A 67569-nucleotide genomic window follows, 5' to 3' on the forward strand; every position below is an offset into this window, starting at 1 on the left:
CTGATCAGTTTGAAAATAGAAAGGCACTTTAAAAGGGTGAAAAAACATCTGCCCCATGTTGGATTCGAATCCATGTGGTATCAGGTATTGACTGACAATTGTTAAGCTAACTTACGTGTTAGAACACGTTTCTATCAATATTTCACAAAAATAATGTTATAATAGTCTTAATGTAACAAGATATGGATTGATAAACTAGCTGTAAATGTATAGATCTAAATTGTGGAAAATCTAGAGCTAAATGTGAAAAAAAAATTAAAAAAAAGTAGTGTATACGCTGCAAGCAGATCGAGAACTATAATTTTTATTTAATAAAAGTTTACGTATTCCGTAAGGTTCTGATTTTGAAATTATTGTAGTGAATACACAATAATATACCAGTGAATAATAAAATTAGACACGGACGGAATGCGCAAACTTCGTTTTTTCCATAAAGATAATATTTTGTTACCCATAAAACTTTTGTGATAAATTTAAATAAATGATTGGACCCCAGACTGTTTAAACTATTACTCTTATATAAAAGACGGTGTATTTTCTCAAACTGTCATTGCTCTGAATATTAGACCGGTTATATTTACCGTTTTTATACCTTTTCTGTACATATTGTATCATATAACAGAAGGGAATAGTAACATTATATACTGTGAACTCATTACAATCCAATATTGAGTAAGGAGATTATTGATATCCATGTCTATTCATATCTATGTTTTCAGTAAAATAAAATCATATCTATGTTTTCAGTAAAATATAAACTGGAAAAGTGGCTCCTTTTAAAGGCTCGTATCAATTAATTAATGCTGTTATTTTTCAGTCAGATTCAAATTTTATGCTTTATTCATAAATACATTTGCATACAATTATCATAATCTAAAACTGCAAATATATGTATTCAGTTATTGATTATTAATTCATATGTAGCTAAATTGTATTTTACAAAATAAAAAGAATTATGACCTGATTATTTTCATAAGAATATATAGTGAATAATTCAACATTTTGTGCAAGAAGATTATCCTTTAATGTGTAATTTGTTTCATTCTCATCTGATTATTTGCAAATTGATAATATCATAATCTCAGAAAATTAAAACACTGGAGTACATTTCATCTTTCTTATCAGTTGTAATCATCCCACAGTGCTGGCTGGTGGCAAGCAGATATCAAATTGACATGACGCCTTATCAGTGATCGCTCCGCCCACTTAATCTCGTGGCTCAGCGGGAAGAAAACCTAGACAAGCTAACACCAAAATGGCTTCTTTGCCTATAGACTGCATATAGATTTACGCCATATTCCGGATGATTTTATGGACTTGTTTAACACCATATTACACTTGTAAAGGGGTTGATGCCATTTAGTTATTCTGCAAATGCCAAAAATATACGATTAAAGAAAACATCAGCTATTTATAACGGGTAAATCGGTACATTAAACACGCTCTCAAACGCTTGCGCGCTTACTGATATCGAACCCGTTATAACGAGTAATGGTGGTATTTGCAATAAATTAACACTTCACCGGTATTTACCCGTGTTATTAACAGAATTATCACCGAAACATTCCCCCTACCCGTGTATTTGACAAGAAATGGCGCTTTATAACTGGGAATTCGGTGAAGTTTTACGCGCTTTCTGACGCCGGGTGGGTACCCACATGTTATTGCGTATAAAAGTGATATATTCATCATATTAAACATTGCTTATGGGCCATTTATCAATCACTTTAATTTAAAGCGCAAAAACAACACAGTAAGTTTGGACACTGTCTGATATAAAATTAGCGTTGTACGAAAAGGAATACGGTCAGGCTATTATAAATTAATAAGGATACCAATATCAGACGCTCGCGCAGGTACCGACTTCCCCGAAGTTACCGTATTTATTGGTTAACTAATATCAGTAATAATAACTCTTTTACAATAGCATTTATCGATACGTCTTTATTAAAATAATAACAAAATGGTTTTCACTTGTTTCTGACACACACAGAAACGCGATTTTTAACGGGGATTTCGTAAAGTTACACGAATTGGGTACCAAAATTTCAATTATTTTACATGCACACGTGACATAATACAAACTTAATAATGCTTAGTTATTGCTTATATGACATTTCAAGGTTGTGAAATAAATTAATGTTCTATAAAGGGGATCTCAGTAATTCTTGAAGCTTCCACTCGCTCTTGTCAAGACCGCGTTGGAAATGGTATAAATTTAATTAATCTAACTTATCTTTCTGGATACCAAATGTCAGAGTTGCATTAACCCTTTTTACACTGTTTTTGACATATTTCATTTCCGTTTTTTAATCCGAACAAAATAAATGAAACTCGTTTAAAAAATGAGATCTAGGCATTCGAGCTCCTAGTGTGGATTAAAAGCGTTTATTGGTGACACCACATGAGTGAAAATGTGTAGATACCGTTAATAAGATAATATATCACATGTCACCTTCAAATAACATGTATGATGTCAATTAAGTGCATTACTATCAGAGTAATAAAACACAGCATGAATTAGGCTTTATGCTGGGTTTTATTTCTCTTTAAGAAATGCAGATGAACCTCGCTTCTGACCTAGTAAGTGATAAAACTATTTTTTAAAAAGTGAAATATTATGTGATAATCAGATCGATAACATAAACTATTTAAATCTGCTAGTATATCCGATAAAAATATATTATAATTGTCTTTGACAGTGTTGACGTTCAGTTGTTTGTGGTGATGACCGCATGTATTTATACATCTCTTACACTTCTCAAGATCTCTTTTCGGCTTTGGAAACGATATAAATTAAATGTCACCAACTAATCTTTCAGGATATCGATTGTCTGAGTTACATAATCCCCATTGACACCGTTTAACCATTTTTATTCGTTTTTTTTAAAGAGGAAAACAAAAGAAACTCGGAATAAAAGTGAACCTAAACATGTGGCTTGTCTAGAAAATGGCAGACAGGACGTTGCTAACGAGTGCGCCCGATTAATCAATCGCTGATTGGTGGATCAATTCTAGTGGGCGGAGCGATCATAGATAAGGCGTCATGTCAATTACCCTGCTCCCTGAGTGTTTAATTGTCAAGCAATTGATTATGGATTTCACCCTTCATGATAAGGTGTTTGGTAAAAATTCTGCCTTGCACTCTTGTCTTATAATTGAAGTAGGATTGGGACATAAATTAACATGTACACTGTAAGGTAAAAAGAATTTCATGTTAATAAAACTTGGTTTTGGAATTTAAAACTCCTTACCCAGAGGTAGTGGATAATAAGTTTAGAAAATGTAAATGAATAAAACAAAAGTCATGTTGCCTTAATTGTTCATTGTACATGTTAAATGGGTGCAAGTAGCTGAAAACCATTATTGTAATCTAAAGTAATGAAATCAATATGCCCATCCTTTTGCATCAAATAGGGTTTCCTGGTTTATAAATATCATGGGATTCCACTCAACAAGCACCTGTGGCATAAAGTGATTATAAATATAATGCTGTAATTATTTTTTATAGATCAATGTTTACAAAACATAATTAAATAAAAGTATTGTAACAGGTTTGTAAATGGTTAAATAAATGTCTCAAAACTTCACCATTCTGGCATTTGTAGGAGTAAGAAACAAACAATTATCTGGTTTAATGCACATTTGTAAACCTTTCATGTTACATTGGAGGAGTATTATATTATGGATTTTAAGTTCGGTATTTGTTATTGTAAAACAGCGATGCTAATGATCGAACTTTGTCACACACTTCATTGTAGTTTAACCAAGCATATTATTCATCAGTTTGAACCCCACGTTGAATTCTTATGCTGAATATCTCTGGGGTGATATTAACCTTAAAAAACAAAGTCAATCTTTTCTCCATTGTTTCCCATTTTTCTTTGTCAAATTAAATTTTTTCAACAGACCTTCCCACCAGAGTCCAAATATAAAAATCACACCACTTTCTACAGACTGCCATCTGTCCTTGCACTTGGCAATAATAAAAATGACTTTTTTTAAATCTAATCACACCATTTTCGAGATAACAAAAAAAGTCTTTGTCCTTTGCAGCCATTTCAGTTACATTTCTGTATTTATATGGACATTTTATTTCAAGAAATCCATTTTTTTCTTCACAATGAAAGCAAGACACCAGACCATCAGGACTTGCACCAAGGTGCGGATATTTAGTTGACACCACAAAACCACATTCACTAACAGTAAGTCCAGGATGACATTCCCTTAAGTCTTTTAAATAAAATCTTCGTGCAGCTGGCTCGTGTGAAATTCCCCACCGAACACTTTCAGACGTGAAGGATGTGTATCCCAATCCTACGTCACAATCGCCTCGGGGCGCTAATTTGTCTTTGCTGCATTTTATGAAATTGGGCTTTAATCATTAATGACATCAGTAATGTATAATTTTTCTTTCCCATTTTATGTATTGTAATATATTTTATCAATATATTACAATTTAACACATTTAAAAAATCGTATATACCCGCTTTAATGTAAACAAAATCATCGATATTAGGTCCATTTCTACACTAGGTCACCGAACGATACTTGAAGAAAAGGGGAGCAGCTCATTCATCTGTCTTGACAAAATGTACAGTTTACGATTCATTTGTTTGAAAAATAGAAATTGTATGAATCAGACCATCGTTAATATATAGCTATTTCATATAAATAGATGTAATAAACACATATTCACCTTTGTCATTACATTATGAGTTTTATATTCCTTACTAAAATGTATTTGTCAAGTTCGTTCACTAAATGATTTGTCAAACGCCGCCATCTTAGGTTACATTCAACTAAAACATCGAGTATCAGTACACAGTATCTTTAAATAAGAATCCTTAAATGTTAAATGTTCGTTTTATAGGAAAGCTTAAATGTTATTTATCAGTAGTAATAATAATTAACTTAATATATAATTGTTTATTAAAAGTTAGATCTCATATATTAAACTCGCATCGAATATGTTAAGAACATTCTCCGTAAGTAAACTCAATTCTATGAATCACATTTCCTTGACATGCTTTTTAATTGAAATATGTATAATGTTTATATGGCTATGTACTGATTGTATTCGACAATCAAATTGTGTGTCTGTCTGTCTTAACGATTTTTTTTTATTATTCCTTTATCAGTTTAAAAATGATGGTATTAAGATGTTACTAAACAGTAAATACCCAACGCGCGGTCCAGCGCAGATTAATGCATTTGTCCGCTCGATAAATAATGTTATACACTAGGTATTCAGTGCATTTATAAACGCGTAAAATTCCTAGCAATACAGGTAAAGTCATTATTTTATGTGGATATCACAGTACAGTTAATAAATTTCTATATCTTCTAATCACAGCATACGAAATTTTATAATTCCGAAGTAATCTTATTTACTGAAATATGATCTACGGTAGCGGTAGCTAGAATGGTATTATAATGGGGTACTATTAAGTTCGCAGTAATATGTTCTTTAAATAGAGAAAGTTTAATTAGAGGCGATAATAAAGTGTGAAGGTGGATATTAAGAAATAAGATCCATATTCGCATGACACTGGCAGTATACACGCATTTTCAATAAGAAGAGGCCAACATAGAGTACGATATTTACAATAACTCAATCAATTATGAAAAAAATATTAATAAACATTATTGGTGGTAGTATTCGTCTTATTTGATAATATGTTGGTTCTGTTTCAATTTAAAGTTTAGCATATCCCGACAAACGAACCTTACATGTCAAACTGAACGGCTTTTTGTCAACAGCGATATCTCAATAACCAATAGCGTCAGAATAACCACAACAAAATGCTATTTTAAAAATATGTCAAGCACATACACTTAACAAACAATACGATATTTCTTTATTTAGTGTCGAGTTTTCACGCCTTTTTTGACGAAGTAATTATTTTCAAAATATGCGACTTATGTATATACATGAAGGATATTAAATAAAAGGTTAATGTAAATTCTTATCATAAATATAAAATGCACATTTTATCATAATATTCAATCATTTCAGCAGATAGTAATGTCCAATACTAAGGATTTATACAAACGTTTAAAATATATTTGTACTGACAAGTAAAAAAAACTGTAAACACATTCAATATTACACCATGAGCAATAGTTTAAAGCGGTATACATCACCCAAATAACGCAAAGATAACGGTCCAGTGACTTCTGACATTTATCTGAAAGGTTTTATGATCGTTATCAGGTCGTAAAACACATCTGTTATGTGTCACCGGATTAACGGACATTGGTTGATTACCCGATAATATGCAAGTATCCAACAATTTAGATTCATTATTTATGGGGAAACAAAAGCTGCCTGACCTAAAAAATGTAAGACACAACAAATAAGTATATTATAAGTTTACTTACCAGAATCACAGCCTATGTGATGCCATCGCTCGCAGGCATCGCAAGAAACAGCACGTTGCCTCTGCCCAACTGTCTTTCCACAATGTATACAATTTGCCACTTCTGCCATTGCAGAAACACAAACACAAAACTAACTAACACTAGAAAATTATTGTATCCGACATCAAATAAGCACATATATGTTTGAACACATGGCAGATGCACTGAAACCCACACAACTATATAGCAATCGTATTCCAAGTCACAAATAGTATTGTCCGACACAAACAAAACACATACTTTGGGCTCATTCAGATACCCTCTTTATATATAGTCAGCCCTTATAATTACTTTGCAAACAGCATTGCTGTCTGGTTAAGCGTGTTACCTTTTTTATTCTTTAATCACGCCAAACTGTCATACCGTTTGTCTTATTAATAAATCTTTGACCAGACAATGAAAACATACCGGCTTAATTAATTTTCGTCAATTCACACGTTTTCAAAGGTGTACGGAAGAAACCCCCTCCGGAAGAAACCCCCTTCGCTTAAAACGGCAGGGCGGAAGAAACCCCCTTTCAAAGTTTGCATACGCGGAAGAAACCCCCTCGCTAGTTTTGCATAGGCGAAAGAAACCCCCTTGCTAGTTTTGCATAGGCGGAAGAAACCCCCTTTCATAGCGGAACAAACCCCCTTCCAGACAATTAAGTTACATTCAAACGCACGGTAATTGTTTACAGAAAAACACTTTCATTTTCAGAAAGTACCCGGGAAGCATGATTGCATGATTCAATTTTTTTTTAAAGAATGCTTCCGTTATTGTAGGAAAATATGTAAGAAATATCTTCGTCACTATCGGCTCTGGGCGCTAATTTTGTGTTTTTGTTATTTTTATCATCTAGTAAAAGTTAACGCATATAAAATGGTATAATCTCACTGAAACGAGTGCAAGACAAATTCACACGAGCATCTCATCATTAACAACTTGTGAACATACGGCCGGTACACCTCTTTACTCAGCACATAACAGTTTGGAAATAGTTTTTCGCATCTTCATTTAATTATATAAAAGGTCCTTTAATGTACCGGCTATTGTAGATAAGGATGAGAGGTTGTGTCATGATCGGCGCCTTTGCGGCTTGTGTGAAGTTATGTACAGTTTTTTATTAATTACATTAGCATTCGGCTATAATTGTGTGATTTTATGGAATGATTTGATCTTTGTAAATAAATGTAAATATATGCCTGTTTATCGTTAATAAATGCGTGTCTTTTTTCAACAACAAATTGTTTATTGCTTTTTAATATATTCTTGTTTGAGATCTTTGTAAATAAATGTAAATATATGCCTGTTTAATCATTAAATGCGTGTCCTTTTTTGCAACAACAATCTGTTTAATATTTTCTAGTATATGCTTGCTTGATCTTTGTACATAAATGTTAATATATTTTATTCTATTTATTCTATTTTTGTTTATTTTATCCTTCAATAATAATTATTTCCCCCATTCATTCATTATTCGTTTTATTACCATCTTGATTAATTCTTCACAGCTTGTGAACAAACGGCCGGTACACTCCTTTAATCAGATTTTCGCACCTTCATTCAATTATCACGATAACGATTTTTGAGTTTTACAGATTTAATATTTAGTGTGTATCATTAACAACTTCATTAACAACTTGTGAACAAACGGCCGGCACATTTCTTTACTGTAAATCCGAAACACACTCCCGCAAGTTGGTGTTAACACTTTTTTAATACGAAACACACTTCCGAATGTAAATGTTACCGCAACGTTGAAATATTTTTGCAGAGTAAATTCTATTTTGTGTTGACTCTTTTTCTCAATAAAAAGGCCACGAAAATTATGCAGCATAGAAAGCGTGGGTGTATTGAGCGTTGTAACAAGCACACAACTAGTCAGGGGATTGATGCATGTTCGGAGGGAATATTTCATCAAGTCTATAAAAAGTCACTTATGCCGAAATTTATTTGATACAAGAGAAAAAATGGCAAGGTTTGTGTTAAAGATATTATTGAGAGCTTTTATCGTTAATATTTACCAGAAAGTGCTTTAAAAATGTTATAAACGGGATTATCGGGAAATGAATATAAACTTGAATATAAACTTGAAAAGTAGCAAGCATGCAGTAATAGAGTCGGGTTGAAACGGATGTATTGGGGAATCGTTCGAGTCGGGATTTTACTACCTCTGCGGGAAAGATTTAACACTTAGGAAGGGGGTTTATTCCGCCTCTCTGAAAACACGAAGGGGGTTTATTCCGCCTGTCTGAAAACTCGAAGGGTGTTTGTTCCGCCTATGCAAAACTAGCGAGGGGGTTTCTTCCGCGTATGCAAAATGTGAAAGGGGGTTTCTTCCGCTATGTCGTTTTTAGGGAAGGGGGTTTCTTCCGAAGGGGGTTTATTCCAGTAATCGTTTTCAAAACATAACTAACACAAAGACATTCCATTATTCTTTAATTAAACCAAACTATCATACAAAATGTCTCATTAAACAATATTTGAACAGAAAATGAAAGCATGCCGTCAAAATAAACGTTTAACATTTCACACGTTTTCAAAACAAGACGAACTAAATGGGGCTTATTTTAATAAACACAATCATAAAAAAGCTAATTACAATTTATTACTAAAAGCAATCCGGTATGTAAACAATTATTGAATTACAAAGTTTTACAATATGAAATGAAAAAAAACATCATACAACTACATTTCCTAAAAACAATAATCACGAATATTAATACATTAAACTTAACAAATTTTATATGAACAAAATTTCTATAATACTATATATAAGAAACAAAATTGGGGCGAGTTGTCTTTCGATTGGGGCGAGTTGTCCAACATATTTGGGGCGACTTGTCCAGATTTTCGGGGCGACTTGTCTTGGGGCGAGTTGGCTTTGGGGCGAGTTGTCTGGCTCCCCTCCGTAGTGCGTAATTTCTAAAGAGTTCTTCTTCTCTTCTTGAATAAAAGCTATTTAAAAATCTAAGGCTTGTATTATGTGCCTTTTTCTAATATCCACATGTTTCTGCAGTATGTTTATCACGTCAATTGCATTTTAAGTTAAAAAAATGAACTTTTAATTTGTGTTTTCTGTTATATGGGGCTTTTGTCGAAAAATTCTTTGTCGAAATATGGCTGCCAAAACGATGTTTGTACTGGTGCCTGCATTCGTATGACATGCCCTTTTATTGAAATTAATAAAAAAAAACATATCGATCGTTAAAAGTATTACAAAAGTTTGCAATAGGGATAAGAAAGGCTTGAAAATTGCTTTAAAAGGTTGCAGTATTAGGCTAGATTGAACTTTACCGGTACGCAGTTGTTAACCACTATCGACAAAGCGGGGGTTTGGGGGCTGTAGCCCCCGATACTAAGGAAATATATAGGATAAAATGGATTATAAGATGTTGCGTAAATTGTTATGTGTTAGGTGTTAAGGGTTAGGGTTAGGGTAAGCTGTTTGATGTTAAGTGTTGCGTACCGGTAAAGTTCAATTGTCCCCAATATTATAATGCGATCATTTCGGCATTGAAATTAGTGTAATTTAAATGGTAAAACCACAGATACTGGAATGTTAATCTTGCAGAAATTCATCTGCAAGCATGATTATAAAACGATTTTAATGATTATTCGACCTATGTCCAGTGTGACCATTGGAGTGCTAGACAAGATGAGTGATGTGAATATTATGGACAAAATGAATGGGCATGTAAGGGATGGGATGCGGATCCGATTGGGAAGAATAAGTGTTCAATTTTCGAATTACCTTACTAGCAAATACGATGATCTCCATATATTTAAATTTCAGATTGGAGAACAAGATTACAAAAATACACAACGATACGCATGTATTCCATTCACGCCATTCTCTCTTGTTTCGTATGCTTGATCTTTTATCCCTTAAGCCACATATTGCGACAAAATCAGTGGCAGTCTTGCTCTAGGCTTGAAGAATGTTAACACACTGTTAAAAGCTTTATTTGTTCAAATATCTCAGTTATTGAAATATAGTTGAAAAACATCTTAAGTGCATAAAAGACAAGTGTTCTTGCAGTTTGTGCCGATATCTTAATTAAGGTATGTGAATACGTCCTTGAATACGTCTGAAATCGGTGACAAAATTTCACTTTGCGTGAAGTATAACCGTGCATAACCGTGCAGTACACAATAAACTTTTAAACAAGAACACAGGCTTATAAAAAAAGTAATTCTGATGTATTTTACACTGCCATAAGCAGCATAAAATCTTTATTTTATGTACTCGTTGAAATTCTTGTTTTAAAAAGTGCTTGTTCCAGTCAAATCTCTGTGTATGTTTGGTATTGAAAGTGTCGTTAAATGGTTTTACCAAAACATACTGTTATGTGTGGCGTATTCTGCAATAACTATAATGTCAAGTAAAATAGTTGAATGAAATCCACAGGATTTAAATCCGGGACCTCTGCGAGTCAGATATAACGCGCTTCCTCTGTGTCTGTCAGGCTTATATACTGTTCAGCCTATTGAAAGTGATATTATGGGCATCTGACAATTTATAGGTGTATATCGCAGCCGTTTTTTTATTTTTGGTGTTTTCACTTCATATACACTTATATTTGTTAATGCAGCATCAACATCCTATAATGCTAAAACAAGATCCCGGAAAGAGAAAAATAATGCATTTGAATATGAAAATGATTCGATTTCAATGTGAATCAAAATTGAGTGTTAGTGCAGATTCGTTCATACGACACAAGGGCACTATTTTGTTGAACGTATCATTTCGGCTTAGAGGACTGGGTGAGTCATGTAAAATATCGAATATAATATATATTTTTATAAACAATTAGAGGAAAGATGAGTTGCAGATAATTGGACAGTTACCACATTTTAACTAACTCTTTTGGCCTGTTAATTCTTTTCAGCTCAAATCAACAGTGAAAAATACCCATAATATCACTTTTAAACGCCTTGTAAGAAAATACACGCACTTTAAAAATTATCATTACAATGCATTCCAGACGCTTTACTCTATTAATAAATGTATTTCCTTTACAGCTCAACCGATTTTTACAACTATGCCCCAGATCTGAAAGGTTACTGCAATGCATGATTGAATTAATACCTTAATGATCTTGGGAGTAGATATTTCAACTTTTTGTTTTCAGTTATTCATTTAACATCTCCAGACTTATCAGAAAGTTACAGTCAGGTCCAGCTGTTGAATCTTCATACTAGTATTCAACAACTGACCTGTAAGTGTATTATGATTCTTTAGTTATGCATACATGCATTGCACTCGAAAACACCGTCTTCAAATAGTGATGCTTTTTGGTATTTTATTTCAGATGTACATCGATGATGAAGTTACAATCTGGACAAGATCTGACAGACGCAATTAAGTGAATCGACATTGTGACGGTTGTTTTATCGAAATTATGTTATTAACGGTATATGGTGATTAAAATGTATTTAACAAATTACAACATGCTTGCTTTGTGTAATAATAACGAAATCAAAAGCCATTTCTTCGGTTATCATCGGTTGACTTCAGTTATCCTCGGTTATCATCGGTTACGTCAGTTATCCTCGGTTATCATCGGTTAACTTCAGTTATCGTCGGTTATCATCATTTATCATCAGTTATAATCACTCTCATCGCATCATCATTGAATATACCACTTGACATAATTCGATAGTAATATAATAATGATTCTTTAATAAAATATGTATCGGTAATTCACATTTATATTCAACAAACAATGTTTAATAAATACAAACATTCACATATCAGGCATTAAGCAAACACAAAACGCACTGAATGTTTCTACATGACACTTGATGAATCTTTGGGTAAATATGAGCCTCGTTCTGGGAAAACGTGGCTTAATGCACGTGCGTAAAGTGTCGTCCCAGATAAGCCTGTGCCGGATAAGCGTACATACGCCGTATGCTGCTATATGGTGTTGTACGACGCAGATGGACAAGCGTACATACGCCGTATGCTGCTATATGGTGTTGTACGACGCAGACGGACAAGCGTACATACGCCGTATGCTGTTATATGGATTTGTACGACGCAGACGGGCAAGCGTACATACGCCGTATGCTGTTATATGGAGTTGTACGACGCAGATTTCTTCTTACACGGACTAATGACGAATAGCGTTCCACTCTGCAACATAGACACTCAAAATGTTAATTTAACAACACTTGCAAAATTTTGTTTCGTTTTTATTTGTGAGCGTTAGCTCACAAATAATGTAGAGACAATTTTGCAAATCAGTATGGGCTTTACTACGTTAGAAACTGTAACCCGTGACTGCCTGTGTGTATAACTGCAGTAAAATTAAGCAGACGACGAATGCTAGGCTAGGAGCGTCTGCTCTAACCACCGCATCTGCCTGTTTATAGTTCCCACTGGTACACTAAATTTTGTGTATGCATTCAAAATTATTTAACAGCTTGTAAGACAACGTTGGTCAGTCTAGTGTTTATCATTGAGATCTGTACATATTGGCTGCTTTCAGGAAAAAGGGGCTTAATGCATGTCAAATAAGATTAGCCTGTGCACACTGATTAACAACATGTCTCAATATGTGCTTTAAGACACACTCTTTATAAATTTGAATTGGTTGTGGTCACTTCAAACTTGCGATATAAAAAGCTACACATACTTTTGAAAACTGAATTGCGTCTAAGATTATAAAACAGCGAACAAATTCAGTGCCTTCGGCGCTTTGACTTAAAGTTTAGTTTGTGCTGTTGTTTTTGTAAGCAAACAAATAATAATATTATGAATCTTTCGGCTCGAAGGTCGTATTCATCAAAGTTTTCTTGTCGGTCCCGCGACTTCGAGCCATAAGGAGTCGACTAATAAATGCAAGGGGAATCGGTGGAACAGAGCGCCGTTGATATTTCTATTAAAGGAATGGACGATAAAATACATATTGGGTGTATAACTTTTTTACTAATTCGCCAGGAAGCTCTATACGACCACCGCTCCTTTAAAGGACGTGGCATCTGCATCATGATGTATAATGATAGATACATGCGACCTCAGGTCATATGATCTCCGGTTCCAGCGACGAACCTTTTTAGTTAGTGCCCACAGTGAAGACCTTTTAGTTGGTCGAACGTCTAATGAAAACGAAAAATACTAGAAGATCATGCTTGAGAGCGGTCTCAAATCATTCGACCCCCTGGTGCCAGTGTGTAACCACGAGGCAACGAATCGGCTCAAATAATTTAGCCTATGAAAACGGGGCTTAATGCAGCCCGCACGTGCTTATTAGGTACGACACTTTACGTTTTTATGATATTTTTCGTTCAAATTGAGTCTCTTCTTAGCGAAAATTTTAGCAAAAGGCTAAGCCCCCCGTGCGCATTACAATACCATGCCTCGCTCGTTGTCGTTGTCCGCTTCCCTGAGCAATAGGCAAACAAATCTGTGGACGGCAATCACACAAATAATGTAAATGAACAGGTCGCTTTATTATTTGAATAACCGACGAGTTTCATTCAGATGTTATCAAATTATGAAACTCAATAAATATAATAATATAATCAGGATATTTTTTAGACCGATGATCAGACCTCACACTTGGGCATGTTGGTCCAAAAAAATGTGTTAAACATTAAAAGCTAAATAACAGTTAACTTCATAGCGACACGATTCAGATGCATGTGCAATACAAAGACAAGACACTTCAATTTAATGACCATTTAATTACTAAATAATTAAACACATACCAGAAAACTAGAACTGTGACTGTCTGAGAAACGATTACATAAAAACAAAACGATAATCAATAGGACAACAACATCTCGAATTTATTAAATTGATGTTGAAACAAAGCATCATATAGCTAACACTCAATTCATTAAGAAGTCGAAATAAAGCGTTAAAAGGATAAACAAACATACAGTCGCCGTGGCGTAGTAGATATGGTGTCCGCCTCGAGATCGGGAGGTCACGTGTTCGATCCCCGCTGTCGAATCGTTCTTTAAATCTCCCCATAGACACCAAGTAGTAGTTCTAGTCCGAGGAAATGGACTCAGGAGCGTTTCAAATAAGTTTAAGGCTTTCCATGCAATCGAGCTAAAATAAATAGGTTAGACTAAACTAAACTAAGGCGAATCTACAAAGCGGCTGTGTGTGTCCATCTTTGTTCATCTTTAGCAACATAAAATAGTTCAGTTGTTTGAAATTAATAATATTCTTATAGCTAGTTACTATTCAAAGGTTATGATGTACCAAAACACCGATACTAACAAGTATTTCAGATAGAAATATCGTCACAAGATGACCTACGTGCGCCAGTAACCGTAAAATCTATTCCGTAGTGAAGTTATACGACCCCTTGCTTGTCAACTTGTTTTTCTTGGTATATCATATAACGTTCTTGATGGATCATTATATTAAGTACCTTTTATTTGATAGTTTCAATGCGTATGTTATTAGCAAATTGTATGATGTTGGTCATTAAAACTTAAATGGTCGAACATCTGGATTAAAAAATATGAGCCGCGCCTTGGGAAAACCGGGTTTAATGCATGTGCGTTGTGGTCCAAGATTGGCCTGTTCAATTCCAAACTATCCGCTTGTATGGAATTTTTCAAGGGAATTATCGTTTAAATTATCAGCCAGTCTATGTGGAAAATGTCGTTTCAGATAAGCCTTTGCTGTTCGACACTTTCCACTTGTATGGTACTTTTGTTTTAAGGAATTATCCTTAAAAAGAAGCCACCCGTGTATGTGGAAAGTGTCGTTCCTGATTAGCCTTTGTGGATTGGGCAGGTCAATCTGGGATGACATTTTATGAACATGCATTAATGCTAATCTGGGACGACATTTTACAAACATGCATTAAGCCCAGATTTCATATTTTATCTTTATATAGGATTATACTCCATGAACTTTTCTTATTAGCACAGTATTTAGTTTTGGCCTATTTTTTACCATTTTCTGTTCAGAAGCAAAGTGAAAATGACTACATGCGAACAGCATAAAACCAGAACAGCATGCACTTAAAGGGATCTTTTCAAGTTTTGGTAAATTGACAAAATTGAAAAAAGTTGTTTCAGATTCGCAAATTTTCGTTTTAGTTATGATATTTGTGAGGAAACAGTAATACTGAACATTTACCATGGTCTAATATAGCCATTATATGCATCTTTGACGATTTAAAAACCTGAAATTATTAAGCGTTGCAACGCGAACCGATTTAATAATTTGGAGAGTTCTGTTATTGTCGTGTAATTTTGTGAAACTACTAAGATTGCTTATATAAAGTACAAAATACATCTCTCATACATACTTGGCAGGATGGCCGAGCGGTCTAATTGGTTTTTACTCCAGGACTCCGGGGGTCACTGGTTCGAGCCCTGCTGAAGGCTTCTTTTTGCATGTTTTTATTTTATTCTTGTTTTTTTTACTGGAGCTTTTTAGATCCAATGTTTACATTTATCAATATAAAGCATTTAATGAAAAACTTCAAAACATGCCAAAATCTGTGAAAAGGCCCCTTTAAATCGTCTCGTTCGTTTGATTAATAACTGAACTTCTTGAACGAGCTTACAATTTTCTTCCTAGGTCAACGTTTGTATGCCAAACATGAGTTTTTATGCACTAATTTGATGAAATATACTCGTGTTTATAAACATTTGCACACGAACGTCCTGATAACGCAAACATTTAAAGAAACAATGGTCCACATCTTCGGTGTGGTATCATCAATATTGATTCCTTAATGAGATAATAATCGTATTAGATATGATCTGGTGACCTAGTTTTTGGATGCACGTGACCCAGATTCGCACTCATTCTAGATATTGTCAATATAAGTATTCGGAGAACGTTGACTGCAGATCGATTAATAAAAGAAGCCTCTGCAGTGAAAACAAGTTCTTTTCTAAGATTTGACCTTTAGTTCTAGTTTTTTGACACATGCGACACAGATTCTAACCGTCGTCAAGATATTTTCAACATACTCATTCTGAGAAAGCTTAAATTTTACAGTATTCACTACGGATGCTAGTTGAGCTCAACGCTGATAAAATGTAACAATAACTTTTCAGCTTTAAGCCGAAACTTATCAAGTGTAATCTAGTTGGAAAGAATTTAATAATGATAAACATATACACATTTGTTTAAGTGACATTTTTTGCAGATCATGTACTTTTAATAGTCACAATTACAAAACTTGTAGCACAGTATGGTCATACCTGATGAATTTAATAACGCACATACACTATTCACCTTATCTTGTAATCGATTATATAAAAATATATTTATCCAATGTTTATTTCTTATAACGCACATACACTTTTTACCTTATCTTATAATCGATTATATAAAAATATATTTATCCAATGTTTATTACTTATAATGCACATACACTATTCACCTTATCTTATAATCGATTATATAAAAATATATTTATCCAATGTTTATTACTTATAACGCACATACACTTTTCACCTTATCTTATAACTGATTATATAAAAATATATTTATCCAATGTTTATTACACAAAATTCATGAGTGACTTACGGGTGCAGATAGTGAGAACTAATTTAAAATACTAAAGTAAATGACTTGACATGTTCAGAGGTACACAACACCTATTCAACAAGGAGACAACATTGTATTTGTTTGTTTAAGGATATAACATATCTAGAATACAAATAGAGACAATAGCAGTTTTGACATTTTTAAGTACATTACATCATTATCCCTTGACTTTTAATTGACTTATTTCCAATAACCAATTTTAATTTGTATTTCTTATATAAGAATAGATAATTTAGAATAGATAACTTAAGATATTTTTACAAAACAATGAAACATATTTTCAAGAAGTTCAATTTCAAGAGTGCTTTTAATATTATTAAATGAAAAACATGGCATATAACAAGGTTTTTCAATTTAAAGCATGGTTTTCTGTTTACCACAAGCCCACAGCAGTCATTTGATATACATCTGTTTACATTTTTGTGTATATATAAGTTTCATAAAGTAAGTTGTTGCATCTTAAAGATTGAACAAAAATGAAAATGATTTGAACATATGCATGAAAACAGTGAAATAGTTTAACTGATTGAACAACAATACAGTATTTATTTACACTGACAATTCATTTGTTTTTCATTTTTTAAATAAAAATGGCAAAATGTAAAACGCATAGTCAACACGAATTTCATCAGGCTATTAGCACATTTAAGCACATCAAAATATGTTCTGGTAAATGGGGATCTACATTATATACATATAAAGCACAGTCATATTATGTCCGTATGCAAACACCTACACTTGATGAGCAATTGATCACCTTTGTAATAACTTTGTAATCAAACGACTGAACTATATTTTCATAGTATTTTTATTTGAAATCACAACACACTTTCAATGCATAATAATATTCTTTTTCCACTTGAATATTCTTTAATCAGAATGCAAGAAATCAGCACAAACACATCAATAAAATAAACATGCAAGTCTCTTCAAGTCATATAAACTTAAATATTTGATAACAAATTAAGAGTACAAGGCATAACACAATCAATAAATAAATCAAAACTAATGTGAACAACCAAACTATCTGATCTTAAGATATTTTCTGGTGTTTTTTAATTGGGAGATTTCTGGAAACTGGCCGCAGTGAATGCACTCCATTAACAGCTTATGTGGCCATGTCAACGTGTAACAAAATGTAACATAACTCGTAAATTGTCACATTCACTTATCAGCTGCACGTTCATAAAATATACTATAAAAAGTACAGCAAGTACAATGTATAGATTTTAGTGCTGCAACAATATACCGGTATATCGGTATATATCGCAATACGCAATCCGCATATTGTATTGCGATACGATTTTCATCATACCGGTACGAAAATTTTACAAAAATTCATTCACATTTTGTCCATGATAACAAGGTAAACAAAACAAAGCAGTGTAAATAATGTTTTTCGTAAAAATAGCATTCTGAAAAGTGTATTATACGGAGTAGCGTTGTTACATCAGAGCATTCGTTCGATGCTTTTGAACAGATTATCGTTGAATTAATTGCGCACAGCTGTACATGTTTCGTTCGATTCTGAATTGAGCATTATTAAATTTGTAATCCGAATTTCGGTAATACGCTTCCAAATTTTAATGCTAATGCGACAATACGAAATTCTAGCGTCAAATAAAAAGTGCTTTATCCTTTGTCTCAATAAAAAGCGCGCGAAAATTATGCAGACATGTAGAACGTCGCATGGAAAGTATGGGTGTATTTTGTGTTGTAAAAAACCGGGAACATCACGTCAGGTGAATTACGCGTGTTCAGTTGAAAAAAACGCCCCGGTTGGACGTTATTTCATCACATCTTTAAATAGTAACAAATGCCAAAATGCAAAATGTATTTGATATTTAAGAAAATTTGCGAATGTTTGTGTTTCTTGTTATTCTTGAGCACATTTATAGTTAATATTTACCAGAATTTGCCTTAAAACTGGAATATACGGGATTATCGGGTAATTGGCAAGTTATAATTTTGGTACAAGTTAGCAATATATTGCGATATATTGCAATACGGGTTTGTGAACTGACAATATATTGCAATACGGTTTTTGGCGTATTGTTGCAGCACTAATAGATTTATCATTAAAATATACACATTTCTGAAGAGACATTTTGTGTCAAACATTCACTTATAATCGTCATAATTACATGTTATTTTTTATTCTACAAATTCCATTAGACTAATTGTCGAGTATATCATGTAAATAATTTGATTTTCTCTATGAATTTACTTGTTATGTTGAGATGTGAACACATTAATTTTCTTACAAGGGAGACTGTGTTTTTATTTTTGAAGCAAACAACATTGCTCTAACCTGAGAACAAAAAGAGACAACTGCACTACTTAACAATTGCCAGCATATTACATCACTCTGCCTTGATTTGTAACTGACTGATTTGTTGCAGTTGCTCTATATATCAATTGCACAATTTACCTATATACAGAGATCCAACATTTAATGTTGGTAAAGTTACTGAGTGATTGAGAGGATGAAAATTTGGACTTGTAAATGTGTATATACACGATATAAAACATAAAAAACTATTATGTTCAAAAACAAATGTCAACACTTATGAGCATGTAAGTACATGTATATTAAATATCAACACAAAATTGGCAAAATCAAACATAACTTTGACATCAGTCATGATTTTTCATAATTCTTTTAATAATTCATTTTTAAATACTCAGTTTCAAAACATTGAAAGCTTTCCAAATAAAGAGGCATTATCTTATAATTTAACAAACCATATCAAGTCAAATAAATAAGGTAGTAGTAGTACATACAGAATTGACAATTGAAAGAAGATTAAATGATTTTGTCTTTATTTAATGAATATTCATTTCGAATAGTGCCATACTTAACACGATTCTTGATAATACTTCTATATTGCATGTAACAACAGAAAACTGAAACTTGTTTTTTACATGAATATAATCCAATACATATTTTGTATATAATGTTACCAGCATAATTTAAACAGCTTTCAAAATTATCTTAAGCTCAACGTATGAAATAATGTCTTAAGTACAATTTAATTTTCATGCATTTATCATTATCAGGTGCAAGTTTCATAAGTAATTGATAGACGTGCTATATTTGTGCTTAAAGTAATAATTAACATACACGCCTTAATCAAAATTCCTTTATATCATTATATTTAACTATATTTAACAAAAATATTCAATGTTTAATGAATGACACCATCAAAATTCAAAGTCCCCAAAGACATGACATATTGTTTTGCTTTGAACACATCTTTGCTGGTCACATTAATTTATGGTTTCCCCTTAAATTGTTGTGCTTTGTCATTCTGCCATTTCATTCTGAACAAGGTCATTTATTTTTCGCCCGTTACAAAGTTCAAAGATGAGATCTGTCAGAGTTTGTGCTTAACATACCATGAGGAATGTAGAGAATATCTATCTTAAACAGTATTTATCTCTGAGCTCCTAGTTTTGACTGGGGTCATACGGTAACAACTGCTGCAACTGGCTGTGTTGCTGATTGTCTCTGAGCTCCTAGTTTTGACTGGGGTCAATTTGGTAACAACTGCTGCAACTGGCTGTGTTGCTGATTGTCTCTGAGCTCTTAGTTCTGACTGGGGTCAAGATGGTAACAACTGCTGCAACTTGCTGTGTTGCTGATTGTCTCTGAGCTCTTAGTTTTGACTGGGGTCATACGGTAACAACTGTCTCTGAGCTCCTAGTTTTGACTGGGGTCATACGGTAACAACTGCTGCAACTGGCTGTGTTGCTGATTGTCTCTGAGCTCCTAGTTTTGACTGGGGTCATACGGTAACAACTGCTGCAACTGGCTGTGTTGCTGATTGTCTCTGAGCTCTTAGTTTTGACTGGGGTCATACGGTAACAACTGCTGCAACTCGCTGTGTTGCTGATTGTCTCTGAGCTCCTACTTTTGACTGGGGTCAATATGGTAACAACTGCTGCAACTGGCTGTGTTGCTGATTGTCTCTGAGCTCCTAGTTTTGACTGGGGTCAATATGGTAACAACTGCTGCAACTGGCTGTATTGCTGATTGTCTCTGAGCTCCTAGTTTTGACTGGGGTCATACGGTAACAACTGCTGCAACTGGCTGTGTTGCTGATTGTCTCTGAGCTCCTAGTTTTGACTGGCGTCACTATGGTAACAACTGCTGCAACTGGCTGTGTTGCTGATTGTCTCTGAGCTCCTAGTTTTGACTGGGGTCACTATGGTAACAACTGCTGCAACTGGCTGTGTTGCTGATTGTTTCTGAGCTCTTAGTTTTGACTGGGGTCAATTTGGTAACAACTGCTGCAACTGGCTGTGTTGCTGATTGTCTCTGTGCTCCTAGTTTTGACTGGGGTCAATACGGTAACAACTGCTGCAACTGGCTGTGTTGCCTGACCATGAGGAATGTAGAGAATATCTATCTTAAACAGTATTTATCTCTGAGCTCCTAGTTTTGACTGGGGTCATACTGTAACAACTGCTGCAACTGGCTGTGTTGCTGATTGTCTCTGAGCTCCTTGTTTTGACTGGGGTCAATTTGGTAACAACTGCTGCAACTGGCTGTGTTGCTGATTGTCTCTGAGCTCCTAGTTTTGACTGGGGTCACTATGGTAACAACTGCTGCAACTGGCTGTGTTGCTGATTGTCTCTGAGCTCCTAGTTTTGACTGGGGTCAATTTGGTAACAACTGCTGCAACTGGCTGGGTTGCTGATTGTCTCTGTGCTCCTAGTTTTGACTGGGGTCAATATGGTAACAACTGCTGCAACTGGCTGTGTTGGCTGACCATGAGGAATGTAGAGAATATCTATCTTAAACAGTATTTATCTCTGAGCTCCTTGTTTTGACTGGGGTCCATACGGTAACAACTGCTGCAACTGGCTGTGTTATCTCTGAGCTCCTAGTTTTGACTGGGGTCAATATGGTAACAACTGCTGCAACTGGCTGTGTTGCTGAATGACAAGTTTTATTTCGTCAATTGGCGTCTGCAAAAAAAGAACAACGTGATACTGTAAATGTGTTTCCGTCTATTTTTGATACCAAACGAAAAACAAAACTTGCATAGGGTGTTACGACTTATATGACTTGAATCCATAGATGAAACGATGGCTCGATTGGTCAATGTGGATTTGAGTGCTACTTAAAAGTACCCCGGGTACTCTTCAAGTATACTACAATATACCCCGGGTACAGAAAATACGCTTAAATGCACCCAGCCAATATTTCACTGTACTCGAGGTTTACTCCTACCCAAAATCCGATGTGATATAACGCGCTAACGAATTACGAAACTAAATTATCTTTGAAAAAAAAACTGACTCAACATTCTTTGAGAGTATGAGTTTCGATTATACTGGGGCAATTTTACAGAACACTGATATAAATATGAACATACTAACTAACTTGAGAAAATGATCAAACAACGGCCAATTTAGCGTTAGTATTCCTGGGTACATTTTCCATACCCTGGGTACATTGTAGTATGTTTAAGAGTACCCGGGGTACTTTTAAGTAGTACCCGGGCTGACAAAGACCAATCAAGCAAAATGATGGACCTGGGATTATTGATACAATAATAATTAATAATAATTATTTTAGATAAAGTATAACCTCTTTATTACCAAATAATTTGGACTGGGTTTTTATAAAGATCCTTTTTATTATCAAATACTGCCTCATCAATAATGACAATAAGCAAAGGCCTACTAGACGATAGTCCCAAAAACATGAATTCAGCGAGAGTTTTTCTGAGAAAACTCAGACGATTTTTATGAAGTAAGAAAATGGTTTGGCCACCATGAACCCACATTCCAATTTTGTGTCAAAACTCTACTACTTATGTCAAAGGAAACATGAATCCAAATAAACAAGAAGGAAATTTCACATGATAATAAATATATTTGGTTTCATCACACAAGAAGCAATACTTTTCGAGGTTCGAGGTTATACTAGAACGTACAGCTGGATGGATGTATCGACGAACAAGGGTCAATCTACATGCACCCACCCATCTCTGAATTCAGGGGCTTGCCAAAAATAAACACATCGCTTGAAAACTCACCCGTAGACTGAGGGTCCTGCTTCAGGGGGATGCTTAATGAGCTGTGACTACAAATGCTTCCAGAACAATCTCAATGCTTTGCTATCCGGGTTTCCTGGAAATAAAGTAAATCATGAGCAAAATGAAACAACAAAACTGAAGACAACACTAGCTTTTTCAAGGATAAAAAACTGGCTCAACTCGGTAACATAATTGTGAGTGTCTTAATAAGATATAAACTTTCATATAAACGAGCACACATATTTTAACTAAAGCTCGCCTTGTGCCCACGATGTTACAGAGCTGGGTAACCACTTGAAACTGTGTACACGTTCAATGAAATAAAATTAAACTATGTAGTTGTTATAAATTACTTTCATTTGGTTTTAAGACCAAATTTAATTTCAATGGTGTTTATACAAAACACAAATATCAAGTGGTGTGTAAGAAAGACCAGGGTTATATATAAATTGTTCTAGAACACTTTTTGAACATTCACCAATTGCAACAGATTTTGTTTTTATGGTTAAGTATAAGAAGAAGAAGAGCTTCGCTAATATATTGGTTTTTGTAAAGGTGAAGGGACCTATCTCAATACTTCATCAAACAGAAGGAGGGATGGGTGGAGAGGGTGTATAGTGTGAAGATGTGGTCTTTTATTACATTATCTTTCAAAAATGAAAAAAAAGTTACATAACTTGCCTACACAGTCCCCTTATGATAGTGAGCATGTGTTCCAAGTGCGAAATCAATAGCCATGATGCTTAAGAAGTAAAGTGCACCAAATCACAAAACTTAACCAAATTTTCAATGTTCTAAGTATAAAAGGGGCAATAATTCTGTCAAAATGCCAGTCAGAGTTAAATAACTTTGCCTGCACAGTTCCCTTATGGTAGTTAGTAATTGATGCAAGTATGAAAGCAATAGCGTTAATACATAAGAAATAAAGTGGACATAAACACAAAACTTTACCTAAATATCACTTTTCTAAGTATAAAAGGGCACATAATTATGTCAAACTGCCAGCCAGAGTTATCTCACTTTGCTTGCCCACTCCCCTCATGATACATGTAGTAAGTGTAACAAGTTTGAATGCAATAGCTTTGATACTTTATAGAAAAGTTGAACTTAACACAAAACTGTTTATTGCATCAAACATGTGCTCAAGATGGTTCCGGAATATGCCCTTACTAGACAGGGCTAGACTTCTAATAGGGGTCGCATGAAACAACAGTTATAATATACACACCCTAGTTGTATTGAATCCTGTCAAACTGACACCTGTTTGTTAATTGAAAACTCTATTAATATGGGCATTGGTCATAAATCTGAGACATGGTGGGTGCGCGGAAATGATATCTCCTTAAAATAAGTGATTCCACAGTTTGACGTCATTGAAATGTGCGTAAAAAACGTCAAACTTTGTTTAAACTATAGATTGGTGGACAAAACTAGTCATAATGTGCGCATCTTTATCAATAAATTTAATATGATTTATGACAAACACATGTTTTGTGGATATTCTTCAGACATATTTTATTTTAATACTTGCGTTTATATATTTACTCTAGCGAAAAACATAACATCTTTCATTTGTGCATGGAAACCAATTATTATTTCAATAACATAAATCTGTACTCAAATAAAAATATATAATGCGTACGTTAAAACAAAACACATACTTACAAGAGTAGGTAAGCTGCTTGAAATTATCACATGGTTTCTTGGCTTCCTCAATTGCATGGTTTCTCCTTGCAGACTTTGATGCCACATTACGCAGTCAACTTGTTTACTGCAAATGGCAAAACAACATTTTACAGATAACGTTTAAAGATTATTTCTTAGCTGTAATCAAATCCCTTATCATTCAATAAGACACTAGTTTTTCTGCATATATTCTGCAAACAGAGAAAGAGTATGCAATTTTTAAAGGAACGTTTTTGGTTGTTCTTGCTAAATGCCCTGTGTAAGAGTCCCTTTATTAACAGATAAAGATGGAATATTATTACATAAATTGGTTTAAACGTGTGCAATATGTTTAACAATTATTATTCAAACGGAACTAATACAGTTCATGGAATAAAATAATATACATATTAAACAAAGATACGCTTGTATATTTAAAAAAAAGCCTACTTTAAATAATCATCAAATTAAAAGCAGCCAAAGCATATCACAATACCATACAATATGTAATGCAATATATTGGTATAATTTGTAGTTACCGGTAGATCTGTTTTTATGTGTTGGCGTATTAATTTCTTTTAGTTATGTCACTGACTTATGTCAGTCAACTTTCTCACAACATATTTGAACAAGTCTCTTTAAAATCTTACACTTTCTTATTTCCATGACCATCCAAGCCCATATGACCATAACATGACCCACAGGTCAGTACAGGGGCAGGGTGCAGGCCATCCTTAACATGACCCACAGGTCAGTACAGGGATAGGGTGCGGGCCATCCTTAACATGACCCACAGGTCAGTACAGGGGCAGAGTGCGGGCCATGACCCACAGGGTGCGGGTCATGACCAACTGGTTAGAACAGGGGCAGGTTGCGGGCCATGACTCACAGGTCAGTACAGGGGCAGGGTGCGGGCCATCCTTAACATGACCCACAGGTCAGTACAGGGGCAGGGTACGGGCCATCCTTAACATGACCCACAGGTCAGTACAGGGGCAGGGTGCGGGCCATGACCCACAGGTCAGTACAGGGGCAGAGTGCGGGCCATGACCCACAGGTCAGTACAGGGGCAGGGTGCGGGCCATGACCCACAGGTCAGTACAGGGGTAGGGTGCGGGCCATGACCCACAGGTCAGTACAGGGGTAGGGTGCGGGCCATCCTTAACATGATTAGAAGAGGCAGAGTGCAATAAAAATAAAACATAATAAAAGCAAATTTGAATATAGCAATATGCTAAAATATATTCTTAAACAAAACAAACTAGTTAATATTAAATGGTAGAGTATATACTAATATCATACAGACATATTTGCATTCATACCTCTCGTAGTTTAATGCATATGCACCACTGTTGTTGATGTTTAGTATACGACTGCTGCTGAAACTGTTTTTGCTGCTGTGCTGACGTGGCTTGGTTGCTAGGATTCCGCTTGACACTGAACAACGGCCACTGAAAAATAAGTTATATTGGATAATTTGTTATAATGTAATCAAAGATGACAAGTGGTTCAAGGGATTTAATGCTTTTGTTGTTTTTATACACAAATATTAACACACTTCTGTGCACACTATTAGTTAATCCCTCTGAATAAAATATAAGTAACACAGCCTCTGTAATTCCATGCGTGGTGAGATACAGAAACAGTAAATTAATATTATGCAAGAGAGTTACTTGGCCAATGATAAGTTAGAGCTTTGTCACAAAATGATAACTAAACCTCAACCCAGACTTCATGGGGCTCACATGATTGAAGTTTCATCCGATTCCCTTTAGAAATGTAGACATATACATATGTGGTGAGGTAAAACTATGTTTACATAAAATGCAGACGAAACGCCCCTCTAACAGACCAACTTACAGAACATTGACTCCCATAAAACCTCTGCATGGTTTGTGGGATTTAATACTCATTGTATTCACATCTCCACCCTGCAGGTCATGTTTTTATAATATTACTGTGAGATTGGAATGTTAATAGTAAAAAGATAAAAGACTGAGGCTGCTGCTTGAGCCAAGATCGGTACCAATTTGACCTTCGGAATGGAAGCCCCTTTCTCTAAAGGGTCACGCTTGGCACAGTTGCACAGTTCTTTAGATGGTCGTGATTTTCAGGGTACTGTTCCATGTTGATTGACAAGTTGTCCTGTAAAATAAAATATCAACAAACTTAAACTCCAGTAGCATCAGCAAGAGATAATTCTATTCATCACTTAGAATGTCCTTTACTTAAGGCAAGTAACCATGTGACAAAATTAGACATATGATATAAATTATACAAAGCATTACACAGTTTTGTAACATGAGCAGCAAACTTAAGTGTATGAACTGTCATGAAACTTACGCCAATTGCATTAATTCTGGTGGCATTAATGCTTAGTCAAGTCGCAACTTTTCCAACATTTCACACATCAAAAACATGAAGAACGAAAACCAACAAAATACTCCCGGTTAGAAGTCTGGTTTTCATTGATCGTGTGTACAATGTTAGATATGTTTAACGGTCTGGTTCACATTGATCGTGTGTACAATGTTAGATATGTTTAACGGTCTATGTTCTTCATTAAACAAGAAAATGCGATCTGGCTGATTACTAAACTTGTAAAAGATATTATGCCCAAAAACATTATTGAACATTTTCATCATGATCCGATAAAACTTATTTTGAAACGGATAGCAGATGTTAATAAGTGCCAACACTTTTTGCCTTTATTGATATTTTGGTTTTTAAGGAAGCATTTTCTTATAAAAATCCAGATTTTGCGGTAAGTGGTTTCCCTGACTAGCCTGTGCAGATTGCGTTTCCCAGAGGTAAGTGGTTTCCCTGACTAGCCTGTGCAGATTGTGTTTCCCAGAGGTAAGTGGTTTCCCTGACTAGCCTGTGCAGATTGTGTTTCCCAGAGGAAAGTGGTTTCCCTGAGTAGCCTGTGCGGATTGCGTTTCCCAGAGGTAAGTGGTTTCCCTGACTAGCCTGTGTGGATTATGTTTCCCAGAGGTAAGTGGTTTCCCTGACTAGCCTGTGCGGATTGCGTTTCCCAGAGGTAAGTGGTTTTCCTGACTAGCCTGTGTGGATTATGTTTCCCAGAGGTAAGTGGTTTCCCTGACTAGCCTGTGCGGATTGCGTTTCCCAGAGGTAAGTGGTTTCCCTGACTAGCCTGTGCAGATTGCGTTTCCCAGAGCAAGGTTAATTCATGTTTTTAAAGCTACCTTTTAACTCTTATAATAACAACACAAAGTGAACATAAGTTGTAACATAAAAATCCTCTAACTTATTATTATTTTTGTTTGAATTTAGTATGAATGGCAAGGTGTAAATATTGACTTCATTTCGCAATGGACATAGAAACCCAACAAAAAGACATAAAGGTTCAACTTGTGAATGGAATAATAAAAATGAAAATTGACGAGTAAATTGTGATTGTTAGTGGGTTCGGGAGGTATAAAATTGATGCCTTAATGTGTGATTGTTAGTGGGTTCGGGAGGTATAAACTTGATGAGTTAATGTGTGATTGTTAGTGGGTTCAGGACGTATAAAATTGATGACTTAATGTGTGATTGTTAGTGGGTGATAACCAAGTTTGTTTTAAGGTTTGAACTGGTGACCTAGTTTTTGGAAGCAATGTGACAGATTCAAACTAAACCTATAACATATCAAGATAAACATTCTGACCATGTTTGATCATGATTGAGTCATGATAATTGAGATGTGAGACCTAGTGTATTGTTACTCAAGTGGCCTTGATTTAAACTCAGGCTAACTATTGTCAAAATAAACTTTTTGCCTTGATAATGTCAGAACATTTTGACCCAGTTTCATCAAGATTCGATAAACATTCAGGCCTTTAGATTCTTAAACAAGCTGACAGTTGAAGCAGCACACAGCATGCTCAATGACATAGGGTGATCACAATTACTCAGTTTGAGAAATGTTTGCTCAATTCAGTTAAAAAATATATATTTAAATGTGTTAATTTCCAAAACATATCACTTAGGAGTCTTCTCGGGGAAATATCTATATGGGAAATTCCCGATGCACTCAATACACAAGCTATGGACACTTGTATTTACAAGTGATTTTGTAAACCATTAAAATTATAATCCAATAGTTCATAATTTATAATTAGTCTCTAAACTAGATGTTCGGATCTCCACAAAACAAATCAACATTTTATGCAAAGCTACAAACATCAGTGACCCCTCTTAGGTAACAATGGCAATTTTATAAACATACTTACATTTAAAATGGAACCTGACTTTGTAGAGTTAACGATTTAGATATATTGGAACCTGCTGAAAAAGTGTGTGTTTTCCATGTTATTATGTGCTTAAATAAAGCTCTGGATTTTTAATTCAAGTCTGAATGTCAGGGATTAGCGTGACACTGTTGCATCTTCTTCGAATTTCAAAATAGTCAAATAAGGTTGTTGATGAACCCTTGAAATGAAATAATTTGTACTGGTCTTCTTAATTGAAGAGCAGAAACCCCAAATTGCATTGAGTTTTAACTATTTGTTAAAACTTGATTACATCTAAAGTCTAAGGCTGTTAAGCCAGGGTCTCCTGAATGCTTTGCCAAAGTTACCCGTTTTGCCATGGCAACAGGACTTTCAGATTAGGATGTTGTGGCTGAGTTGTAGTTGGGGAACCTGTGAGTATGAGGCCTCTGTAAACAGAAAAAAAAGATCTCAGGGCATCCCAGAAATGTTTCCCTGTAAACCAAAAAATTCAATGCATTCTGAAATGGCATTAGTTATATTTGAATCAATTTTGTTTGAGTTAAAAAATAATAAGAAATACATTAAATTTGAAGACTTCAGATAGAAAAGAGATACACAATTAAACACTAGATACTATACTTCTATATGGTGTACACTTGATACAAACCTAGCCTACTAAATAATTGTTTATCCCTTTCTAAAAATATTTATTAAGTTACGTGTAACTCAAAAAAGGTGGGACGGACATAAGGACGGATTTAAGGAAGGGCAGAGCGAATAACAGACAAGAACAAATATTTACGCCCCTCTCCTGCGCCCTTTCAAGGCAATACAAATTGGCGGCTATTATAAATATTACCAATATCATAATAACTGTCAGCTATAATATAGTTTAATCAATATATAAAACGCACACACTATTTAAATTGAAATTTGGAGTAAAAAACTCATCACACATTATACATGATAAATTACCAATGTACCTTGCAGATAAAGTAATCTTGGCCCCTGGGTAAGACAGTCTGGAGCCACAGGTCTAGAGACGCTGCACACTTCGGGTAGAACTCATTGAGCATTTGCCTCACGGTACTTGGGCAGGAAGTGTCCCTTGGCGTCTGGGTCCAGCTGACCAGAGAGCCTTTTATTCAGCTGCGTACAAGAGTCACATGTGCATAATCAGTGCATCGGGTCCTGTAGGAACCGGCTCTTAAAACAGATTCCAAGAATTTAAATAAATATCGAAAAATAATGAAGACAATAATTTTATAATGTACTGAAAGCATTTAAATAATTGTTTTACTAAAATGGAATAGAAAAGTTTTCATGCATGGAGAAACTTTTGGTTCAGGAGCTGAATTTTCCGCAAAATAGACAAACTATGCCCTGACATACTAAGATTAAAACTTATATTAAATCCAGTGTTATTTGCATTCATTTACCAAGTTTGATCAATATAAAGACACAGAATTCCCATTTGATGCTATGAACTTTTCCTCAATCAGGCAGACAACGGAAAATACTGATGTAAAGTGAACTATATGAGCCACATTCTGGGAAACAATAGGACTTAATGTATGTGCAGTCTGCACAGGATATTCTGGGATGACACTTTAATAGGACTTACTGTATGTGCAATCTGCACAGGCTTATCTGGGATGACAATTTAATAGGACTTAATGTATGTGCAATCTGCACAGGCTAGTCTGGGATGACACTTTAAGCACATACATGAAGCCCCATATCCCAGAACACCGCTAAGATACTACTTATTGTTCTTATTGCTGCTGCTGCTGCTGCTGCTGCTGGGACTGGGCCATAGACAGAGATGGAGCAAGTCCTGACGCTGAAGTCGCCACCCGAAACCTGAGAATTGCCAATAACAACTGTTGTTGAATGGAGTCAATCGCATACTGCTCTCCAGGCCTAAGGTTCACATTATTCGAGAACAACATATTATGGTCAGTCACATTAACGGACGTGTCACGCAACGCTTGCTCTACCTGTTGGATCAGATCGTTTCAGTTTGAGCGACTTGTCCGGCCTAATTTGTCGACGCCCATCATTCAATTGTTGCTAAGCGACATGGGTGCTGAGACGGAAGTCAAACTCACCAAGGCTCTGCTGTTGGAAGTGTTGATGTAGCCAGCAAATTGGGAGGATATATTGATAGGAGGCTTGGTAGTCTGACGCAAGACGTTTTCATGCTGATTTTCTTAAGCAAGTTGTAGTATTTGTGCAAGAAGGGGGTTGTCATCGACTTTCATTTCAATGACGTTTGTCATGTTTGCTAGTAAAGTTCACTGAAAAGGAAATGGAAAGTAAACTAAAACCGGATTGTTTAGTGACACATGAATAAGCCTTGAAACACCTTATCTTACAGACCTGTTTTTTAAATGCCAAACATTGTGCCTATAATTGATTATTAGAATATTGCAATTAATTTTTTGCACTAATTAGAACTCAGGATAACGTAGTATCAATGTTTTACGCGCACCAACTTGAAATTAGAATTTTTGTGTTTGTAGCAAGGTGTACTATTTATTTTTTGTAAATCAAAAACAGGCATTACTTGAGCAATTTATAATGTGAGACTGTACACCTTTAATTGTGTGACTATAGAACTTTAAATGTGAGACTACACAATTTTAAATGTGATACTCAGCAACTTAAAATGTGAGACAACACAACTATAAATGTTACCCTCTACATATTTAAGTGTGAGTCTGCACACCTTTAAATGTGACAGTTTATGACTTATACCTAAGACTTAACAACTTTAAATGTGAGACAATACAACTGAATGGCATTTAATAAGAAACAATAGATGTGAGTTCAAAATAGTAATAAAACTTAGTGAAATAAGCAAACTAGAGCTGTGTCACAGACGTGACGAATACCCCCACATACTGCATTGAAACATAATATTTTGCATGTCGTCTTCACAAAAAACAGCAGACACCATGCTTAATTTTTAAAACGCACTAAGTGACCCTTTGACCTAGTTTTTGACCCAGAAAGGCCCATGTTCTAACATGGCCTTAAGATCATCTCAATAAAACTTTTGACCAAATTTGGTGAAGATCGGATGTAAACTACTTGAATTAGAGAGCAGACACCATGCTGAATGTTAAAAAATACAAAAAGTGATCCGGTGACCTAGTTTTATGCCCGGAATGGCCCATGTTCAAACTTGTCCTAGAGATCATTTATATAAAACTTGTGACCAAGTTTGGTGAGGATTTGATGAAAACTACTTGAATTAGAGAGCGGACAACATGGTGAGGTTTAAAACGCACTTAGATACCCCGTGACCTTGTTTTTGACCCGGCATGACCCATATTCAAACTTGACCTAGACATCATCTAGATACAACTTCTGACCAAGTTTGGTGATGATCTGATGAAAACTACTTGAATTAGAGAGCAGACAACATTGTGATGTTTAAAACGCACTAAGTGACCCCGTGACCTTTTTTTGAGCCAACATGACCCATATTCAAACTTGACCTTGACATTATCAAAATATAACTTCTGACCAATTTTTGGTGAAGCTCTGATGAAAACTACTTGAATTAGAGAGCGGACAACATGGTGAGGTTTAAAACACACGAAGTGACCCCGTGACCTAGTTTTTGACCCCGCATGGCCCTTGTTCGAACTTGACCTACACATCATCTAGTTACAACTTCTGACCAAGTGTGGTGAAGATCGGATTTAAACTACTTGAAATAGAGAGCGGACATCATGCTCAATGTGTAAAACGTACTAAGTGACCATGTGACCTAGTTTTTGATCTGACATGGCCCATGTTCGAACTTGGCCTTCAGATCATCTAGATAAAACTTCTGACCAAGTTTGGTGAAGATCGGATGAAAACTACTTGAATAAGAGAGAGGACACCATGCTGAATGTTTAAAAACTCACAAAGTGACCCCGTGACCTAGTTTTTGACCCAGCAAGGCCCATGTTTGAACTTGGCCTAGACATCATGTAGATACAACTTCTGACCAAGTTTGGTGAAGATAGGATGAAAACTACTTGAATTAGAGAGCGGACACTTAATACGAACCAACAGACTGACCGACAGACAAGTTCACTCCTATATACCCCCCTAAACTACGTTTGTGGGGGGTATATTTAAGCCATTATTCTGATAAAAACCTTTAAAATGTGCTATAACTAGGGGCTAGCTCTGTGCAGAGTTTATTTTAACCATTTTTGGATTGGGACAATTCGCAAAAAATCATAGTGTTTTGAATTAAATTGGGAAAATGGTTGTAGTTTTTGCTAAACATAATTTAAAAATTGAGAATAAGTGCTATCAAGATAAATTGCACTTAGGTTCAACTTATAGAGCTGCATAAGGAAACAAACTCAATTTGTAGCCTATTAAAACATTGTTTGGGGTCAAACCTTGAATTGAGAACTTTAGCCAGTAATTATGGAAAAAATAAACTGTTTAAGATTACGACTGGGACTCAATTTTAGCCAAGATTTCGACAAAATGAATAACACTGTATGATCTCACCTGAAGCTCAAGAAGCTGAGCTGATATGCTGGCCTCGCTGATATTGCCAAGGGCTGAATTTGAGTTCTGATTAACTCAATGTTGCAACCTATCAAAACATTCTTTTTCTTTCGGGGAAACCATGAATTGAGAACTTAAGCCAGTAATCATTGATATAGACTTTTTGAGATAAGAATTCGGCCCCAATTTCAACAAAATAATTAACACTGTAAGGTCTCACCTGTGCTCAAGAAGCTAAGATGACATGCTGATCTTGCTGATATTGCTAAGAGCCGAGTTCTAGTTCTGCTTTATTCAGGTTGCAAGTCAAAGGGCGTACTGGACCACACAACAAAACTGCTGTTATTTTTCAAAGCCTTTTCTTGCATCAATTCAATGCGAGGCCTTTTGGGCTCGGAGTGCTAAGTGCTCATAACAAAACCAAACATGTTCACTTTAAGCACCTTGTTCACAATAGTGGGCGTAATTTGCGTCTGTGGCACACCCCATGGATATATGGATCTCTTAGTGTTTACAACAAAGTCTTTACTGCCTTTCTGTGTCAGCATGGATGTATTGTGCTCTGGGTATTTACATCCAAGTCATAACTGCCTTTCTGTGTCAGCATGGATGTATCGTGCTCTGAGTTCACAGCAAAGTCATAACTACCTTTCTGTGTCAACAAGGATGTATTGTGCTCTGTGTTCACAACCAAGTCATAACTGCCTTTCTTTGTCAGCATGGATGTATTGTGGTCTGTGTTCACAGCCAAGTCATTACTGCCTTTCTGTGTCAGCATGGATGTATTGTGTTCTGTGTTCACAGCCAAGTCATTACTGCCTTTCTGTGTCAGCATGGGTGTATCGTGTTCTGTGTTCACAGCCAAGTCATCACTGCCTTTCTGTTTCAGCATGGGTGTATCGTGTTCTGTGTTCACAGCCAATCATTACTGCCTTTCTGTGTCAGCATGGATATATCTTGCTCTGGGTGTTCACAACCAAGTCATTACTGCCTTTCTGTGTCAGCATGGATGTTTTGTGGTCTGGTTGTTCACAGCATAGTCATTACTGCCTTTCTGTGTCAGCATGGATATATCTTGCTCTGGGTGTTCACTGCATAGTCATTAATGCCTTTCTGTGTCAGCATGGATATATCTTGCTCTGGGTGTTCACAGCATAATCATTACTGCTTTTCTGCGTCAGCATCAATATATCGTTCTCTGGGTGTTCACAGCATAGTCATGACTGCCTTTCTGTTTCAGAATGAATGTATTGTGCTCTGTTTTCACAGCCAAGTCATTACTGCCTTTTTGTGTCAGCATGGGTGTATTGTGTTCTGTGTTCACAGCCAAGTCATTACTGCCTTTCTGTGTCAGCATGGGTGTATCGTGTTCTGTGTTCACAGCCAAGTCATCACTGCCTTTCTGTGTCAGCATGGGTGTATCGTGTTCTGTGTTCACAGCCAATCATTACTGCCTTTCTGTGTCAGCATGGATATATCTTGCTCTGGGTGTTCACAACCAAGTCATTACTGCCTTTCTGTGTCAGCATGGATGTTTTGTGGTCTGGTTGTTCACAGCATAGTCATTACTGCCTTTCTGTGTCAGCATGGATATATCTTGCTCTGGGTGTTCACTGCATAGTCATTAATGCCTTTCTGTGTCAGCATGGATATATCTTGCTCTGGGTGTTCACAGCATAATCATTACTGCTTTTCTGCGTCAGCATCAATATATCGTTCTCTGGGTGTTCACAGCATAGTCATGACTGCCTTTCTGTTTCAGCATGAATGTATTGTGCTCTGTTTTCACAGCCAAGTCATTACTGCCTTTTTGTGTCAGCATGGGTGTATTGTGTTCTGTGTTCACAGCCAAGTCATTACTGCCTTTCTGTGTCAGCATGGATGTATTGTGCTCTGGGTGTTCACAACCAAGTCATTACTGCCTTTCTGTGTCAGCATGGATGTATTGTGCTCCGGGTGTTCACAGCATAGTCATTACAAACTTTCTGTGTCAGCATGGATATATCTTGCTCTGGGTGTTCACAGCATAGTCCTTACTTCCTTTCTGTGTCAGCATAGATATATCTTGCTCTGGGTGTTCACAACCAAGTCATTACTGCCTTTCTGCGTCAGCATGGATGTATTGTGCTGTGGGTGTTCACAGCATAGTCATTACTGCCTTTCTGTGTCAGCATGGATATATCTTGCTCTGGGTGTTCACAGCATAGTTATTACTGCCTTTCTGTGTCAGCATGGATATATCTTGATCTGGGTGTTCACAACCAAGTCATTACTTCCTTTCTGTGTCAGCATGGATGTATTGTGCTCTGGGTGTTCACAACCAAGTCATTACTGCCTTTCTGTGTCAGCACGGATGTATCGTGCTCTGGGTGTTCACAACCAAGTCATTACTGCCTTTATGTGTCAGCATGGATGTATCGCGCTCTGCATATTCACAACCAAGTCATTACCGCCTTTCTTTGTCAGCATGGATGTATCGTGCTCTGGGTATTCACAACCAAGTCATTATTGCCTTTCTTTGTTAGTAACATTGCCAAAAGTCTGTTCTATTATGATATTTTGGCCGCTGAGAGGACAATCTGGGGCAGTCCGTAACCCTACTGTTGTCCAAACTATCAACAGCAGTCGAAGTATCCCATAGGAAAGCTTATGCTTTTATTGTTCCTTGATTTTCTCCTGTTCAATTTCTGTTTGTCCTATAAAGATTGGAACAAGTTATTGAACTTTTTATTCTTCATGATATTTGTTGTGATGTCCAACAGCAACAACCGACTGTTAGCGTAACCATAACTACCGCTATTTTTTTCTTTAACTTTTCGTGTCTGTAACACTCGTCCCTTTCAGGCCCACGTGGAACTCTAGCTTAACAAAACTACCCAGGCTTATGTGTGGACAACTTGACGTGGGCATTGCGTTTGTTCAGAACAGAATTATGCTCAGAATTTCCTGCAGAACGGAGTTGTTCAACGCTGCTGACTTTTTGAGTTAGGAGGTCAAGGGGGAGGAGTTAGAAGTCAGGGGCGGGGAAAGGTGGTTCTGGACTGGGTCTCTTGCAGGCGGGACTTGTGCGGTTGCTGGGTCAACTTGATATCAATGCTGGTGCTTTGCTGAAAACAACAACAACACAGTGGGTGATAGGAACTTGTAACAAATTATATTACAATCTATAACAAACTATGCCTCTTGACAGGTTGTGAAGGTTTTCAACAACATGAATTTCTAATCTGGCATTTTATTGGTTCCTTGTCCTTAATAGCATGAACGTAAAAACAATTAAGTCATTTTGTATTAAAACAAGAAAAGTGTTGGCTAATGCTTTACTTATCTGTAAATTTATATCTTTAATCTTTACTCCATTTCCAGAAATGTATTTTCATAAGCCAATATGCGTATAACTGATGTTAGAAAGTGTCGTCCCAGATTAGCATGTGAAATTCACATAAGCTAATAAGGGAGGGTACTTTTTGACTAGACTGGATTTTCATAAAGAGGATTATTTGTTCAATGAAAAATATCTTTAAGAGGAAAATGTTGTCCGTGATTAGCCTGTGTGGACTGCACAGGCTAATCTGCGACAACAATTTAAGCACATGCATTAGGCCCCATTTTTCAACATCACAGCTTATTTATCTATTAGACAATTTTTTGCTGCATAACACAAAGAAGGAAAACCATCTGGTTAAAAATTTAATATTTTTTAATTGTACTTATTCTATTAATCACATTACTTTTAAAATGCCATTAGATATGTTTTATTGTTAATATAGGTTTCAATAAATGGGAGGCAACAATATTAATATTTAATAATAATATTAATGTCTCACCAATGTTGAAAAAAAACACACACATATTATATTACCATGCCTTTACAGATCTTTGATGGTTAAAATCTGTTTAAATTCACACTAGAATTTGTTTTTAAGTCAATCAACAAGTAAGTTGTAAGGCATAATAAAAATAAATAAAACATTAAACAACTTAAGGGCAACAACTCACTGCTGGTGCAGATCTACAGACCTCTCCCTTGTTAGTTTCAGCTAAAATGTCCTTCATGTTGCAATACGAGGACATGGTAAGGCTGTCTCACCCTCACATCGCTGGACTTTGATTTGGCTGAGCCTTTCACTACTACTTTGTCTTCTATGCTTAGCAGGTGCTGTAACATTGAGAAAACCAATATGAAGTCTTTTGAACTAGTAAATTAGTAATACACAGCAATTGTTTTGCCAAATTGAAAAAAGTATCTATACCACACCAATGAGGAAAATTAGCATAATAATATCAAACATCGGGAAAATTCTATCTTTTAAATTGGGAATTATATGTATTTTTAATTGCATGGAACTTAATTGCACAAATCCGATTAAAATATATTCTTTGACATGCGTTTTTGTTGAAATGTTCAGTTTCAGTGCTCATTTTATTAGTCCACATGCATATAAGGAAGTGCCTATTACGTGTACTTTATAAAGATGGAAAGAAAAGGCTTTTTTTCACATACACCTTGGAGTAAAAATTATGTTACAGGCCATTTGCGCTTAATAACTATCATATTACAATACTAGTTTGTCTGTACTTTGTTGATGCCCATAAATCTATATTATCACAGTTACCAATAACAAAACAATATTTTGTCCAAGTTATTTTAAACATTAACTGTGTTTGATATGATATTTTATGAACAAAATACAGATCGAAGTTTTCAATTTTGTGAAAAAATGAGTAGCCAACTCTTTAAAAATGGCAAACTACGTTAAATTGGGAAATTGTGAGCTACTATTAGAATTGCTCAATATGTATGTTAAATTTGCATTTATATGTACACCGATGTCGCAATTACCAGTTTTTAATCATAGTGGTTTTTATACCATATTTGTTCTAATCAGAATTTACAAATACCAACAGACTGGAAGCAGACTAAACTTGAGCCATATTCAGGACAACTGGGCTTAATGAATATGTATAGTACCACATTAGCCTGTGAAGTCCACACAGGCTAACTTGAGACGACACTTTCCACCAAGACATGATTTTTGTTTAGAAATAATTTCTTTAAAGCGAAAATTTCCTCAAAAATGGAAAGCATTATCCCTGATAATTCAGAGTGCGCACTGCACAGGCTAATCTGTGGATGGTACATAACATGCATTAAGCACCCTTTTCCCATAACAAGGCTCACCTGGTATCATCTTGTACAACTCTGTAACAGACTGTAGGGGGATTTACTTTGAGCCTCATACCGAGAAAACAGGGCTTTATAAATTGTGCACAAAGTGTCTGCCCAAATAAGCCTACCGTAGGTTTCCACGTATAGCGCGCAGTGTTTTACCTCCAAAATTCAAATTAAAAAGCTGGTGCGCGCTATACATTGATACAACGCCATCCTGGCTGCTAGATTGGTAAAAAATATGTTGTGTAATCGTAAATAATCAAAATAGCCGCCATGTTTTTTTCCAGAAAACTACCACCCTATAATCGTACAGACTGAGGGGCCATTGTCGAAACAACTGGTAGATATGAATGCGGTAGAAGAAGTTTTGGTAAAAAATAAATATGTTTGAATAAACTTGCGGACATTTCTTTGTTTGTGTTTACACTTCTTAATTGATGAATTCCGATGGGGATTGTTGTCGACATTCCGGAGAGCAGGCAAGGGTAGGTGCGAACGAGGTCTTTTTTGCATGTACGGTAGGTGTGAAAGGGGGTCATTTTTCACTTCGTAATTGGCAGATGTTATTGAGTAATATGTGCCACGACTTGTTAATACGCTAATTGATATTTGAGACACTAATTGACACTTGAGAACGTGAAGATATGCAAATGCATTTTGTGTGTATAAATATTGAATGTTGAACAGTGGTGTACCTCAACAACTGTATCCCCGTCTCCCATGCCACATTCAAATTTACCGGTAATGCCCATGCTTTCCCCGAGGAAAAATCACACAATGTACACTATTCTTATTTTCTCACGTTTTCACGAAATGCACGTGGACTGTTAATCTTTTGCTAGAAAATTACAAAATTGTAAAAAAAAGTATAGTGCTATGCAACCCATGCTCCTAATAAAAATGACGCTTCCTATTTTGAATGCTTAATTAAGCTTTCCAATGCCCCTGATTATTGGATTGTGCAATAGTAAAATGGCGGCCATTTTCAGTCCGATTAGGTGGTTTTATTGTCTTTAAATATTTTTTTCTCCATTTTTGCATTTAAAAAACAGCCTGCGCGCTATACACGGGTGCGCGCTATACGTGGAAACCTACGGTAACAACTTAAAATGAAAGACTACATAATTTTTAATTTGATACTCGGCAACTTTAACTGTAAAACAATACAACTTTTAACATGACACTAAACAACTTAAAATATGAGACTGTACATATTTAAATGTGCACATCTTATTACGCGAGACTAAACAACTTGCAATAGACAATACAACAAGTCATAAGACACAATACTGTAAGTATATGAGTACTTGATCACACACGTTTTGCCTATGGATTAGACAGAAATGCAAAAACAGATGAAACTCTATGGTGAATTAAGTATATGATACTCTGTCTTGCTACCAGGGGCCATTATACTATAAATTATAGCCTATTATGGTTAAATCTATTATATGTACGTGATATTGAATCCATACTAGTTGATGTCTACATTTTATGCCATTGTTTTTGTAAGACAGACCTTAGATGTAAAGTTAAGTCGCTGGCGTTGAAAGTGTGTGCATAAGGATATGAAAGCAGTATAGTGATTTTGTCTTTGCAAACATCTGATTCTAATTTATATAAAAATCTTAATCAGTTATACGTGAACACAAATACTGAACAATTTAGAATTTGTGATTTGTATTTTAACTGTACTAAGTTTCAACTTATACAGCTTAATAAGGCAAGTAACTCATTGTTGCAACCTATCAAACACTTTTTGTGGCAAATATTGCATTGTAAATTTTAACCAGTAAATATTTATAAACAAGGGCTGTTTGTAAAACATGCATGCCCCCCATATGGGCTGTCCATTGTAGTGGCAGCCATTGTGTGAGTACGATTTTTGTCACTGTGACCTTGACCTTTGACCTAGTGACCTGAAAATCAATAGGGGTCATCTGCGAGTCACGATCAATGTACCTATGAAGTGTCATGATCCTAGGCAAAAGCGTTTTTGAGTTATCATCCGAAAATCATTTTACTATTTCGGGTCACCGTGACCTTGACCTTTGACCTTGTGACCTCAAATTCAATAGGGGTCATCTGCGAGTCATGATCAATCTACCCATGAAGTTTCATGATCCTAGGCGTATGCGTTCTTGAGTTATCATCCGGAAACCATTTTACTATTTCGGGTCACCATGACCTTGACCTTTGACCTAGTGACCTCAAAATCAATAGGGGTCATCTGCGAGTCATGATCAATCTATCCATGAAGTTTCATGATCCTAAGCGTATGCGTTCTTGACTTATCATCCGGAAACCATTTTACTATTTCGGGTCACCGTGACCTTGACCTTTGACCTAGTGACCTCAAAATCAATAGGGGTCATCTGCGAGTCATGATCAATGTACCTATGAAGTTTCATGATCCTAGCCCCAAGCGTTCTTGAGTTATCATACGACAACCACCTGGTGGACGGACCGACCGACCGACCTACCGACCGACATGAGCAAAGCAATATACCCCCTCTTCTTCAAAGGGGGGCATAAAAAGAGACTTTTTGAGGAATGGGGCTGAATTTAGGCCCAATCTTTGACAAAATTAATAACACTGTAAGGTCTCACCTGAAGCTCAGAAGCTGAGCTGATATGCTGGCCTCGCGGATATTGTTAAGGGCCGAGTTTGAGTTCTGAATAACTTCGGGTTGAGAGTCAAAGGGCTTACTGGAGCATACAACAAAACTGGTGTCATCTTTTTAAGCCTTCTTTAGTCTCAATTCAATGCGATGCCCTTTGGGCTCGGAGTGCAAAACTGGACGGGTTTACTTTAAGCAACTTGTTTTCAATAATGGGGGGAATTTGCGTCTGAGGCGCACCACATGAATATATTGTGCGCTGAGGACAGTCCGTTACGCTACTATTGTCCTATCTACAGCAGATATACTTCAGAATGAATATACAGAATGAATCGTTTCAATTGTTCCTTGATTTGCTCCCGTTCCTTGCTGAATATAGAGCTGTCTTATAAAGAATTAAACAAATTATTAAACGTTTAATTCTTTGTGAGATTCTTCGTGATGTCCACAGCAGGAACTAACTGTTTGCATTAACTGTTAGCGTTACCATAAGTACTGCTATAACGTCTCGCTTCTGTAACACTCATCCCACTCGGGCACTAGAGCTAAACAAAACTACTCGGGCTTGCTTGGGGAAATCTTGTCACAGACATTTCGGTTGTTCATAACAGCGCATGAAAACTTGACGTGCTGAGGATTTATTGCAGAGTAGACTTGTGTAACAATGCTGACACCTTGAGGCCGGAGGTCCAGTGGGAGGAGCTAGGGATCAGGGGAGGGAAAGAATCGTTCTGTATTGGGGCTCCTGCAGGCCGGACTGGTGCTGTTGCTTGGCCAACTCGATATCAATGCTGGTGCTCTCCTGAAAACAACACCACTAGAGTGGGGGATATGAACTTGTAACACATTTTTATATTACAATGTATAATACACTACATATATGTCTATTGATTGGATGTGAAGGATTTCAACAGCAAAACATAATTATCTGAATTTCTAATTTGGCATTTCATTGGTGCCTTGTCCTAAATAGCAATTAATGAAAATTAATGCAATTAAACCATTTCATATTCAAACATTAAAAGTGTTGGATAATGCTTTTATAACCTGTAAATTCATAATTATTATTCTTACTTAACTTTCAGTGTAATTTATAAGCCAAATTGCCGCTCATCAATATTAGAAGCTTTCTTCCCAGATTAGAAGATACTTATTTTCAACAAAACATACCTTTAAAGAGGTAATTGTTGTCCCTAAGTAGCCTGTGGGGACTGCACAGGCTAATCTGGGACTACAATCTAAGCACATGCATTAAGCCCTATTTTATCACAGCGTGGCTCATTGATGTTTTTAGCCAGTTTTTTCCTGCAGAACAACAAAAAAGAATGAAAAATCATCTTGTTAAAAATAATAAATTGTTCATTGTACTCATAATTATAATCGGTTAACTTTTACAATTCTTTCACAGAGGTTTTAATGTTAATACAAGTTTCAACAAGCAAATTCTTTGAATTGATATCCCCCGCCAATATGCTTCTGGACACAAAAGTGTTATATTTGACACTCAAAAAAGCATTTTTTCAAGATACAAATGGCCATAACTTCATTATTAACAGATTGTGTACAATGCCATTTGGCGTGCATCATTCTCTTATCCATATATACTCATACCAAGTTTCAATGCAATCCGCTAAAGCACTTCCAGACAAATGGACGGACGGAAAGACGGACAACGCCAAAACAATATCCCTCCACCTATGGCGGGGGATAAAAATAAATGGGAGGCAACAACTTCATATTAATGTATTCCCAAAGTAAGAAAACACACACACCATTTTTACCATGCCTGTACAGGTCTTTAGTGTTAAACTCTGTTTAAATTCACACTAGACAACAGTTCCAAAGTAAACCATCATGTCATAAAAGTTGTAAGACATATTACAAATTAATAAATATGAAACAATTTAATGGCAACAACTCACTGCTGGTACATATTGACAATTCTCTCCCTTGTTAGTGTAAGCTAAATTTATTAAAGGCCACAATATACTAAATGATTTCCCTATATAATTCAATGTAAAAGCGACAAATTAAAGAGAAAATAAATGCAACATTTTTAACATAGAGACCACCATAACCATACTTTTTCTGAAAGTTCATTCTAAGCTGAATCGATTTAAGCAATAAAAAAGATATGTCATGTTAAACCAAACATTTACTTTACTCAAATCAAACTCTACTTCTTTTGCACCTTAAATTTTCCGGCCATTTTCTAGTGTAATGTAACTGTTTTCAGGTCAAACTTGTACTTTAGTCTCTAACTTTATCATATGTCAGGGATTAAATACTGAGCACATTTTCTTTCCCTTCCAATATATACAAGAGATTAAGCCAGAACACCAGTCTAAAGTGTAAAACATGGCTTCGAGTAAAATATGATTTTTTATTGAGAACAGCCCAACATTAAACGATTATTTAGTATAATGTTACCTATAACAAAACCTGAACTGTTTAAAACGCAAAAAATATGCACTTCCTTATAATTTTTCATCTATCCCAATGTGCATGCCAAATTTCAGATCGATCCTTCACGTAGAAATGTTTGAACAATGAAAATTATTATAATAATGCCTGATAAGACATATGGCTTCCATTGTCGATGCTTAGATTTATAAAGGGCTTTCAAGCGCAAATAACATTAACTTATATAACATAATACAGTAAATATACTGTAAACTTCTTATATGCTATATCGAAGAAGAAATATAATATTATTAAAACATGTTTGGGCTTCTTTCAGTGCGAATTTGTGAGTTTAGAGGTGCTCAATACGAGTTTCTGTACTTTTTATTATCCCCCGCCATAGGCGGAGGGATATTGTTTTGGCGTTGTCTGTCGGTCCTTCCGTCCGTCCGTCTTTCCGCCCGTCTGTCCGGAGCCATATCTTGTAAGTGCTTTGGCGGATTTCATTGAAACTTGGTATGAGTATGCATATGGATAAGAGAATGATGCATGCCAAATGGCATTGTACACCATCAGTTAATAACAGAGTTATGGCCCTTTGTATCTTGAATAATGCTTTTTGTGCGTCCGGAGCCATATTTTTGAAGTGCTTTGGCGGATATTATTGAAACCTGTAATGCGTATATATATGGATAAGAGGATGATGCACGCCAAATGGCATTGTACACCATCTGTTAATAACGGAGTTATGGCCCTTTGTATCTTGTAACAATGTTGTTTTGAGTGTCAAATATAATACTTTTGTGTCCAGAAGCATATTGGCTTGGGCTATCAATTCAACGAATTTGCTTGTTATAATTATTTTCTGATACAAATTTTCCCATTTAATTATTTTTCTTTACGCTTTTCAATACTTGTTAACTCCATGAAACAAAACGCATTTATTCCATGAAACTAACAAGAACGCATAATATCCCGTGAAAAAATGGTGGTTTTATGTAAATCATGCTCCTTTGTAACGGGGCCTGTTTTGACCAAAAAAAAAACATCACTGTATACACAATGAAAACTTAATACCTCCTCCCAAACAGACTATACAGCATTAGATGGAATAGATTCCAATCAAATAGGCTTAATTAAATATCACACAGCTTTATAAAAACTCAAGGCCTGCATGGGGATGACAGAAATTATTGCGATGTTGTGTTTCTGAGGTGTCTGTATTGGTAAGTTGGAAAGCATCAAGCTGGAGAAGGGTTTGAGTAATTGATCATCCAGTAAAATAAGTTGTACTGAAAACACTATATACACAAGAATAGACGCCATTTTACCTTCTGTTAAATCAAATCATATCATTCTCGTCCACTTCACTTATTTATACACTGCAAAAACATTATTATTCGCGGGACATTATTTTTTATTGATTTCAAGGGTTGAATGATCCACAAATTGAATACAAACACACTGAAACAAATTCCATATTTATTGTTTCCAAACTGAGAATGTCACGCATTAATTTCCAAGTCCATGAAAGTCTTTTTTTAACCACAAAATAACATGCGGATGAATATATATGATTTTACAATAAACAAACAATTTAAAAGGATATTTTACCTTATGTAAATTCATACCATTCTTTTCCACCTCATCTTAATAAACAGGAAATACACAAGCAGTACTTTTCCTTGAGTATATTTATGGGTCTGTTTAACGGACCCATACCCAAAGCGTGTTATATGCTGTTCCTTATAAAAATTATATCTCAATTATGTTTCAATTAGATCTAACAAAGTTTATAACTATTATAATAGGATTTTATTCCTATAATTTGAAGTATTATAAATACTTATATTATATATTATATACTTATATGTGTTTTCCCAAATCAATGGACTTTTAGCACGAAACAAATAAAAAATCCAAAAATTGCATTTTTTCCCAAAGTGACCAAGAAAAGGCCTGACAAAGCGTCTCTTTTACCTTCTGCGTCATGCTTGTCCCCCACATCCTCAGCATCCTTGTCCCGACTCAGCAGCCACTGGAGCAGCAGAATAGCTTGATGTATTTCTTGTATGTATATTTAGGACTCACACACATTTATGTAAATGTAATAAAAATCAATAAGACATGTTCAACATCATAAAATATGGCAAATTAATAAATCTCACATCAAGTGTGACCTTTCTGTAAACATTGCGTCAAATATCAATATATACTCCCCCAAACATTACTTAAACAATATTTTATTTAAAAAATATTCATCCATATACATTTCTGACATGGCATGGTGTTTATAGAAATGGAAGTCTAAAAATAGCCTCAGTTGCTATGTACATGTGCAAATATGTAGAAATATTAAATTTTCAGTTGAAATGCTTTGTTTTTTAATGCAAAGTTTACAAGAACTAAATTTTAGGACCATAATGACACAAACGCTATGACAACATAACATAATATGCATTAGATCTTATGTTCAAAACAAAAACCCTCACATTGTCTATCAGATAACAATATGTGCACATAAATTATTTGTATCTTTAACTACACACTTAATGTTGTATTGTAACATCACACACTATGTTCGTATGCTAAACAATTAACACATTGTCATTGAAATACTAATCACTAATTACAACAACTAATACATACATGTACACACTATTCCACTCTGATCACCAGGATGTAGTCCCAATCCAGTCCCACAATGATGGATGATGTAGTGCTGCTGTAGCAGACTGACCATGGCTGCCACACTCCATCCTCCTCAGTAGCCAGCGTAGCCAGCTTACTCTCTCCCTCCCAGCCCACCTGTAGTACAGTGTGGGACCAGGCTCCACAGACCAGCACCTGGCCTGCAGGGGTCACATGTAGACCACATGGGCTATCTAGTGCTGTGTCTGAGTATGTAGCCAGGAGTGTGCCATCTCTGGCCAGGGTGAGAAGCTTGTACAGTGGCTGCGTGTTGCTGATGATGTACAGCCTGTCCCCTGTGGGACTCACAGCACACTTCCATACTGCAAAACAGAGTAACATCAAGATATTGAATTACTGTAAATATTAAATAATCTTATTAAACATACTGCAGTGATATTGTATTACGCATATGTTGCTATAAAGAGGCCTTTATACATCTATAATATATGCATACATTTCAATGATTCAATAGTTAAGCGTGACAATAAACTTCAGTAGCAGAGCTATTGTGTTAACGTTTGACATGTTGAAATGCGACTGGTGAGTTAGATATGAATTGAAGTAAAACAATTACACGGATGGAAACAATTACACATACAGAAACAATTGCACAGTTCAATCAACATGTTTATACCATGTTACTATGTGCAGCATGAATAGATTTCCGACACATATATACATGTGATAACTATGTACTGAAATAAGTGAAATTGACCAAAGCAGTTATAATTCATGTGCCGTGTTACAACATTATTTGTGTTTTTCAAGTGTTTATAACAAAAAAAAATAATATTCAAAACAGCAGTTATCGACACTTTTCTAGATAGTTAGTTACCAAACCAATTTCAACAGCAAAATGTTTAAATGAACATAGATCTACTACTATAATTGCAATGAAATTAATACATACATTTGAACACTTCATAAAAGAATACAACCACAAGAGTACCTTTGTTATATGGTGTTATGAAATTATTCAATTTATCAAAGATATTGTACATGTACAATCATTTAAAAACCACAAAATTAAGACAGGGTCAGAAAGTGTCTCACTTCCAGGAACTCAGTTTCTATTTATAGACATGCCATGTAGTGACAGTCAAAATACTTCATTACTCATGTTTATAAATCAATATTTCTGAATCTTGTTTTGGCTACAATGCACTGTAGTATTCAAGGGCACATATGAATTATTAAACAAATATTTTATAATACATCAGCAGGTTTTCTGCTATGACATCCGACTGTTATTTTATTTTCATCTCACAAAGTAAATAACTATAATTTATATGATTAAAAAAAACAAGATAAAGGCCATATGAGTCAATATTTGTTGATTAAAAAAATAAATCCCAATTCGGTTCATTAAGTCGATAAAAATTTTCCAATTTGTGATTGTATGGATTTAAAACAAGAGCACAGCATAACAGGTGCCAACGCTCGGCTGCGAAAGCTTGTTTATGTATATATTTATGTAGATATAATTTTAACTAAACAGTAACATGCCACTAGTTAAAAGATTCTTAAGATTAACAAACACTTTTTTAATATGGACGTGAATTGTTTTTGTGAGAACAAAACATAACATACTTTATGTGGTAGGACTAGGAAATTAATATTAACTTTATTGAAAACCATTCAAATAAACATTAAGATTAATGTATGTATAATAATAAACTTATTCATTTTAGCTAGACTGCATCCAAAGCCTTAGGTTTATTGAGATACTCTCTAGTCTGTTTTCTGGGAAGAACCAGTACATAGTGTTTTTGTAAAGATCATGAGAACCCTCCCCAAGTAGGGATCATACCTGTGGCCTCCCAATGGCTAGGCAGGCACCATGTCTACAATGCCACAACAAGATTATTAAATGATTCAATATCTAAATAAATAAATAAATATATATATATAAGATTCATGCATTTCATTTATGCCAGGTCACATGCTGATGACACCAGTGTCGGTGATGGCAGCTCTGGAAGTGTCGGTGGACAGGCATCTCCTGACGAGCATGAAATCACCACAAATAACAAGCAAGAGGACCATGATAGCTCTGTATCACTCCACTGCTGAAGAAAAGGCTGAAACAAATATTATTGGTATGTGCAAATACTTAAATATAGGCCCTATTTAAGCACATGTACACTTTTGTGACCCCCTGGGCTGGGTCAAATTTAACCTCAGGGGCATAATTTGAGCAAACTTTGTAGAGGACTACTATATCTCACTACATACAAAATGTGGTAGCCCTAGGTCCTAGAGTTTAGGACAAGAATATTTTTAAAGTTTTCAAAAAATAAGCAAGATATGAGCGTATATAATGTTCAATTTTGTGACCCGCGGGTCAAATTTGACCCAAAGGGCATAATTTGAACAAACTTGGTATAAGAGGACTATAAAAATGATGTTACTGCATACTAAATTTGGTAGCAATAGTCCGAATGGTTTTTGACAAGAAGATTTTTTTTTTAAGATTTCACACAATAGGCGCTTTATAAGCGTTTATTAAAATTTGTGATCCCCAGGTGCAGGGTCAAAGTTGACCCAGAGGCATTATTTGAACAAATGTGGTAGAAGTTTATTAAATGTCTATACATACCAAATTTGGTAGCCCTAGGCCCAATGGTTATGGAAAAGAAGATTTTTAAAGTTTTCACAAAAAAGGCCCCATTAGTGTATGTTCAATTTTGTGACCCCCGAGCAGGGTCAAATTTGACCCAAGGGGCATAATTTGAACAACCTTGGTAAAGAAATATTAGATGTCACTACATACCAAATTTGGTAGACCTATGCCTTGTAACACTTTTGTCCTAGTAAGCTTACTGAACTCAATTCAAACTATCATACATGTAGGGATGCTCTTAAGCCTTGGTAGTCAGACTGATGTTAAAATAGTCACAAACTGCTTGTTTACTGGGGGTTAGGAAAAAAAACTCCAATTTGACAGGGTGATGGAAAGTTTTGTTTACTTGCTGAGATCACGTTTTCTGGAACATGACCGTTTATATAAGCATTTATATAAGCATTAGTATAAAAGAGGGGTAGTTTTTAAAACAAATCGAGCCATAATTGATAGCAACTAGCACAGTAAACATTATAATTTTACGGCTTTATGGTAAGTGCAGGAGAGACGGACATTTACTTTCTGGACGGATTATATTTGTGTTGGATAATCTTGTTTCTTTCTTGTTTTTATCTTGTTCAATTTCTTAATAAGAATTACATACATTTACAATACAAATAAGAATAATATACATTTACAATACAACATATACAAACATTTAAACAAGAATAAAAAGACTATATATGCTATAAAAAGACTTGTTGCTTTCTTTCGCAAACTGACGAGTAGTTAAACGAACCTGGAAAATTTATTTCAAAACAAAAAATTACACAACGCGACTTAAACGAACCTTTGAACACTAATATATTCACATAAGTGTCACAGCCTTATGGTTAAAGGACAAGAAGATTTTTAAAGCGTTCACAAAATAGGCACTATATAAGCATATTATCGATTTTGTGGCCCCCAGGGCAGGGTCAAATTTGACCCCTGGGGCATAGTTTCAACAAACTAAATAGAGGACTATACAATGTCACTAAATACCAAATTGTGTAGCCCTTAAGGCCTAATGATTATGGACAATTTGTTTTTTTAAGTTTTCACAAAATAGGCATTATATAAGCATATGTTCAATTTTTTGACCCCCGGGGCAAGATCAAATTTGACCCCAGGGATAAAATTTGAACAGATTTGGTAGAGAACTATTAGATGTCACTACATACCAAATTTGACAGCCCTAGACCGGATGGTTATGGACAAGAAGATTTTTTTTAAGTTTTCACAAAATAGACCTTATATAAGCATATGTTCAACTTTGTGACCCCGGGGCAGGGTCAAATTTGATCCAAGGGATAAAATTTGAACAAACTTGGTAGACAACTATAAGATGTCACTACTTACCAAATTTGATAGCCCTAGGCCCGATGTTTATGGACAAGAAGATTTTTAAAGTTTTCACAAAATAGACTCCATATAAGCGTATGTTCAATTTTGTGACCCCCAGGGCAGGGTCAAATTTGACTCCAGGGGCATAATATAAACAAACTTGGTAGAGAACTATAAGATGTCATTAATTTGGTAGCCCTATGCCATACAGTAATGGACAAGAAGATTTAAAAAAAATCCCACAAAAGGCCTTATGTAAGCATATGTTCAATTTTGTGACCCTCGGAGCAGGGTCAAACTTGACCCCAGGGGCATAATTTGAACAAACTTGGTAGAGTACTATAAGATGCCACTACATACCGAATTTGGTAGCCCTATAGGCCCAATGGCTATGGACGAGAAGATTTTTAAAGTTTTCACAAAATAGACCCTATATAAGCATATGTTCAATGTTGTGACCCCTGGGGAAGGGTGAAATTTGTCCCCAGGGGCATAATTTGAACAAATTTGGTAGAGGACTATTAAATGTCTCTACATACTGAATTTGATAGCCCTATGCCCAATAGTTATGGACGAGAAGAGTTTGAAAGTTTTTACAAAATAGGCCTTATATAAGATTTTTTTTATTTTGTGACCCCCTGGGCAGGGTCAAATTTTACCCCAGGGGCATAATTTGAACAAATTTGAAAGAGGTTTACCCCATGAACATTCCTGACAAATTTCATCAGAATTGGACCAGTAGTTTAGGAGAATAAGGTGTTTGAAGGAAAAGTAAGCACACGGATGGACGCACGACAGACACAGGACCATGATATAAGCTCCGCTGGCCTTTGGCAAATGGAGCTAAAAATCAGAAATAGCCATCAAATATGTTAATGCCTCAAACGATAAAATCATGTTTTATACTGGCTTGCCAACTTTTGTTATTTTTAATTCTTTGTTTTTGACATCGATTGAATTTGGTGCCTACGAGTTATGTTCTGAAAAACTGAAAACTGTTAAGATTGAGATTCAAGGCGTAAAAAAAGTTGACCTGTTGATGAGTTTCAATGACATAATAAACAAATTATTTGAATTGTGATGCAACATAATGAAAAAAACAAACCTCTTCATTGCAAGTATTGTATTGATAAATAAAACATATGTTAATTTTGAATGAGTTGTATCTTTTCATTGTATTGTTGTTCTTTGAGTGCTATGTACAGTCACATGTGACAGTAACATATACTTTCAAATCACATATATCACAGGCCATATAAGTATAGATTGATATATTTATCACAACAGTCCATATTTATTTCCCAATTGATTAAAACTAAACAATTGGCCATGTGTTTATATAATGAACCAACAAAGACTTGAAGAATAATATGAAAATAGTTTTTATTGTTACTGTGCCCATATGAATTTATAAGTGTATTTCTTTGATGTCAAAATGAAACACTTTAGGTATCTGTAAAAAAACTGTTGGAAACTTTTTTGGTTCATTATAAATGAGCATACACTTCAACACCGTTATTTCGAACACCGATAATCCGAAGTCACCGTTATTTCGAAGTATTTTTCCGGTCCCGATTTTGGTTCTTCTTTGTTTAATGTAAAATTTCATTGTTAATCCGAACTTCGTTTAACCGAAGAAATCGTTAATTCGAAGTGATTCTGTCGGTCCCAACACTATATTTCGCACCTAATTATCAATCTTTAATCCGAAGTCAAAACTGCAAAATACTGAGCGTAATTTCACACCTTTGTCGTGGCGCGTCAAAAGCCGATAATTACACCTTTGTCGTCTGCGCGAACGCCGGTGTTCAGAGAGACATTGCATATTATTAAAAAAAAGGTTAATTAATTTCCGAAAATGTATTCATATGTATGTATGTCTGATAATTTGTGCTATTCGTTTTATTTAATATGTTCTGTAAATAGAGAAAAATAAAAACAAGAATAAGAATCGTTATATTCCCCCGTTTGTTACTTTCTTTTACCGTTTGTTACGGTTCTTTAATCCGTTAATTCATTTCCAAAAAATGTATTCGTCTGTATTTACATGTATGACAATTTGTGCTATTCCTTATATTTTATATGGTCTGATAATTTGAGATATTCGTTATATTTTATATGTTCAGATAATTAGCGCATATTCATTATATTTAAAATGTTCTGTACTTAGAGAAAACATAAAAAGAAGAACAAGAATCGTTTTATTCCTTCGTTTGTTACAAGTAGAAATCTATTGCAATCTGACTAGTTAACTTTTTTTAAGTAAACAATTATTTATAGTAGCGTTTCACTGAACCATGCGAATTCCACAACGTTTTATTATTACAGAATCCTCAAAAGTCGTCTGTCAAATGTTTATTTCGAATTATCGTTAATCCGAAGTTTTTTTAACGGTCCCGACGACTTCGAAATAACGGTGTTGAAGTGTATATCTAATTACATAATTTTGCAGACATTTCTAAAAATTATGGGATACAGAGATATTGCTTATTTTTAGAATTTTCCACTTTTACCACAATTATTCCTAATTTTTATTGTATCTCTATTGATGGTTTTACTATATATATGAAGAAAAAAATTAAGGAGACACTCATCGAAAATATTCATTAAATATAATCCAAGCAATTTAATTTCACGTGATTTAATCATTATCAGTATAAAGCATTAATATTAACCGACTGGAAATGAAATCAGAATCTTAAAGCAAGCAGACGAATAAGGCACTTACTTAATAAATTAACTCTTTTTGGGAGGCACAAAACATTTGATCTAGAAAGACATTCTCCTAGCAGAGTTGTTGTTTGTGCCTCAACATACAACATCTCTGCAGCGGGCTCAATAAATTCCAGAAATCTTGGCGAAACACATCGAAGTAATTTTACGCTCTTTCATGGAAATATCTAGGACACCAAGCATAATATTTTAAGTAGTTACCTTTAAAAACTGCATTTATTGTTAATTTATCGAGATATTTAATAACAATTATGAGAACAATTTTCATGCCCATTTACCCAGATAGCATCACTCAGCTAAAATGTAAACAAAGGCTGAAATGGTGATGAAAAGCAAGTGTTAACCTACAAACACATTGAAAGTTTCGTGTATGTTTATGTTAAATGTGTAATCAAATGAAATAGCTAATTATGGGAACATATCGTAAGTTTGCAATTTGGATAGATAGATAATAATTATTTTTGATAATTAATAGTGTATCATTGTATGAAGATAATGATCAATGTTTTTGTTTTGTTTTGTTCTGCTTATTTGGCTAGGCTGGTCTTGGTTATTGCTCTGTCATATATTTGTATACTACCATGTGCTTAATAACCTCTTTACCATGCTTATTTTATGTCTTTAATTGCCCTTCTCAAAATAAAATACACTTTTTAACAAAATACGCTTTAAAAAGTGTATTTTTTCTGCATTTTTACCGAAAAGTGTATTTTTTCTGCATTTTTTTCATAATTAAGTGCACTAAAGTGCATTTTTTCTGTATTTTCATTATCTTTAAGTGTATTTTACTGTACTTTAAGTGTATCTTCTGTAGACAAAGTGCATCTTTTTATGCAATAAGTGCATTTTTTCAATGAAGTGCATTTTTTGTGCATATTAGTGTATCTTCTGATTTGCAAAAAAATATTCTTTCTGTACAAGTGTATTTTTAGTGCATCTTCATAAAAAAGAGCAACACTATAGCAAATAACTGAAGTTAAAGGACAGAGATATAGTGTTTAATAGGAGGATTGTACTGAATTCTTTTTTATCTTCACATAATGTTTATGGTCTTATTATTACAATTTGTCTGCTCATAAAATATGTGAATCAGTAGAGCAGCTTTTAAAGGGAAAAGTACAACTAAATCAGGCTGTGGGTAAATAATTAAAAATATTGAAAGTGTCAAAAAAATTATGTGGTCTTGCCAGAATCAATTATATCTTCACAACATAAAAAACAAGTATTTGAACTTTCTTACACTGATATTTAGCCCCAATTCAATTAATGTCTACCACATTGACTATTAACATACATTTTAAAAGACAATTTAAATAATATTTATATTATATTTATTTCCTAACACCATTCAGTATGTTATATTGAAATATTCACAATTAAATATATTATGCTAAGTGTGCTGTGTATTATTCAATAAATATCAGATAAGATCAGGATCAGATAAGAGATCAATTAGCATCATAAACACTAATCCCTATCAGTGCTCCATCTAGCCAAAACAAAGGGGTGTTTATAGAATTATGATTGGTTCTGGGACCATCTATTTGAAAACAAACCACTTTTGATTGGTTGGAGCACAGCAAGTTATTTGGAGCACAGGAAGTTATTTTTGTAAACAATTTGGTTTCAGCAACTTAAATTGAGCTAAATTTTTAGGTATAATTCAGCAACATTAATTCTAGTGTCAAATGTCTTGAAATTCTTTCAGCACATGAACTATTGTGTGATGAAAACAATGTGTATTTACTACAATGTGTAAATCAACAATAAGTTTGTTGCAAAGAAGATTCAAAGTGGGTGGTTAAAGTGATCAACAACTGCCGTTTTTGTTTTTTTGGAATGCTGAAGAACAGCTGTAACAGGTTTGTATTTTCATTTCTGCATCTCTTTTTAATTAAATTAATTATGACATACATGCCATACGTCCCGATCTCGGCGGGACAGTCCCGCTTTTGGGCCCTTTGTCCCGCCGTCCCGATATGAGACGATTTGTCCCGACATTCGTAAAAAACGATGTAAGGTCTATAGGTTCCCAATAAAATTCGCTATTCAAGCTCTGTTTCGCTAACACTTACCCCCGCTAATCCCTTTATTGCCCCCAATTAACAATCCGATTCTACTTATCGTGTGTACCAGTGTTGTTTATGACCTCTTATCAGCGATTTATCGGCTAATTATTGATTTCATCAGGCATTCACACCATGGTGGTCTTCAAGATAGTGGTCGCTTATTGCTATCGATAGTTGTATTATAATGAAATAAATGTTGAAAATGTGTTTATTTTTGTATTTGTTTGAAACGGTTTACAAAACAATTGTTTTGTAAAATTAACTCTACGTCATTAATGAGTCTTTTACATTCAATGTTTAGTTCATAAATAGCGGGATAATCCGAATGTGCAATATACCAAAATCGCAACAAACAGTCCAATAAGTGATACCCATCCTGTCTAGTGTAATTGGGTGTAATTGTAATAAAAACAACGAGGTGCTATGCATGACAGTTTGACCCTACTCCAATTAAGCTAAAAACCACGAGGTGCTATGCATGACAGTTTGACCCTACTCCAATTAAGCCGCGACAATTGACAAGTAACAGACTGCGCATGGATACATGCTTAAAAAAACATCGCAACAAACAGTAAAAGTGGTACCCATCTTGTCTTGTGTTATTGTAATAAAAACAATGTGTTGTTATTCATGACAGTTTGACACTACCCCAATACAGCGCCTGACAATGCACAATTCAGTTTAATCTGTGTATATAAGAAGAAAACAAAACATGATTATTAACATTAGAGAATAATTTTTCGAGTAAAGCATCCATAGACTCCTTTTGTCCTTTTGTTTTTGTTGGTGTATAAACGGTTGAGGCGTTGTTAAGAGTTAAAATGAACACAAAGACGGTTTGCTTCCACCAAAAACCTACCTCTGAAATGTGTACGGTCGCGCATTCCGTGTGTAACTGATGTAACTGTTCGGTAGATAGTTTACTGTAACCCGTACTTTCAGTGTACTGGATAGCCTCCCCTGAGTTAATGTTTGCCATTGAAATTAATATAATGAGTATTGTTGTCGTAATGTTCTAGATTTTGTACTCTAAAAAGATGAATATTATCCTCGTTGTTTGCTATTGTCTTATTTTATAAAACTGTTATTGTTATGTTTTAGAATCCATGCTTCATATCAGATGTTTTATGTCTTGAATAAAAGTATCAATAGTATTTGTTAGTACTATACTAACTACAGTAAAGGTGGAATGATAAATCGTTTTAGGTGTCCCGCTTTTGGGTCAAATGTCCCGACAATTTTTTATGGAATGTCCCGCTTTGGACCTAAAAAATTATGGCATGTATGATTATGATCATTATCATATTTATGTATTGTCACTGGGAAATGTAACTGGATGAGTAAATGTAATGCAATTTTAAGGAAAAAAAACACCATTTGAATTATTATGGCTGCATTTTATGGTTATTGTCATCTTAAAATTTATTTATACCTATTTCTTGTCATTAATGAACAGATTTCTTTCCCCCATATTTAATCAGGACTTTAATATATTATATTTGAAGGTTAAACCCCAAGGTGAAATTTACATTGATCGGAAGATCCATTGGACAGAATGTGCATCATCGCCTGCCAAAAAAGGGAGCAAAAAGGGGACTACCTGATGTATGGACATGTATACCAGGCCAACTTGAGGGGAACAGGAGTGGGAAACCGTGCCCTGTAGCTTGTCCTTGACCAAGAAAAGATGGATTTGTTGAGAGGTAAAACTATATAATAAAGGTTATTGCAATTCAAAGAAGTCACACTTCCGACCAGTCAACACAGCCAAAGGAGACCACATATATTAGTACATTTATTAACAGTATTTTCTATCAAACGTAATTTCTTTAAATTATTTATGAAAAGCGTTAAGTCACATGTGATCACGAGATTAAAATTGCAAAAATAAACAAACAAAAACAACAAGCCAACAAACTTGTTTTGATTTAAATTTATGATATTTATAGCAACTGTTGAACAAAATTACCATAACAGCAATATTTAACACTTACATTATAAAATATCTTTCAGGACCTGATCTCAAATGAGATCATGCACGAGAAGCGCCTCGCAGACCATGACAGTAGTATTCAGACCTGATCAGCTGGTGAAGTGCTCTATAAAGGGTTGTTTATGAATGCATTCTTTGTAAGGAACAGTGTATAACAACAAATATAGTGACAGGGGCTAAGCTGCTAAATATTGTCAGCATGTATGCAGTGATTTTCTTTGGAAATTCAAAACAACCTGTACGTACTGGCTCTCAGAAGGGCATGTTTTAGCGCAATAATGAACAAAAAAAGGAAGATCTTAAAAACAAGGTATAGATTTATATAAATTTCATGAATACTGTTCATTTATCATATATTAGGATCCAGAATATGATTGAATTAAATGTACTGCTTTTGTCCATATTAAAAAGGAATTAATGTAATATATAAAAATCTAGTAAATGATAGGGAAAACATTTCAGCTTAAGGAGGGGAAATCTTGAATATTTTTGAAGTGGAAACCACCTGTATTTGGCTGTTAATCAGTTACCGATAATCAGGGGGGAGAAAAATCACTGGTATGAGCTTGATATTTTCAATTGTTAATTCCAGATAGGCAATAGCCCGTTTGAATCCTCTCTTTTATGTTGATATGTAACATTTGTTTTTGTTTTTTAAGGTTTAACATTCTAATAAAAGTGTGTATTTATCTATTGAATTGTACTTTTTGTTTTTTATGTATGTGTTTACACTAACCTTTCATTTAAAGAATGAATGCTGACTTCAAAATGCTGGGATTTTTTTTAAATTTGGTTAATTTTTAAGCATATTAATTTGAAGTGATGAAAAGTACACTTGAGCGTATAATGCGCTTAAAAAATTCACTTCCAACACTTCAAAAAGTGTATCATTTGTATGACTGAAAATGCACTCAAGTGTATTAATGCGCTTAAAAATTCACTTTTAATTCTGTTATGTGTATTATTTGAATGACTGGAAATGCACTCAAGTGTATTAATGCGCTTTAAAAAATTTACTTTGACCATGAAGTGTATTATTTGTATGTCTTAAAATACACTCAAGTGTATAAATGCACTTAAAAATAAACTTAAGTGCACTTATTATCATAATAAACGCACTTAAGTGTATTATTTCATGGAAAAAAAATACACTTAAATGTATAAACACACTAGTAAAAAGTGTTTTTTTTTAACAGATTAAAATGCACTTGTTAAGCAAAAAATACGGTGCCAATAACATGCGCATTAAATGCGCATTTAATGTGCATTTAATGCGCATTAAATGCGCATTTAGTGCACTTTTTCGAGAAGGGTGTCTTCATTAATTTGTAAGCTTACGGTTTAGATTAGCGCAAATCTCTCAGAACACTGTATTATGTGAATTGGGAATAACGCCCGTCTGTAGATCTGCCGTGGAATCATATGGAATTCTATGGAAATCGTTAGATGGAATTCCGTGGAGTATTGGCACTAACTTTCCAACCGATTCCATGCAATCAATGGAAAAGTGAAAAAAAACAGAAGAGGGACTTGATATGGGATGGAATTCCATAGAATGCCGTGGAATTCCGTGAAAACTATGGAAATTTAATAAAAAGCTGGAATAAAATAGAAAAAAAAAGATTATAGATTAAAGGCATTTTATGAAAAACAAATGTGAATGTAACTAAAGGTTTCATAATAGAAGTTAAACAAGAACAAGATCTGGCATCTGAATCAGACATCAAACTGGGAATGGACATCATTTTGGTGATTTTCTCAAACAAAACTATTCATTTCATGATCTACATATATTTTTGTAATACATTATCTATATTAATACTAATTAAGCTTAATAAGAAATTTTCCATGACTTTTACATTAACAGTGATTGAATTTGTATCATTTAAAGTGAATTTTGAAACCGTGTCTATGCGCGGCATGGACACAGTTTCATTTCATGAGGATTTTATTTTTAAATAAATAAAAAATCCAGTTTTGAAGTAAAATCAATTTAAATGATGCTATTATATATGCAAGTATATGTTTTATTATAATTTGTAAAACTAGATAAATGCAATCTATAAAACTGCATATTATGCACTTTTGATAAAACACAATTTATTCCCAAATTGATGTCTTATTCCCAATTCACATAATACAGTGTTCTCAGTTATTATTTATTACTATAAGTTGCTTATCATTTTGCTTTATCTTTTGCTTTGTGTTGCTTATTTGGCTAGGCTGGTCTTGGTTATTGCTCTATCTCATATATATATATATCAGGCATTTCCCCAGGATTTTGGTCAAGCACAGCGGCAAGACATGGCGGAATGGGGGTTGATTAAAAAAGGTGCCCAGTAAGCTTTCTTTTTTTCTACATTTTCTTAATCACAATACACAATACTTAGGAGCTATTTAACCACTTTTTTCTACGTGTTCCTATATAAAATACACACTAATTTGGAGCTATGAAAACATTAAAATTTATTTTATTGTTCATTTATTTTTCCTCAATTTATAACATTAAAAGCAAAACTTTATAATATAAAATAACAAGAAAAATAACAGTAGGCATTAGAACGCACTAAAAATGATTGAAAAAAAACACCACAATTAAAAAGTTACATTTTACCACACGTGTACATATATACAATTTTCACTTGGAACTTAAACTGTAAATAATTAAGAGAGGAACAAAATAATATGTGCACAAGTTTACACCATTTTATTTTGACAATACTGTCAGTCTTTTATGAAATTATTAAAATAAAATACTATTTTAAAAATATACAATTACATAGTTCAACAATTGTTTTCTATATATAATTAATATTGCGAGTAAATTATATACAGTCAGCAGAGCAATTCTACTAGAACAATTAAAATACTTGCTACATGTACTATTAAATTCTTTATACGGCTTTCACTTAAGAAAATGTTCAATGAAATAAATCTAGGTTTCTAGGTATATTGTGTCTTTTACCTCAATATTTTGTTGGGGCTAATGTGAAGCCAATGGACATGATACAAAAACTACGAAGATTACCTACCACCATACAATGTCACATATTGAATGAGTGATGTATTGGACGTCATCATTGAACGAATGATAATGGGGACTAAGTTTCGTTAAGCTGGGGCAAATCACTGCGATTTGAGAGTCTTGAAAACTGGCCCAACACATTTGCTGAAATTTGACATTTATATGGACAAGAATGCGATCTACCTGTTGGCGTAGGCGTTATACCTGGGATAATCAAGTTTTGAGTATTTTATGTTTAAATATTTTTTCTGAAAAAGGGCACGCGCGCGGATAAACATTGTGACGTCACGTCATGAAAAGCGCTTAGGCTAGCTTCCATCTTGCTACCAAACAAAGAAACTGACGTTACACGTTATAAATTCAATATACAAAGATGAAATTGTTCTGCTTAAATAGCATCAATACAAATGACTGCATTTTGTGCAGCGGATGGGTGTTACAAAAGATACGACAGAACAAAACAGTGCATAAGTGTGTTTGTTAGCCTGGGTGGGTACGCACACGAAATAAATTGTTGCAGTTTGTCTTGGCAATTCCAGCCTTAAAATAATAGTTTAATCGTCTTGCGAACCCTTAAATTAACATTGGCGACAAGGATTTGTGATAGGCGAGTGTTGGCTGACAGTTTTGAACGTCAACTTGGCATTTTCAAGTATAAAAATTTGATTTGTTTGTCTTCAATCGGTGTCTTGGTTAAAACATTCACTGAAAAATGGCGACATTCATTGGAAAATATGATATTTTTTATGACAGTACGGAGTCGCGGAACTGTTACAGTGAAAGGTTGGAGGAATATTTTACTGCTAATGAGATAGTCAACAAAAAGCGTGTGCTATCTCTTCTGTCATTATCGGTGGAAGAACTTACCAGATTTTAAGAGATTTGACTTCCCCAGACAAACCAGGTACAAAGACCTATTAAGTTCTATGTGAACTGTTGTAGAAATACTTCAACCCTAGACCATTAGTGACAAAGGAACGCTTTCAATAAAGGGATCACAGACCGGATGAGTCTGTAAAAGACTTTAATGTCAGACCCGGGCTTAGATGATTTCAGCATTTTCAAAATACATGCCAGTTTGGTTATCAAGATCCCAAGCTCATTTTTTTTCGTACCCAAATTATTTTTGGCATAAATTTTTTCGTACCCAAAATTTTCGTACCCACATTTTGTTTTCGTACTAATATTTTTCTTACCAACATGTTTTTTTTTGCACCAAAATTTTTATTTGTACCTAATTTTTTTTGGCATAATTTTTTCTGCCAAATTTTTTTCGTATCAACATTTGTTTTCGTAACCAAAATTTTCGTTCCCGCATTTTTCTTACCCAAAAATTTCGTAATTTTTTAGTCCTCACTCATTCCATCCCGCGAAACCCTAAAGGTGTCGTAACTATAGTACAAAATAATTATCACCTAACCCATGCTTTTTGAGAGAATAAGATTGTTTAAGATCTTTATTATGTAAGTAAATATTAATCATGTGAAACAAGGAAGAGTTATTTTTTACTCCAAATGTATGATTTGATCACGCCTAGAAGAAGAAAACACTAACATGTTACACGAAATATTGAACCCCTGACCCTTGCGGTTACTGTGTTGTTAGGGATAATAAAATACATTAATCCATATAAATCAGTTGACCCCTGAAGCGCAAACAGTTTTGACCACAGAGACATGTTTTGAGGAAACTTAGCAAAGAACCACTATATGGTTGGCATGCAACGTAACAAACCAATGGGCCTTATGGTTTCAGAGAATAATTATATTATTTATATTTATATGCAAAACAGTAACCCCTAAGGAGTGCAAATTTTCTGCATTATTTGAACAAACTTCAAAAGGAACCTCATAACGATGTTACACACCAAATATTGTAGTCTGATGCCCCCTGTGTTCACTTTACATATATAAACACTATAACTCTCTCTGAATATAAAATGAAATGCAGCACAGTTTTTATAAGTCTATAACTCTTGGTTTCTTAAATAAAATATTCACATTTTATGTACTAGAACTTTCACTACACAAAGTTTGGATCAAGATCAATTCAAGCACAGTCTGATCAGGATCCAAAGTGTTCGCTTAACCTCTTTAGAAGTACTGACTGAATGTTGAACAGTTTGGATCCTGATCAGACTGCTCTTTTTGGAGCCAAAATGGTCGTAATCGCCCTAAGGTTCCAGTTCCTGTTACTTGGCTCATTTTTTTCTCATGATTGATACAAATTATCATGATATAAAGCACGTCTGTTGTATATTAAAAAGTATTTTTAGTGTGCATATTCCACCAATGGATGAAAGTTACAAAGTTGGTTGTTATCTAAAGCTATTGAACAATGTAAAAAGTTTTCAAGTCTTTTTTATTTAAGTCGAATGCATGCTATATTTAATATAAACCTACATATGATATACACTCAACAAAAGTTTAACGATCACTATAATACACTACACACCTTGCGTGTTTAATAGTCTCTATTGAAGCAATATAGTATAATACCTGCAAAAGGTGCTTTTACCTATAAATATATATAAAAATATGTTTACTATTATTATAAAAAGCTTCTACAACAGTGTAATAAGATATATAAAACACTTAAAGGTTAATGCAAGTATACATAAGGTTAAATTGGCTGAATTTTAAATTTTCAAAAAATATAAATTGGTTTAGACAGTTTTATTTTATTTTTTTGGTAGACTGCTCACTTTTCATGCTTTTATTTTTATTTATCCCCCTGGAGCCGACTCAATTTTTTTGAAAAATTTCCCGTAAAAAAAATGCTGGCCTAAGCCTCTTTGCCATGCTTATTTATTATTTTAAATTGTCTTCATTTATTTGTAGACCTAAGCTCTAGATTAGCACAAATATTTAGTTTTATGTTTTATTCCTTATATATATATATATATATATATATATATATATATATATATATATATATGATAATGGTACAGAAACGGACTGGTAATACGAAAGGTGTAACATTCGATAATTATATCACATTTACAAATTTGCAAGTGTTTTGCTGAAATATTGCTAATCAACTTCATTTTATGTGTCTTAAAGGGATCTTTTCACATTTTAGTAAATTGACAAAACTGAAAAGTTGTTTCAGATTCGCAAATTTTGGTTTTAGTTACGATATTTCGAGGGGTGAGCGGAAGACTGTTGTAACTCATATTAAATAAAGAAGGAGATATGACAGTTTCCGTTCAGCCCTCGAATTTTGAGAGGAAACAGTAATACTGAACATTTACCATGGTCTAATATAGCCATTATAGGCATCTTTTGACAATTTAACAACCTGAAAATTATAAAGCATTACAACGCGAAACAATTGAATAATTTGGAGAGTTCTGTTGTTGTCGTTTAATTTTGTGAGCCAACGAAGATTGCTTATATATAAAGTATAAAATATGTCTACCCTGTATACTTGCAGGGGACAAAAATATTTCTAAACTGCACTTGTCCTGCAGGACAAGTGCATAAAAATTTTCACTCGTCCTGCAAACACATGATCTTGTCCTTCAAATATGTGTGAAATAAAGATTGCAAAGGCTGATATGACTAATAAAGTTTCTTATATCACTGCTGAAATGCTGCTTACTCAGTTATTCATGCCAGCTGATCGCAAAAGCAGTGAAATAAGTTACTTTATTTATGTGGAACCCAAATTAATAAATGAAGAAAATTTTGTGTTTTCCTTTTTTCTAATGCTCGTGTGCTTTCCGTTTCGGACGTTTGAACATCGCTCCCGCCAACTTTAAAGAACGCTCGTTTGTCAGTCCTTTTCTGACGATATTCAGACTGGTTTAAAGCCGTTCTTCGGGGTTAAATAATTCTTTAAAAATCAATACTTACAGTGAATGCAGTCGGATGGTTCCCTGTCAACATGGACGCGCAAAGTTTACACCAAAAAGTCAATATTTACTCGGGACACAGTTTTGCATAACAACGAGCACCTGCTGTATGAAATTTACAATTGCAATTTCCGGTTCATTCGCGTTCTACTTTCGGAATAGATATGCTTTAAGACAATGATTTTATTTAATGAAAACGAGTCTTACTTGTCAGTAAATACATATTGTATTATCAGCTAATTTTCACTCGTCCTGTAGGACGAGAGCTTCAGGAAAATCCACTCGTCCTGTCAAGATTTCACTCGTCAATACGAGCGGACGAGTGATATTTTTGTCCCCTGACTTGGCAGGATGGCCGAGCGGTCTAATTGGTTTTTACTTCAGGACTGCGGGGTCACTGGTTCGAGCCCTGCTGCAGGCTACTTTTTTTTCCTTTTTAAAAATTTTATTCTTGATTTTTTACAGGAGCTTTTTAGATCCAATATGTTTATATTTATAAAAATAAAGCTTTAAATGACAAACTTCAAAACATGCCAAAATCTGTGAAAAGGCCCCTTTAATACTTACCAAGCACTAATAATTACTTAAGAAATGTAACTTCTGTGCTTGTTCAATATTTTGATTTTAATGCTTTTCAGTAAAAATCACAGGAGTTTGAAATTCTCTCCATGAAGCTAATAATCAAATGGCTAAATAATAAAAATTAGACCCTTATATACTAATATACTATATAGACTTACTATATAGGGGTCTATTTTTATTATTTTGCCACAAGATTAGCTTCCAGGGCTTAACACTAAGGCACGACGGAACAACATTCACTGCCTGTACCTAGGTCCAGGCTAGCCAATTTTCCAGTAACATGCCCGACCGGTCGTGTGTATTTTGGGTGGGATTATGTGTTCTATATCAATAAACTGCGTTTTAAATAAGCTTTTAAAAGATGCAAAAATCTTAATACAGTATCATCAGATGACAATTAAATCCCAGAGTGAAGTCGGAGACTACAAACAGATCGTGACTCGAAATAGATTTGGAACCCCCTGATGGCAATCAAAAAGAGGCCAACAATTCAGAAAGTCCCCGGCGGTTTTCCTGGTAAAACACGTCAGTACCTATTTTTAAACGGAATTCCGATAGATACGGTTTTGATTGGTTTCCTCGAAGTGACGTATTTTCACGCTAAAAATACGTTTTAAACTGAAAGCTGGGATCGCCCAGGATTGTCCAGGATCGATGAAGGTATAAAACTCGCCATTAACACAAAGTTAATATAAAATTATTATTTATTTATCAATTTTAAATTATTTAATTTGATTGATCGATTAGAAGTGTTTTGACAATCTTTTTAACGCAATTCAATTAGCAAAACTTATACATTTCCAGAAAGGAAATTCATTTCTGCGTTGAATAAGACCGAGATCGTGAAAATAGCTGCACAATTGATGAAGATATGGCTGTTCAAAGCGATGCACCCCGTTTTGGGCTGGTTTTGAGCTGCATACCTTGTTATATATATATTTGATAGTGAAATATTTTTTTTTCAGAAAAGTTAATTTTTCGTTATAATATGATTATTTATCATTCAAAATTATGTTTTCACTAATTAATATCATAGCCACACGCTAACCACCTGTAGTGGGGATGGGGGTTCCTGGGATAAAAAAAGAAAAGGGAAGGAGGAAAGTAAGAGAAAGTATGAGGGAAAAAAAAGGAAATTTCTCCCGAAATTGCGTGAAGATTACAAATAGATGTCTTAAGTAGATGAATATTGAATTCATTAGCATTAGTAAGGCAAGCTAATAAGAATGATTGAATCATAATTGAGCATCTCCACGCACAAGAAAATACAAGTTAAATGATAAATATAAAGGTTTTGATAATACTTTGGTCGGGGCACATGAAAGATTGGTCAGGGCTAGTAGGTTCTGCATTTACTAGTCCGAATGGGCTAGTTGAAAAAAAGTTAGTGTTAAGCCATGCAGGCTTCATGTTTAGAATTTCAAACTCCTGTGGTAAAAATTATACACATAATTAATGCTCAAGCATAATACATACTGGGCATTGTAAATATACTATGGCATTTTATGTTTAGATGACACAGGATGAGAAAATTGTGCAGCCAGTCCTGGATTTTAACCAGGGACCCCTTGCTTTTCTGATTGAGCTAATGATATGCCAAAAAACATCTCCTATTTAGTGACAATCACTAACTTTGTGCATTAACATTCTCCTCTGCCAAGCTGGAATTTTTTCGAGAATTCAAGTCACGGGGATCATTGTATTAACCTGATCCATTCAAACCATGAACAGGTTTTGTTGAGAATGGATTGTGCCATGGTCCCACATTGGGCACCAAATGTTGCAGGATGGGACAATTGTACAGCCAATCCGGAACTCGAATCTTTTACCCCTGGCTATCAGGGCCCGAGTGTCTAGGATTATGCTGTTTACATGTGTACAATTAATAAACATGTAGTTAATTTCTTGATCACTATTAATGGTTACCGGTAACCTGCTAATTTGGAACTGCCACCATTGTGGGATCATACTATTGGTCATTTATATCAAGTTCTGAGTAAATTGACTAACCTTCATGTACATGTAGAATAGTAGATGATTGTTTCTGTTCACAATGCTTAAAACTATCAATGTATAAACTGCAGTTCTAGGTCTTATTGCCACTTACAGATATAATAAATTAGGATAAATGAAATGCTTAACGTTGCTGAATTCTTAATTGCTGCCCATGTATTTCAAGAGAGAATACTTTCCAGTCAACCCATTTGGAAAGAGGTCAAATTTTCTTACACTTTCCTTTAAACAGGTTTACTAGGATATATGTGCTATCTTTAATTTTGATAAATAACTAAGATTACATTTAGAACCATTCTTAATGTAATGTACATGAATCATGAAATTTGTTTAAACTTTTATATTTCCAAACCAAGTTGATATTCTGAAACAGCTTGTGGTACAATAGGCCTCATATACAAATTATTCACAATATAAATTATATTTTTTAAACAAAAATACCATAAACATGTATTATCTTAATTAGTTAATTATAATTATTACAATATAATAGTAATTAGTAAATTATCACAGTTATTGTTTAATAAATAAACTTCACTTCAATCAATGTTTACATTTATCAGTGCAATATTATGTACCCATTCATAATAATAGAATTCATGATTATGAATAGCATTCATATAGATAAAAGGGTTAGATCAAATTTTAATGCTAGAATATTTTTTTCTTGAAGTGCTTGCATGTGCATGTATATTTATTGTTGTTTAGATTGAAAAAAGACTCAAAAATATGCTATTGGTATGGTACTGTATGTTGAAAAATAAATAAAGCTGAACATGAGAGATTAAACATTAAAAGACAAGTTGTGTTTTCCTTTTTTTAAATCATTTATTATTAATGGAAAAGTATGCAAGTGTATGAAAGAAACAAGAGATGTGTTCATCAGAAACACAATGCCCCCTAGTGCGCCGCTTTGAAATTTTTCATTATTTTTTTTACTTTTGACCTTGGAAGATAACCTTGACCTTGAACTTCCACCACTCAAAATGTGCAGCTTCATGAGAACGCCGTTTTGAAATATATTTTTTTACCTTTGACCTTGAAGGATGACCTT

At 34.7% G+C, this 67569-nt stretch overlaps 3 long non-coding RNA genes across 8 annotated transcripts; 1 reads left to right on the plus strand and 2 right to left on the minus strand.

The window, feature by feature from the left end:
- Positions 1–16479: 16479 nt before the first annotated feature.
- Positions 16480–17354, minus strand: LOC127876534 (uncharacterized). Its single transcript, XR_008047919.1, has 2 exons — positions 16782–17354; positions 16480–16707 (listed from the first exon to the last, which is right to left on the minus strand). It is a non-coding gene; the product is annotated as an uncharacterized LOC127876534 (long non-coding RNA).
- Positions 17355–20774: 3420 nt separating this feature from the next.
- On the minus strand, positions 20775–34673 carry LOC127876476 (uncharacterized). Of its 6 annotated transcripts, none has more exons than XR_008047876.1 (10): positions 33628–34671; positions 30647–31180; positions 29864–30029; positions 29246–29326; positions 26690–26808; positions 25986–26114; positions 24664–24769; positions 22999–23092; positions 21677–21922; positions 20775–21535 (listed from the first exon to the last, which is right to left on the minus strand). It is a non-coding gene; the product is annotated as an uncharacterized LOC127876476 (long non-coding RNA). The 6 variants fall into 6 exon arrangements; XR_008047873.1 differs by having other exon boundaries at positions 20775–21156; positions 21546–21922; XR_008047892.1 differs by having other exon boundaries at positions 20775–21922; positions 25966–26114; positions 33628–34673.
- Positions 34674–54513: 19840 nt separating this feature from the next.
- Positions 54514–57252, plus strand: LOC127876529 (uncharacterized). Its single transcript, XR_008047917.1, has 3 exons — positions 54514–54839; positions 56552–56749; positions 57060–57252. It is a non-coding gene; the product is annotated as an uncharacterized LOC127876529 (long non-coding RNA).
- The last annotated feature ends 10317 nt before the right edge of the window (positions 57253–67569 follow it).

Source organism: Dreissena polymorpha, chromosome 1, assembly GCF_020536995.1.
Source record: "Dreissena polymorpha isolate Duluth1 chromosome 1, UMN_Dpol_1.0, whole genome shotgun sequence".
Taxonomy (NCBI): domain Eukaryota; kingdom Metazoa; phylum Mollusca; class Bivalvia; order Myida; family Dreissenidae; genus Dreissena; species Dreissena polymorpha.